The sequence below is a fragment of the Oncorhynchus masou genome, chromosome 21 (assembly GCF_036934945.1).
Source record: "Oncorhynchus masou masou isolate Uvic2021 chromosome 21, UVic_Omas_1.1, whole genome shotgun sequence".
NCBI classification, from domain to species: Eukaryota; Metazoa; Chordata; class Actinopteri; order Salmoniformes; family Salmonidae; genus Oncorhynchus; species Oncorhynchus masou.
The window spans coordinates 5589081-5650028 of NC_088232.1; the positions used below are offsets into that span (position 1 = coordinate 5589081).

Genomic DNA, 60948 nt, shown 5'->3' on the forward strand with positions numbered 1-60948 from the left:
TAACTTATCGTAGCTGACTTATTTTTACCCACAACATAATATTTATGTCCACCATGATGAGTTTGACAACGATTAAGTCATTCTGTAACTACAGTATAGGACTCAAATGTAGTGGGGATGGGTAAACACTCTGGGGCCGTACTTGCACAAATTTGAAAAAGGTTCAGATTTTTTTTTTTTGTCACTGATCTACAGTGGAATTATGTTTTTACAAATTAATTTTAAAAAGAAAAGCTGAAATATCTTGAATCAGTAAGTATTCAACCCCTTTGTTATGGCAAGTAACAGTTCAGGAGTACAAATTTGCTTAACAACTCACACAAGTTGCATGGACTCACTGTGTGCAATAATTGTGTTTATCATGATTTTTTTGCATGACTACCTCAACTCTGTACCCCACACATACAGTTATCTGTAAGGTCCCTCAGTTGAGCAGTGTGTTTCAAACACAGATTCAACAACAAAGACCAGAGAAATGTTCCAATTCATCACAAAGGGTACCTATCGGTAGATTAAATTAAAACAGCAGACATTGAATATCCCTTTCAACATGGTGAAGTTATTATATAATTACACTTTGGATGGTGCATCAATACACTCAGTCACTACAAAGATACAGGCACCCTTCCTAACTCAGTTGCCGGAGTGGAAGGAAACCGCTCAGGGATTTCACCATGAGGACAATGGTGACTTTAAACCAGTTACAGAGTGTAATGGCTGTGATATGAGCAAACTAAGCATGGTCAACAACATTGCAGTTACTCCACAATACTTACCTAATTGACCAAGTGAAAAGGAGGAATCCTGTCCAGAATAAGGCACTAAAGTAATACTGCAAAAATGGTGGCAAAGCAATTCACTTTTGTCCTGAATACAAAGTGTTATGTTTGGGGGCAAATCCAATAGAAAACATCACTCTCCATATTTTCAAGCATAGTGGTGGCTGCATCATGTTATGGGTTTGCTTATAATCGTTAAGGACTGGGGGAGTTTTTCAGCATAAAAAAACAGAATAAATAAACAGAATAGAGCTAAGCACAGGTAAAATCCTAGAGGAAAACCGTTCAGTCTACTTTCCACCAGACACTGGGAGATTAATTTACTTTTCAGCTGCGCAATAACTTAAAACACAATACCAAATCTACACTGGAGTTGCTTTTTTTCCCATTTAACTATATTTAACTACAAAAGTCAGTTAAGAACAAATTCTTATTTACAATGATGGCCTACCCCGGGCCAAACCTGGACGACGCTGGGCCATTTGTATGCCGCCCTCTGGGACTCACAATCATGGCCGGATGTGATAAAGCCTGCTTACCAAGAAGACAGTGAATGTTCTTGAGTGGCCGAGTTACAGGTTTTGAAGCAGATTTAAGTCGAAACTATGGCAAGACCTGAAAATGGTTGTCTAGCAATGATCAACAAACAATTTGACAGAGCTTAAAGAATAATGGGCCAGTGTTGCACAATCCAGATGTGGAAAGCTCTAAGAGACTTAACTAGGAAGACTGATCCACTTGTCATGAATGAACGCCAGGACCTACCAGAAGGAGCAAAGATTGGTATTGTAACATGTAAATCAATATGATTGCAGTGGGTTAAACCTCCAAATGCAATTCACTGTTCACTTCATGCCTGACTACCCATCCACATCGCTCCGGTAGGTTTAGTCTGACCTGTTCAAACTTCAACATAGTATCTGTTTGTATGTGAGATATCACCTGTTCTAACTGACATTGGTAATAGAAGAGTGACTATGTTTGTATGGGTTCACAGGTACAATGTAGAAAATAAAGAAAAAACACTGGAATGGGTTGGTGTGTCCAAACGTCTGACTGGTACTGTATTTCATTACGCCATAAATTATCTTCATAAATTCTCGTTCCGCTACTGGACGGAGAGCATAGATGAGGAGAGCGTAGATTCTCGTCAGAGATCGCATTTATTTTGTGAAGTTGCAAAATATGACAATTTCATTCAGGACAGGAGAATCATTGTTTCAGTTTATAATAAAACATGTTTTGGTTACTTACTTTTTCCAAAACTTGTTTCTATAACTTTCCAGCAAGTCAAGCTACTTAGCTAGCTAGCTAGAAGCTATTCTTTATTGTAGCTAGTGACCTTCAGCCCCAATAATTATCACAACAAAGACGGGAGGCAACAGTCAAAGTATGATTGGCTTAACAGCCAACGGATATTTAAAAAATAATATATATATACTACTAAAATAGTACTCATTTATAGGAATGGGTAAATGTTTACAATTTGCTAGCTATCCCATAAACCCATCTTCGAAAACCCCATATTCTGGCCAGACGAAAGAAGATTGCACAGTTTTGAAAAATTCAAACGGAGCCTTCACTTGCAGGGGAACGTAGCGATTCTGTGAATGACATCCAACGCAAGGTAATAGAGTGCTTGTGAATGAGGCATAATGCCTCGCTCACACGTGCTATTATTGTACTGTACATTGTACATAGTCTTCACAATCCACGAGGCGCATCACATCAAAAAGAATCACACATTAGCAACTTCTTCGGTGGTTTTACTATTTTCCCTTTTGTACTATTTTCACATCATTACAACACTGTATGTACATAATATGACATTTGCAATGTCTTTATTCTTTTGGAACTTCTGTGAATAATGTTTACTGTTAATTTGTATTGTTTATTTCACTTTTGTTTATAATCTACTTCACTTTCTTTGGCAATGTTAATGTAACAGGGTTATATTGGTGATTCCCCTTGCCACTTTATTGTTAAACCAATGGGTTTTTGGTTTGAGTTTGTCTTGCCTTCACCTACTCAACATGGCATCTTATTGGCTGGTTTGCGTAGCTTGCTTAGAGGGGGGATGTTCCAGTTAGAATCGTCCCAGTGAACAAGCACCAAACCAGCGGTAAGTTGTTGGTTGCCAAGCACTGTACATCAAAAGTGATTCTTATACTCTCAAGTGATGATTTAAATGTACAATTTATATCAAATTGTTTGTAAATGTTATTCAAACATCACATAACATCACACATATAAGATATAAGATTTTATCAATAAAGCTACATGACTGGTGCTACATATTGGAGTTCCGTGTCGATGACTGATTGTACACAACGCAAGCAGAGTACTGTTACATTAACATATGTTTCCCATGCCAATAAAGCCCTTAAATGGGCATTTAAATTGAATTGAGTTGCAGCAGTGCGGATTGCCTCCCAATGAAATTAATAGGCTTCTGCCTGAAAGCATACAGTTAGACGCAACCGGTGTGTTCACTTGGGTGATGCTATTCAAGAGCAGCCACAAAGGTCAGAATAGTTTCACCCTTCAGTTGCCACTTCTACTAGCCAACGCAGTCCTCTCTCCTCTTTTCCCCTCAAGCCAACTAACTGATTTGAATCATCAAAATGATCAGATTATGATTTTAAAAATATGAATAAAAATAAAACAGGAAGTCAATTGAAACAATTCCATTACAAAAAAAACACAACTTATGATTATAAATATAAAACAATTGTACATAAGGGATCAACCTCTGGCTGCTATTACGGCACCATGGCGACACAAATCTCCCATGGCTGAAGCAAACATTGCCACTCACTTACTCAGCCACACAAGTCACACACTCAAATTTGGCTGTATTTATACTGATGTACGTCACTGTGTATATCAATGCAGCAACAACCAAAACATGCTAAAGTCACGTCCCTCTTAACTGTCTCTCAACAGAGCTCACAACACAAGTTTACCTCGGTTATTCTGATAAAACTGGCACCAGTCAAAAGTTTGGACACACCTACTCATTCCAGGGTTTTCTTTATTTTGACTATTTTCTACATTGTATAATAACAGTGAAGACATCAAAACTATGAAATAACACATGGAATCATGTAATAACCAAAAAAAGTGTTAAACAAATCAAAATACATTTTATATTTGAGATTCTTCATAGTGGCCACCCTTTGCCTTGATGACAGCTTTGCTGGGAAATGGCTCATTTATTGTGTTTGGTTTCATAATTTTAAGAACGAAAATTGAATATAAACTAATTTCTCGTTTATGGTTTCAAAATTGTGCGTCGAGTAACAGAAAACAAAATGTATCCCATTTTCTATTTTGTTCATACCCAGAAGTACACGTTAGTTATTCAGAGTGCATGTGGGGTTTGTTTACAGTCTGGGTTGATCTGCACTGTCGGCAGCACACAGAAAGGATTAGACCTTTGTGTAACAGGAAGTTAAAAATAGTAATGTTAGCTAAGATGCTGAATTTACCATGAAATTAGCATGCCAATAGAACGAAATCAACAACTGAAATTGGCTTGCACTAGGTGGCTAGCTAGCTAATGTTAATGCTTGCAAGCTAGTAAGCTGGCTAACGTCTGGCTATAGTCATGTTAGCTAGAAGTAGCTAGTGGAAGTAAGTTAGTCCCTCAAATTGCTAAAATGAAGCTGCCCAGTCAGAGGTGCTTGATGCAGAAAGGTGACATTTCTCCATTACATTCTGTAGCTAACTTAGTTAGATCTTCTGGCTGACTAATGCTGGTGCTTATTGGCTGAGTAATAATGAACTGAAGTTACTGTAAATCGTTACATATGTCACTTTGCATAGCTATTGCTTACACATTCAATACAACAATATCCAGTTAAACTATAGTCAATGCTAATACTTTGTGTTTGTATGGGCGGTGTGTGGATTCAGAATGTGCCTGCAGGAGAAAGGCACATTATGGCATCTCAGCAGATCATCATGAACTTACCATAGTTTGCCTCTGGATGGTGGCCACATCAGGCTATTGACTTGCTACCTATTTGTTAGACTGTGTCCCTTTCACAGAATTTGAATGTCACGTGCTCTCTCTATTTCTCTCCAGGATACATTAAGGGAAGTTGCTTTGCTGTTGGCACCAATCCCACGCTGCCAAACAACATCAACTACTTCATCCCCCTCATTTTAAACTTTTCTAACTCTTGTTCAAGTGCTCTTTGATTAAATCGGATTGATTAGATGTTTAATTTGCAAGTGTGTTGTTTTATTGAAAGTTGCGGGTTGGCTCTTGATTGGAGTTAAACGTTTCAAAGGATAACTTGAGCATTTTCCAGTTAGTTTTGGCTCAGAGTAAAACACCTCAATCCCTGTCCTAATTTCAACAAATTCAACAAACCGTTACATGGTGTAATAGCTGATACATTGGTCTATCAAAATCAAAATTTCAAATGTTGTTAATATTAAGTCGAATATTTGCTTGTTTAGTCGCAAATTGAAATTAAGCAAACTTTTAGAATTTTAGCTACCAAGAAATGGTGAAGCGATTTCTGCATAGTGCATCTTTAAGACAACGTTTATCAAGACCTGGGCCTGTAGCCACAAAGAGTCTCAGAGTAGAAGTGCTCATCGAGAGGATCAGGCCCCCATCATAGAATTATTCATTATGATCTAAAAGGCTAAACTGATCATAGATCATCACTCCTACTCTGAGATGCTTTGTGGATATGGGCCCTTACCTAATAAACTACATGACCACTACATGCTCGTTGAACATCTCTTTCCAAAATCATGGGCATTAATATGGAGTTTGTCCCCCCTTTGCTGAAATAACAGCCTCCACTCTTCTGGGAAGGCTTTCCACTAGATGTTGGAACATTGCTGTAGGGACTTGCTTCCATTCAGTCACAAGAGCATGACTGAATGGAAGCATTTCGCTACACCCACAATAACATCTGCTAAACGTGTGTATGTGACAAATAACATTTTGACTGATGTTGGACGATTAGGCCTGGCTCGCAGTCGGCATTCCAATTGATCCCAAAGGTGTTCAATAGGGTTAAGGTCAGGGCTCTGTGCAGGCCAGTCATGTTCTTCCACACCGAACTCAACAAACCATTTCTGTATGGACCTCGCTTTGTGCACAGGAGCATTGTCATGCTGAAACAGGAAAGGGCCTTCCCTAAACTTTTGCCACAAAGTTGGATGCACAGAATCGTCAAGAATGTCATTGTATGCTGTAGCATTAATATTTCCCTTCACTGGAACTAAGGGGCCTAGCCCGAACCATGAAAAACGGCACCAGACCATTATTCATTCTCCACCAAACTTTACAGTTGGCATTATGCATTGGGCAGGTAATGTTCTTTGGGCATCCACCAAACCCAGATTTGTCCATCGGACTGCCAGATGGAGAAGTGTGATTCATCACTCCAGAGAACGCGTTTCCACTGCTCCAGTTTCCACTTAACAATAACAGCACTTACAGTTGACCAGGGCAACTCTAGCAGGGCAGACAATTTTCGAACTGACTTGTTGGAGAGCTTGCATCCTGACTGTCCACGTTAAAAGTCATTGAGCACTTCAGTAAGGCCATTCTACTGCCAATGTTTCTCTATGGAGATTGCATGGCTGTGTGCTCGATTTTATACACCTGTCAGCAACGGGTGTGGCTGATATAGCCAAAGGGGTGTCGACGTACTTTTGTATATATAGTGGAACATGCAGACAATAGTTAACATTGGGCTCACCTCAGTGATATTTTGTGGCCCTATGCTGCTCAGCTGGTTCTTCTGTGGGTTCAGGAGTACGTGAAGTCTGGTTGACCTCCATGACCATGGTCCCCTCAGGGTTCCCCAGACCCTCCTCACACCCCTACTCCTTTATCAGCAGCACCTATTCCTGGAAGAGAGAGGTGATACAGATTACACAGACGTACACTCCCTCAAGTACGTACACACAGATAATAAACACAGTTTCAACATGGAGTGTATACCCATCCCCACTACGCTTGAGTCCTATACTGTAGTTACAGAATGACTTCATTGTTGTTAAACCCATCATGGTGGACACATGTTGTGGATAAATATGAGTCAGCTATGATAAGTCAGAAGTCATCAGACAAACCTGACTAAACCATTTTTACGTGTACAGTAGGTGTTTGTTAGTGCGGGTATATTTAGTTAGTGTGGGTATATTTAGTAAGTGTATATTGGTTATAAAGCTCTGTTGTGTGTATGTAGAATAGGGTGAGATCAGATGTGATGTATATTAAAGGGAGTCTCAAATAAGGAGAACAAAGTCAAAGTGTTTATTTATTAAACATACACGTTTTAAACCACACATACATCTGCATGAACTTGATAAACTGCATTAATATAAAGTATTGAATGGATGTAATGAAATAGGAATCTGTGAACATCATATAGCCTACACAGTACAAATACAATATGTAACAGACTCATTAGGCTTACAGTATATATGCATTATATATCATTATGTCTGGATGCAATATTCTACCCAGTAAAATTTAGCACTGAAATCTGTTACTCTCATTATTCCAAATGCATCTGTGGATCTTTTCTGTTGACAACATTAATCTTTGTCTTTAATGCAGGGTTTGATGTCAAAGTCAGAAGCTATCAAGTGGAATGGTTACTTTCTATGTTATAGAGTGGAATGGTTTTTCTGCTGCTGTATCCTCAGGTAGTTACTCTCTGAATGGCCTCTCTCCCGTGTGGACCTTCAGGTGCATCTTCAGATGGTGCTGGTGGGAGAACCGCTTCTCACACTGTTGGCAGCTGTAGGGTTTCTCCCCTGTGTGGACCCTCTGGTGCCTCTTTAGGTTGCCAGCATGGGCAAACCGCATGTGACACTGGGTACAGCTGTAGGGTTTTTCCCCTGTGTGGACCCTCTGGTGGATCTCCACCTTCTGAGGGCAGCTGAAGCCTTTGTTACAGAACATGCAGAGGAACCGCTTCTCTTTACCGCCTGTTTTTGCTCCCCCTCCCCGAGCCTTGGATCTTTGGTCGTTTGAGTTCAATACCTGATCGAATAGGCCTTGTGAATCGGAAGGTGCCATCGACATGGACACTGAGTGTAAAGAGGAATTGGTTGTGACATTTAGATTTGTCTCTAAGTTTTCCCTGTAGTCTAAGAAGTCACTGCTGTTGCCCTGCGAGTGTCCTTCTCCTAAATGAGTCTCAACTTCATTCCATGTCAGAGGAGCGTCGCCCTCCACTTTCACAGTCACGTCATCTAAGGCCAGACCATCCCCTTTCTCATCTAGGCACTCTTCAGAATATACACTACTACTGTACCGGTTCCAGTCTCCTCTCATTGGATTAGTCTGTGTATCTAAGCCCACAGGCATGTCACCAGGTATCATCCCTGTCTCGGCAGTGTAAGAACAAGATGGATCATTGCCAGTCTGTAATGAGTTACCTGAGTCCTGATGGGACAGAACCGTCCTCAGGTTACCGTAAAGTAAATACTCTGAGCTGGGAGAAGAACGACAGCCCAGTCCCCCCAGCCCCAGTATCTCTGGGTCAGATCTGGTGTGTAAAATCCTTTCTGTTACAGTTAAAGTGTCTGTCTCTGACTTGAGGATGGTGTCCTGCGTTCCACTGTCCTCTGTGATGCTGCGTCGGATCCTGGGCGGCACTAGGGTGGTGGAGGGATCCTCTGTGGTTACAGGAGGCACTCTAGCCGCTCCAGTCTGGATGTTTCTGCTGTGTCGTGGGTCCTCCTCTCCTTCAGACCTCTCCAGCTTGACCCCAGGACCTGCAGCCTCTGCATCTGCAGGCTGACAAGGAGGAGGTTATTACCGGTACATGAGTAGGATTAGATAATAATGTCACAGGGAAGTCTCACAAGGTCCCCTATTCCAGATACATGAGGATGTACATGTAAGCAAGTGAATAGCCGAGGGGAGCCTTTCTGAAATAAACGGGATACATTTGATGTACTGTAATTTTTTATGTAATACTATTACACTAACTTCTATCACGATAACGTGCTGGGTTGAGGTTCTACTCCCCTCGTCAACAGTGATTGGTTGGTCATCTCTACATGTTTTGTGTCCCGCTTGCTTCACAAAGCTCATGTAGCCTCCAGTGAGATGTCCTTCACCTGAGAGAGTGATTGGGGGAAAAGAGATGGTTAGGTTAGCCACTGTCAATGATCAACACTATAATGTACACTATTGACTGTTTTGACACTGTCTATAAATGACAAGGATGTAAGGTAACACTTTGCATAACTTCTTGATATACAATTTATAGATTGATTGACTATGTTCCATGCAGTATATTGTTTTCAATAAGTAAATAATAGGAAATTCCCTAAATAAATTATCTGGTTAGAACATTATATTTTGTCTTTGTGCAAAATAGCCAAGCGATTATTGCATACTAGCCAACAAACTGACCAAGACCCAATTCTGGTTAAACATATTTGGTTAATAAGACATCTACAATCACAGCGTGGAAAAAGCGACAGGCCCTGCTCTTCGTTCTGAAAAATGTACCTCTTGCCATTCCTCTGTTTCGGTCGAGGATCTTGACACTACTGGGACGACTGGCGAGGACGCGCTCTCGCGTTGTTCTATCTGCACGCTCCCGTGCAACCTTTGGTTCCAATAGGTGTAGTTTCCTCCGCAATGCCCTGTTTTCTTTCTGGCTTCGAGTCATTTCCAAACGAAACACTGCATAGTCGTCGTCTACGAGTTTACAGATATCTGCCACGGCTGCATTCGCTAGCACCTCCATGATGGAGGCTATTTGAGTGTGAAAAACCACACAGTTAGCCATGTTGGCTAATGTTCACAGCTAGCTAACTGGCGTTAACTATATAACATTTATCAAACAATCCCTGCGAATTAAATACTATAGGGTGTACGTATGTGCTTCTGTGCAGCTAATTAGTCATATTTTGAGTTCCAGTGTGTTAATAAACGTCCAAATAACAAATAAAAATGCTAACGTGTAAATTGTACTTTGTCGCTGTTCACTTCCGGTTACACTGAAGAGAAAGGGATCTTATTGGTTGGCGTCATAGCTCAAATGGTGTGAAATGAAAGGCAATGCGCGCTGTTCTTTTAATTACGGTAGTGACCCGAAATATTCAAGACCCACGCCTCACGACATTGGCCGTTCGATAGCCAATGGGCTCTCCGCATCGCTTTCACCGCCTCTTTCGAGGAGACAGTCTGCTTTTCGCATTCCCGTGTCCATCCAGCTATTACGATTAACTGACAGATAACAAGCTAAATGCCACGCTATATGTGAACTAAGCAAGCTTGCTAACGAATTAGATATGGTTACGAGTAGAATTGCTTCTTTTCAGCTACAGAAAATAGAGCTAAAGTAGCATCATTGAAGTTGGTATGCTGCGTTGCACTTCATGGAATCAATAAAAAAGCAGGCGAGTTTGACAGACTACAGCTGGAAGAAAGTGAAGACAACTAACGTTACTCAATTACGATCAGTGGTGGGAAAAAGTATCCAATTGTCATACTTGAGTAAAAGTATAGATCCCTTAATCAAGTAAAAGTCACCCAGTAAAATACTACTTGAGTATAAGTCTAACACTATTTGGTTCTAAATATACTTAACTATAAAAAGTAAAAGTATAAATAATTTCAAATTCCTTACATTCAGCAAAGCAGACTGCACCATTTTCTTGTTTTTAAATTTTACGAATAGCCAGGGGTACACTCCAACACTTAGACATAATTTGCAAATGATGCATTTGTATTTAGTGAGTCTGCCAGATCAGAGGCAGTAGGGATGACCACGTGTTCTCTTGATATGTGCGACAATTTTGCTGTCCTGCTAAGCATTCACCATGTAACTAGTACTTTTGGGTGTCAGGAAAAATGTATTACTTTCTTTAGGAATGTAGTGAAGTAAAAAAACGACTTAAGTAGTACTTTAAATTAAAGTATTTTTACTTAAGTACTTTACACCACTGGTTACTATAATGTATATATCTGGCTATTATCTGTTCATCTGATCCCTTCTAGAATGTCAACAAAATTACAAGATGTCTGTACACTTATAAGGTAATAATAGATAATTGACCTTATGGTAAATGCAAACTCTGAATTATTGTAATGTCTAGCATGGCATGCATTTAAAATTATTAAAGTTATTAATGCCACTTTCAAATTTATGTTTCCATCATTCTAAGATATGGCAATCAGCAGTAGAAACAATAACAATGCAGTTTCCCCGCCCCTGGTACGGTGAAAGCTGAGAGATGGGCCTGGAGAAATGTAAACACTCAAATTCAGAGCTATGGACAGAGCTATGGATGCAAGGATCGACCATCCACAGTTTTAACCATGTTTTGAGGTGATATTTTCTTTGTTTACAAACACTGTAAACAAACATTGGCATTAAACAAGCTTGTATTTTGGGTTCTGAATGGGTGCGACAATTGAACTAAGCTCATGAGTCATTTATAATTTATACTATTCAAGAATCAGTGGATACATATAATTAATTTATAAGTCAAAAAATGTATGTAGGATCTGCTGATTGCCCCTTTAAAAAGTCTGCACATTGGACAAACTATCTATCAATGCCAATTGGAGACTAGCCCATTGGAAGAAGAGGTCAACCACCTCAAGTGTCAACTGCCGGTCTCTTCCACCTCAGAAAATGCAGTGCCTTGCCCACACCCAAGGCAGTGACAAGGGAGAGGGAGGCAAAATCCCCAGTCAAGATCCAGGTGGCAAACTGCTGGCAGACCATGCCAGAGAACAAAGAAACAAAGAAAGTAGTTTTATATTTGTCTCTCACCTTCTTCCCTAAAAAAGTCATATTATGCAATAAAACGTAGCCTAAGCTATGATATTGGATAGCCTATTCTTATCAAGTATCTATTTTCATAGTGTGAATGATGTAAAGTTATTTTTGTCAAATAAAATGATTAATTGGCATCAGGAAGGTGCCTGCAATGACTGTATTTGTGCTCTGCAACCACATTCTCTGTGTCTGCATTCATAGGTCATGGATAGGACACACCAGACCTAGAGCCATCTTGGGTGGTGCTCACCCCAGGCTGGCAAACCTGGATAAGGTGTTCTTTGTCCTTGATGTGATGTTCCCCCAAGGTGACATTCTGGTGAAATCCACCCTACTTGTAATTTATAATGTCTGCATATCATCAGTCTACCATAATTCTATCTACAGTATAACTGCATAATATCCTACAAAATAAAATTTGGTGGGTAGCCAGGCTGGGACTCCTTGGGGCAGTCAGTCCCAACACCTTTGTCCAGGAGTGTCAAACTCAATTCCAGGAGAGCTGCGTGTCTACTGGGTTATTACCTTTGAATTTATGATCAATTAAGACCTAGAAAACCAGGTGAGAGTTCCAAACTATTTTTATTTATTTATTTTTTATTTCACCTTTATTTAACCAGGTAGGCAAGTTGAGAACAAGTTCTCATTTACAATTGCGACCTGGCCAAGATAAAGCAAAGCAGTTCGACACATACAACAACACATGGAGTAAAACAAACATACAGTCAATAATACAGCAGAAACAAGTCTATATACGATGTGAGCAAATGAAGTGAGATAAGGGAGGTAAAGGCAAAAAAACGGCCATGGTGGCAAAGTAAATACAATATAGCAAGTAAAACGGTGGAAGAATGTGTAAAGTAGAAATAAAAATAATGGGATGCAAAGGAGCAAAATAAAATAAATACAGTAGGGAAAGAGGTAGTTGTTTGGGCTAAATTATAGGTGGGCTATGTACAGGTGCAGTAATCTGTGAGCTGCTCTGACAGCTGGTGCTTAAAGCTAGTGAAGGAGATAAGTGTTTCCAGTTTCAGAGATTTTTGTAGTTTGTTCCAGTCATTGGCAGCAGAGAACTGGAAGGAGAGGCGGCCAAAGAAATAATTGGTTTTGGGGGTGACTAGAGAGATATACCTGCTGGAGCGCGTGCTACAGGTGGGTGATGCTATGGTGACCAGCAAGCTGAGATAAGGGGGGACTTTACCTAGCAGGGCCTTGCAGATGACATGGAGCCAGAGGGTTTGGCGACGAGTATGAAGCGAGGGCCAGCCAACGAGAGCGTACAGGTTGCAATGGTGGGTAGTATATGGGGCTTTGGTGACAAAACGGATGGCACTGTGATAGACTGCATCCAATTTGTTGAGTAGGGTATTGAAGGCTAATTTTGTAAATTACATCGCCGAAGTCGAGGATTGGTAGGATGGTCAGTTGTACAAGGGTATGTTTGGTAGCATGAGTGAAGGATGCTAATAAACCGACACTCGCCCCTCCAGGAATTGAGTTTGACACCCCTGCCTTAGTCCTTACATCATGAAGTCTGAGCATAACAATATATTTGAAATGCCTGAATTCAGAATCAATTGGGCTTCCCCAAAAAAGATGGTGGCTGGGATAGGTTAATTTGGATTGCAGATTTTCTGGAGAAAAAAAAGTTATGGCCCATCTAAACTTTATCTTTACTAATGACATGCCACTGGCTTTGAGTAAGGTTAGTGTGTCTATGTATGCGGATGACTCAACACTATACACGTCAACTACTACAGCGACTGAAATGACTGCAACACTTAACAAAGAGCTGTAGTTAGTTTCGGAATGGGTGGCAAGGAATAAGTTAGTCCTAAATACTTACAAAACTAAAAGCGTTGTATTTGGGACAAATCATTCACTAAACCCTAAACCTCAACTACATCTCGTAATGAATAATGTGGAAATTGAGCAAGTTGTGGTGACTAAACTGCTTGGAGTAACCCTGGATTGTAAACTGTCATGGTCAAAACATATTGATACAACAGTAGCTAAGATGGGGAGAAGTCTTTCCATAATAACACACAGCTCTGCCTTCTTAACAACACTATCTACAAGGCGGATCCTGCAGGCCCTGGTTTTGTCGCACCTGGACTACTGTTCAGTTGTGTGGTCAGGTGCCACAAAGAAGGACTTGGGAAAATTGCAGTTGGCTCAGAACAGGGCAGCACAGCTGGCCCTTAAAAGTACACGGAGAGCTAACATTAATGACATGCATGTCAATCTCTCCTGGCTCAAAGAGTAAGAGAGATTGACTTCCTCATTACTTGTTTTTGTAAGAGGTGTTGACAAGCTGAAGGTAAAAATACTCGCACACAGCTCAGACACCCATGCATACCCCACAAGACATGCCACCAGAGGTCTCTTCACAATCCCCAATTCCAGAATAGACTACAGGAGGCGCACAGTACTACATAGAGCCATCACTACATGGAACTCTATTCCACATCAGGTAACTGATGCAAGCGGTAGAATCAGATTTAAAAAGCAGGTAAAAATACACCTTATGGAACAGCGGGGACTGTGAAGTAAAACAAACATAGGCACAGACGCATACACACACACATGATAACATAACCACTATACACACACATTCACATGGATTTTGCATTGTCGATATGTGGTAGTGGAGTATGGGCCTGAGGGCACACACTTAGTGTGTGGTGAATTCTGTAATGAATGTATTGTAATGATTGTATAACTGCCTTAATTTTGCCGGACCCCAGGATCCGATTTTAAGTCCCAATGAGGGGATTTGATTAAGCTGGCACAGGTGCCCAGGAAGGCGGAGATTTCACCAGGTGAAAAGTGATTGCATTCATTGTGAAACCGGGCTGCCTCCTGGGCGTGAACAGGGTGACATGGCGAAGTCATCTCAAAACAAAGTGACGTATGCTAAGCACGTGGAATAATGATTACAACACATGCAAAGTGTTCGAAACGCATACGTACTTCATCTGCCTTATTAAACCAGTCAGAAAAGTATTTCTTTATGGAAAATGTATGTTGTATGTTCCTGAACAATGCATCATGCTGCCTTGTTGGCAATGTGACCTGGTGGCGAAGATTACGGTTCTATTTGAGCAGGGCTTTCCTCTCGCACCGCTTTCACCCGTTCAAATCATGAGCCATATCCTGGTGCACGCTGGTTCATCTTAATCAAACTCCCTCATTCATATGCAGAAAGAGTGTCAAACAAGGCATATCCAGATTGGCAGTAAATTAAATACACTTCAACATAGGTTCAGATGCTATTCAATGAGCTAACAAGGATACTTAGTCTTAAAGTAATTATGACATAAAGAGATCACCTTACTTTAAAACAAAAATTGTATACTTTTTTTCTGTAAACCTTATCACATATTGTGGGGATATGTACAAAATAACATTAGATTGGATTGTTAAGCACAAACTGACGTCCTCTTAAGTATGTCCCACTGCACCCTACAGTACGTTGGATGTATCTTCATGTTCGTCTTTCTTTCTTGCTGCCAGGACCAACTAGCTGCCGGGCTCAGAACCACTCCTGCCTGACCCAGTCCACTCCTGCTTCTTGCCCCTCACTGTGCTGGGTAACACAGGGTCACAAACCATAACAGGCTGGTAAAGTAAGTGAAAAAAGTTGTCAGTGAGTTTCAAGATAGTAGGTAGCCAGCTATGCAGCCACAAAGACAAGAATAGACACACAAAAAGGGCATCCCCTTTCTTATCTAGGCGCCCTTCAGAGAATACCAGAGTATACTTCATCTGCACATCTATCACTCTAGTATTAATGCTAAATTGTAATTATTTCACCTCAGTGGCTTATTTATTGCCTTACCTCCCTACTCTTCTACATTTGCACACACTGTACATAGATTTTTCTATTTTTCTTTTCTATTGATTGTACGTTTGTTTATGTGTAATTCTGTGTTGTTGATTTGCTTTATCTTGGTCAGGTTGCCATTGTAAATGAGGACTTGTTCTCAACTGGCCTACCTGGTTAAATAAAGGTGATATCTACATATATATCCTTTTTTTATACCGTACACTACTATGGTGTCTCATTGGATTAGTCTGTGTATCTAATCCCACAGGCCCGTCACCAGGTATCATCTCTGTCTCTGTAGCGTATGAACAGGACCTGAACATTGCCACTCTGTAAAGCATCACCTGTGACCCGATTGGACAAGACAGTCCTCGGGCTCAGGTTACCATAAAGTAAATACTTTAAATGGGGAAATGAGGACAGCTCAGTCGCCCCAGCCCTATTAAAGTCTCGGTGTCTGTCTCTGACTTGAGGACGGCGCTCAGTGTTCCACTGACCTCCGTGATGCTGAGTCGGGTCCTTGACCTCTCCAGCTTGACAACAGTGATTAACAGTGATTGTGTCGCACTGGCTTCACAAAGCTCCTGTGGCCTCCAGTGAGATCTCCTTCACCTGAGAGTGTGATAAGAAGGAAAAGAGGTGGTTAGTTTAGCTACTGTCAATGCTCAACGGTATACCTTTGTGTCAACAGCTATTCCATACCATTGATGCTGTCTAGAATTGGGAAGGATGTAAGGTAACATTTCTCATAACTTCTATACTATTTATTGATCAATGTATTATGTTCCACGCATCACATTGTTTTTATTGACTAAATAATAAAAAGTGCATTATTCAAGCATCTGGTTAGAATATGATATTGTGCCTTTGTGCTAGCTAAGTAATCAGGGGAATTATTGCATACTATCCAAAAACTGACCAAGACCCAATTCTCGATAACAAGTCTGAAAACGTGCAGAGGTGAACAAGGCGACAGGCACTGAGCTATATATGCACGGCGACAGGCCACGCAACCTCTACCTTCTATTTGTACCTCTTGACATGCCTCTGTATCTGTTGAGGATCTTAAACATTACGCTCTCACGTTGTCCTCTCTGCTCGATCCCGTGCCACCTTTAGTTTCCAGTAGCTGTAGTTTCCTTCACAATGCCCTGTTTTCTTTCTGGCTTTGAGTTATTTCCAAACAAAACACTGCAGTCGTCTATGAGTTTAAAGATGTCTGCCACTGCTGCATTCGCTAGCACCTCCATGATGGAGGCTATTTGAGTGTGAAAAACCATACAGATAGCCACATTAGCTCAAATTAGCAGCTAGCTAGGGTTATCCAGATAACATCTATCAACCAAGTCCTGTCTCCAATGCAAATTAAAGACTACTGCAGTAGTAAGTAGGTGATGGTGTGCAGTTAAATTTGGCATATTTTGAGTTCCAGGACTTTAATGTCTAAATAACAACAATAAACACAAACGTGGAAATTGTTCTACAATAAAAAGACCTTATCTTATTGGTTGGCATCATAGCTGAACGGGTGAGCTTAAATGAAAAAGGTATGCATGCTGCTCTTTGAATTATGGTACTGTTTATTACATTACACATCAAATCTCCAAATGTCAGTATCTATCAAGTGGAGGGCAGACGTGTTTAGAAAGAACAGTGTGAATACAGCAAGAATGCAGTAGAAAATATTAGAATGACTTTATTCCATCTATATCACCTCAGTAAGCTAAATATTAAACTGTCCTTGTTCTAGCCCAGGTTCACTGTCTCTCTAAAAACAGGTATTTACAAGCCTGTTTCAAATGACAAGTTAACAAAGGGTTAATGAAGGGTATGCGGTTAATTAGCCTCTTACCCCAAAACACTTCACAACTATATGTCAACTTAAGAATAGTTCCTGGATATCCCCTGTGTACATCTCGAGCCACACTGCTACAATTTCTCCCGGTTGTGGACACTCCTATGTCTGATAAGGTTAGTCAGGAAGGAGAAGCTCTTGTAACATAGTTTGCACTTGAAGGGCTTGTCCTTGGTGTGAACGGCCTGGTGCTCCCTCAAATAGTCTGCCCTAGCGAAGCGCTTCCCACATGTGGGGCAGGCGTACGGCTTGTCGGCGTCCGTCCTAATGCTCGGCCTCCCACGTTGTGACCCAATGACACCAGACGAGGCAGAAGAAGGAGCCACCACCCTCAGGTGGTTAGTCTTTAAGCTCCCTCCTTGACCTCTAGCCATTGTTGTTTGGGTGTTGTTGTTGTGTGCTGTATTATAGGCTAGGTACCTCTTGTGATGGATGCCCATCCTGACCCTGTCTGTATTGGTGGGGTAACCATGAGGTAATTGAGGAAGGCTAGACCCAGGTCCAGGCCCTCTGTGAACCCATTCGCCAGGCATTAGACAAGATCCTGAAGGAGAAGACAGACCTCCTGTTAGACTCTCACCGGGGGGGTCTCCCACCAATCTCTGCGAAGGCTGAAGCCCAGGGTGACCTGCTCTGTTCATCATGGATACTGTGGTGTTTGTATCATAGGAACAGGAGGGTCTATCTCTATCAGCCCCAGGCCCTGCTTCATCCCTGCACTGAGACTGTGAAGAGAAGGGTCTGGGCTGCAAACTGGATCCATGACTGGAGCCTCTGTCTATCTGATGACCACCAGGACTGAGGTTGTTTAGTCCAGCTGTCCACTGGTTGTGTTCTGTGTGGTGGATGTGGTGGAGTCTCTGTCCCTCATTGTTCGGTTCTGTTTCTGACTCGGAATGGAAAAGTGACGGCTCCTGATCCAGGGTCCTGATCCGGAGCCAAGGTTTGTGACCGGCCGCCTCAGAGGTCCAGTCTCTCCCTCCAGCAACACCAGATATCAGCAGGTCCTCGTGGACTGCAGACTGTAAAAACAAATTGTACAGAAGAGAATAAAGGTTTATATAAGAAACTCTTTGCTGTACACACAAAACATTACATTATAAAATGTTAACCACAGTCAAGCCCATCTCTAACACTGTGATTCATGTACCTAACAATCTGGAGCCATTGGTGTTTAATATTTTTTTAAATCCAAATGTGTTGATTCAAGAATGAAGTATGTTTTGGTTCGACTGGGATAAGGGAAATTCAGCCCTTGCAATGATACAAAAAGTCAATACAGAGTAAATGTATTTCGTTTCAACAAAATGGTCATACACTCACATAACGTGAAGAACAGTACTTTTATTGCACAAAACGATACGTGTGTCAGGCAGAATAACTTCCAACTATGGTAACACTATATCTTTTGTAAATCTGATACCCTCGCTTTGATAAAATGAATTTTAGAATACTTTGGAAAAGGTTGAACATTACATTACACACAGCTTGACTACTTTATGTCAAGTAAACATTAAGTTACTATAATTTCCTCATTATAAAACACCAGCATCAAAGGTTGTCACTTTTCATCAGTAAAGCAATTTTACAGACACCATCACACCACACCAAGGTTTTCTCAGTTCACCTCGTCCAGTTCTCTACTACATACAAATATTTACATGTGTCATTAATATTATGACGATTGTTTTATCAAATCGATTAACTATGTTTAATTATTATGACGATTAAATTAATCCTGTAACAATTAACTCACAAGCAATCATGGGGCACCACGGAAAAAGTTTATTTAACGAGTTACCGTTTTCCGAATTAACTCTTAAAGATATACACTACCGTTGAAAAGTTTGGGGTCACTTAGAAATGTCCTTGTTTTTGAAAGAAAAGCACAATTTTTGTCCATTAAAATAAATCAAATTGATCAGAAATTATAGTGTAGACATGGTTAATGTTGTTAATGACTATTGTAGCTGGAAACGGCAGATTTTGTATGGAATATCTACATAAGTTTATAATTTTAAAAGGCTCATTGATCATTAGAAAACACTTTTTCAATTATGTTAGCACAACTGAAAACTGTTGTCCTGATTAAAGAAGCAATAAAACTGGCCTACTTTAGGCTAGTTGAGTATCTGGAGCATCAGCGTTTGTGGGTTTGATTACAGGCTCAAAATTGCCAGAAACAAAGAACTTTCTTCTGAAACTCGTCAGTCTATTCTTGTTCTGAGAAATGAAGGTTATTCCATGCGATAAATTGCCAAAAAACTGAAGATCTTGTACAAAGCTGTGTACTAGTCCCTTCACAGAACAACACAAACTGACCCTAACCAGAATAGAAAGTGTGGGAGGCCCCGGTGCACAACTGAACAAGAGGACAAGTACAGTAGTGAAAAGGGAGGGGCATGTAAGAAAGAGCGGTAGAAAAGACAAAAGACTTCACTATCGTACGTACAGCTGATAACTATGCTAATACTTTGCAGATGAAAGGCCGCTGACACTATTCCAACTAAACTACTGAAAGAGCTGCTTCCTGTGCCTTGCCCTCCTATGTTGAACATAATAAATGCCTCCCTATCCACCGAATGTGAACCAAACTCACTAAAAGTGGCAGTAATAAAGCCTCTCTTCAAAAAGCAAAACCTTGACCCAGAAAATATTTTTTTAAATAAGTCGGCCTATATTGAATATTCCATTCCTCTCAATTTTTTGAAAAAGCTGTTGCACAGCAACTCACTGCCTTCCTGAAGATAAACAATGTATACAAAATGTCTGGTTTTAGACCCATCATAGCACTGAGACTGCACCCGTGACGGTGGTAAATTACCTTTTAATGGCGTCAGACCAAGTTCTGGCTGGGTTTAAAGCTTATCTGTTGGAAAGATATCAGTTGGTCTCTGTGGATGGTTTGTCCTCTGACAAATCAACTGTAAATTTCAGTGCTCCTCAAGGTTACATATTAGGACCGCTATTGTTTTCACTATATATTTTACCTCTTGGTGATGTCATTCGGAAACATACTGTTAACTTTCACTGCTATGTGGACGATACACAGCTGTACATTTCAATGAAACATGGTGAAGGCCCAAAATTGCCCACCCTGGAAGCCTGTGTTTAATACATAAGGAAGTGGATGGCGGGACATTTTTTACTTTTAAACTCGGACAAAACTGAGATGCTCGTTCTAGGTCCCAAGAAACAAAGAGATCTTCTGTTGGATCTGACAATTGACCTTGATGGTTGTACAGTTGTCTTAAATAAAACTGTGAAGGATCTCGGTGTTACTCTGGACCCTGATCTCTCTTTTGACGAACATATCAAGACTGTTTAAGGACAGCTTTTTTTCCATCTATGTAACATTGCAAAAATCAGAAACTTTCTGTCCAAAAATGATGCAGATAAATTTATCCATGTTTTTGTCACTTCTAGGTTAGACTACTGCAATTCTCTACTTTCCGGCTACCTGGATAAAGCACAACATAAACCTCAGTTAGTGCTAAACACAGCTGCTAGAATCTTGACTAGAACCAAAAAATGTGATCATATTACTCCAGTGCTAGCCTCTCTACACTGGCTTCCTGTTAAGGCAATGGCTGATTTCAAGGTTTTACTGCTAACCTACAAGAATTACATGGGCTTGCTCCTACCTATCTTTCCAATTTGGTCCTGCCGTACATACCTACACGTACGCTATGCTCACAAGATGCAGGCCTCCTTATTGTCCCTAGAATTTCTAAGCAAACAGCTGGAGGCAGGGCTTTCTCTTATAGAGCTTCATTTTTATGGAATGGTCTGCCTATCCATGTGAGAGACGCAGACTCCGTCTCAACCTTCACGTCTTTATTGAAGACTCATCTCTTCAGTGGGTCATATGATTGAGTGTAGTCTGGCCCAGGGGTGTGAAGGTGAACGGAAAGGCACTGGAGCGACGAACCACCCTTGCTGTCTCTGCCTGGCCGGTTCCCCTCTCTCCACTGGGATTTTCTGCCTCTAACCCTATTACAGGGCCTGAGTCACTGGTTTACTGGTGCTCTTCCATGCAGTCCCTAGGAGAGGTGCGTCACGTGGGGGAGATCTTTGTGGGTTATACTCAGCCTTATCTCAGGGTAGTAAGTTGGTGGTTTGAAGATATACCTCTAGTAGTGTGGGGTTATATCCTGCCCTTTTTGGCACTGTCCGGGGGTGTCGTCGGACGGGCCACAGTGTCTCCCGACCCTTCCTGTCTCAGCCTCCAGTATTTATGCTGCAGTAGTTTATGTGTCGGGGGGCTAGGATTAGTCTGTTATATCTGGAGTATTTCTCCTGTCTTATTCGGTGTCCTGTGTGAATTTAAGAATGCTCCCTCTAACTCTCTCTCTTTCTCTCTCCTCTCTCGGAGGACCTAAGCCCTAGAACCATGCCTCAGGACTACCTGGCCTGATGACTCCTTGCTGTCCCCATTCCACCTGCTGCTGCTCCAGTTTCAACTGTTCTGCCTGCGGCTATGGAACCCTGACCTGTTCACCGGACGTACTACCTTGTCCCAGACCTGCTGTTTTCGTCTCTCTCTCTCTCTACCGCACCTGCTGTCTCTAACTCTGAATGATCGGCTATGAAAAGCCAATTGACATTTACTCCTGAGGTGCTGACCTGATGCACCCTCTACAACCACTGTGATTATTATTATTTGACACTGCTGGTCATCTATGAACGTTTGAACATCTTGGGCATGTACTGTTATAATCTCCACCCAGCACAGCCAGAAGAGGACTGGGCACCCCTCAGAACAGTGTTCTTCTCTAGGTTTCTTCCTAGGTTCCTGCCTTTTCTGGAGTTTTTTCTAGCCACCGTGCTTCTACATCTGCATTGCTTGCTGTTTGGAGTTTTAGGCTGGGTTTCTGTATAGCACTTTGCGACATTGGCTGATGTAAAAAGGGCTTTATAAATACATTTATTTAATTGATTGATTCGAAAATAATTGCAATATACATATTTACGATTGTATGGCTTTGTTGTCTCCCTGTTGAAATCGCCGGTCCATTTTCTGGAGAGTCAGTCGACCAAGTCTCTGGTTGTGTAAGTCTCTGATTGTCCACCAGAGGTCACCATGTCCTTTGTAGTCGTAGCTTGTTTGCTTTGTTCTTGAAGTGTTTGTTATAATAGATACATCAGAAGTACCAATGGTCATTCGATAGGGAGATGTTCTCCTTTCATCTTCGGTCAAGTTTCTTAGAATATTTTACATATACAGCTGCAGACTGAATGTGTAGTCTTTAGTTTTGTAGATTTCTTAACCATTTGTAACGTATTAGGCTGGAACTGCACATAACTGGTCTATAGAGTGGTAGCCATTTCAACGTGGGGACTCCCGTCCTTGTTTTCTTGACTAATGTACATTTTGTCACGAGTCCTATTTTAAGCACTTGGGGAAAAAGGGGCATTCCCTTCTTTTGTTGTAATGTCTGTGCTCACGTGGGCGTGGCCACTGACTTGGTTAAGACTTCATATGAAAAACAATTCTCTCATTTAGAAGGCGAACATCACATTACATCTTCTCACAAATTGTGTTCTACTGTCCTTAGTTACATCACCAATTAGAAATGAATTCGACAAGATTGTTCTTTAAGTACCCACAGACCATTCCAACAGTTTTGGATTATAGAAATATTGTTTCATTATTCAACCTTTTGATGTTACCGTTTTGGCGGGAGAAATCTCCTTGAAACAAAGATGTTTCTTTCCCCTCAATCCTGCCAAACCCAATGGCAGAGTTTCTACACAGTATTTATGACCGGTCATAAAACTGGTGGGGGAGAGGGGGAGATCTGGCTCTGATCCTCACTATACATGGCCCGTGTGCATTTTATGTTGGTGTATCCCGAGGTAACTCCTCTCTGAGAACCTCTTCCCGCAGTGCATACAGGAGAACGGCCTCTCTCCCGTGTGGACCTTCAGGTGCATCTTCAGTTGGTGCTGGTGGGAGAACCTCTTCTCACACTGGGGGCAGCTGTAAGATTTCTCCCATGTGGACCCTCTGGTGCATCTTCAGGTTGGACGAGTCAGAGAAACTGTCCAGAAACAGATGGCAGCAGAATAATTTGTCTTCCGTGTGCATCCTCGGATGGGTCTCCACCTGTTTGGGGAAACTGAAATCTTTCACACAGAACGAACACGAGAAGTGCTTCTTTTTTATGCCTCCACCGTTACTGATTCAGTTTCTCCTGTCATTTGTCAATAAGCTTGTGTAGCTATTTAGGGTTGAGGAACGGGCATTGTCTGAGGTCTGGTTTACATAGGGAGATTGTGAGGAAGATGAAGGCCAGGGAGTGTCGGTGTTATCGCAGGGTCCATATTCCAGTTGATACATCTTATAGACGGCAGGCTGAAGGAATTTTTTTCCGCAATCATTACTTGTGATCCCACCCCAAATATAATGACACAACCTTAAAAGTGGTATATTTCGGTAAATTTTTACATCAACAAATAATGTCAAAATCATTACATTTTCATCTCTTATCAAAATTTAAATAAAAAACGCATTTACTCATTAAAATTGTATTTTTCTAATTACCTTTCTCAAAAATGTTTGTATATTGTCCCATACAATAAACTGTACTGTTCATTTTTTCAAAAAACAAATACAGAAAATGCATTTAAAAACAAATATTGGCAACCCCACTTCAGTTGTGTCCCCAACTTTGAATACCACTGTGTTAGGGGGTTAACCTGAGGCGCAATCAGTCTCTCTGAATCACAACTAGGACTGAGTCTGTGTCCATTCTCTCTAGCCACATACAGACACCTCCCCGTCCCCTCAGACCAAATCTACACCTCGCCCTGGTCTCAGCCAGTCTGTTGCAATGAAGACTAATATTAGGGATGGGCACGTTATTAGAATATTTTAATATCAACAGACATTAATATTCGATTACATGGGAAAGTATTCATTTCTGAGAGAGAAAAAAAAGACGTATATTTTAACAATGTAAAGGCTTTGTCTAAAATGAAATACAATTATCTTTGTGACGTTTCTACATAGCCTACAAGGATAGACCATTATATACATTATTATATATTTTTTTACAAGTGTGCCCCATAAAAAAGACGCACCGGTAGCCTAAAGAAAAATTACAGAATTACGTTGGCTAAATGAGAAGTAGGCTACACTGATCATCCAACAGGTAGGCTGTTTCATATGACTAGAGTTGTACGAGGAGCGTAGCAAAATAGCTTAAATTGGCCTTGCTACTTAGCTAACTTAGCTGACTGCTGTATTTAGCTAGTTTTTTACAAACGATTTGATGGAGTCAAGATTGGCACTACCAGATAGTATGATAGATAACCTATGGCAGCAACAAGTTTGTCAAACCAGAGTGAGTCAGGTTTGGCTATTTTCTCTCTCTCTCCCTCCGTGCCAGACAAATGCAAACCCCTAACTAAGATTGGATGTTGTTTTGTGTTTGACTGTCTGTTTCTGGTTAACAGTTGTTCCCCAGCCCAGAGTTGAGGATGCTGTCCCATCCACTGACCTCCACTATGTTGCCTCTGGTCCTGGCCTGCACTGTGATGTTGTCCCCCGGGTCCCTGGCTGCACCGGCCTGATTCTGGGAATCCAAGATGGCTGCCCAGTCTTCTCTGTTAGCCTCCAGCCAACTACCTGCAGGAAGAGGTTACAAAATAGACTTTACTAACATGGCAGAGAACTCTACATATGAAGATTTTTTTAAATCATACATTATAATGTGTGTTTTTGTATGTAAAGATAAGTTGTATTGAATTAATTTGATAAATTAAGAAAAAAATAAAAGCCAGGTGTATCACTCTTCCCATTGAAGATCTATTACTGTATGTAGGCTAAATGTACAGTGCATTTGGAAAGTATTCAGACCCCTTCACTTTTTCCACATTTTGTTACGTTACAGCCTTATTCTAAAATGTATTAAATAAAAAATGTCCCTCATCAATCTACATACAATAGCCCATAATGACAAAGCAAAAACATTTTTTTATAAATTCTTGCAAATGTATAAAAAAAACAAAAACAGAAATACCTTATTTACATACAGTGGGGTAAAAAAAGTATTTAGTCAGCTACCAATTGTGCAAGTTCTCCCACTTAAAAAGTTCATCATAGGTACACTTCATCTATGACAGACAAAATGGGAAAAAAATCCAGAAAATCACATTGTTAGATTTTTTATGAATTTATTTGCAAATTATGGTGGAAAATAAGTATTTGGTCAATAACAAAAGTGTATCTCAATACTTTGTTATATACCCTTTGTTGGCAATGACAGAGGTCAAATGTTTTCTGTAAGTCTTCACAAGGTTTTCACACACTGTTGCTGGTATTTTGGCCCATTCCTCCATGCAGATCTCCTCTAGAGCAGTGATGTTTTGGGACTGTTGCTGGGCAACACAGACTTTCAACTCCCTCCAAAGATTTTCGATGGGGTTGAGATCTGGAGACTGGCTAGGCCACTCCGGGACCTTGAAATGCTTCTTACGAAGCCACTCCTTCGTTGCCCGGGCGGTGTGTTTGGGATCATTGTCATGCTGAAAGACCCAGCCACGTTTCAACTTCAATGCCCTTGCTGATGGTAGGCTTTGTTACTTTGGTCCCAGCTCTCTGCAGGTCATTCACTAGGTCCCCCCGTGTGGTTCTGGGATTTTTGCTCACCGTTCTTGTGATCATTTTGACCCGACAGGGTGAGATCTTGCGTGGAGTCCCAGATCGAGGGAGATTATCAGTGGTCTTGTATGTCTTCCATTTCCTAATAATTGCTCCCACAGTTGATTTCGTCAAACCAAGCTGCTTACCTATTGCAGATTCAGTCTTCCCAGCCTGGTGCAGGTCTACAATTTTGTTTCCGGTGTCCTTTTTAATTTATTTCACCTTTATTTAACCAGGTAGGCAAGTTGAGAACAAGTTCTCATTTACAATTGCGACCTGGCCAAGATAAAGCAAAGCAGTTCGACACATACAACGACACAGAGTTACACATGGAGTAAAACAAACATACAGTCAATAATACAGTATCAACAAGTCTATATACGATGTGAGCAAATGAGGTGAGATAAGGGAGGTAAAAGCAAAAAAAGGCCATGGTGGCAAAGTAAATACAACATAGCAAGTAAAACACTGGAATGGTAGATTTGCAATGGAAGAATGTGCAAAGTAGAAATAAAAATAATGGGGTGCAAAGGAGCAAAATAAATAAATAAAATTAAATACAGTAGGGAAAGAGGTAGTTGTTTGGGCTAAAATATAGGTGGGCTATGTACAGGTGCAGTAATCTGTGAGCTGCTCTGACAGTTGGTGCTTAAAGCTAGTGAGGGAGATAAGTGTTTCCAGTTTCAGAGATTTTTGTAGTTCGTTCCAGTCATTGGCAGCAGAGAACTGGAAGGAGAGGCGGCCAAAGAAAGAATTGGTTTTGGGGGTGACTAGAGAGATATACCTGCTGGAGCGTGTGCTACAGGTGGGAGATGCTATGGTGACCAGCGACCTGAGATTTTTTTTAATTTTTTTTTATTTTACCTTTATTTTACTAGGCAAGTCAGTTAAGAACAAATTCTTATTTTCAATGACGGCCTAGGAACAGTGGGTTAACTGCCTGTTCAGGGGCAGAACGACAGATTTTGTACCTTATCAGCTCGGGGATTTGAACTTGCAACCTTTCGGTTACTAGTCCAATGCTCTAACCACTAGGGGGGACTTTACCTAGCAGGGTCTTGTAGATGACATGGAGCCAGTGGATTTGGCGACGAGTATGAAGCGAGGGCCAGCCAACGAGAGCGTACAGGTCGCAATGGTGGGTAGTATATGGGGCTTTGGTGACAAAACGGATTGCACTGTGATAGACTGCATCCAATTTGTTGAGTAGGGTATTGGAGGCTATTTTGTAAATGACATCGCCAAAGTCGAGGATTGGTAGGATGGTCAGTTTTACAAGGGTATGTTTGGCAGCATGAGTGAAGGATGCTTTGTTGTGAAATAGGAAGCCAATTCTAGATTTAACTTTGGATTGGAGATGTTTGATGTTGGTCTGGAAGGAGAGTTTACAGTCTAACCAGACACCTAGGTATTTGTAGTTGTCCATGTATTCTAAGTCAGAGCCGTCCAGAGTAGTGATGTTGGACTGGCGGGTAGGTGCGGGTAGCGATCAGTTGAAGAGCATGCATTTAGTTTTACTTGTATTTAAGAGCAATTGGAGGCCACAGAAGGAGAGTTGTATAGCATTGAAGCTTGCCTGGAGGGTTGTTAACACAGTGTCCAAAGAAGGGCCAGAAGTATACAGAATGGTGTTGTCTGCGTAGAGGTGGATCAGAGACTCACCAGCAGCAAGAGCGACCTCATTGATGTATACAGAGAAGAGAGTCGGTCCAAGAATTGAACCCTGTGGCACCCCCATAGAGACTGCCAGAGGTCCGGACAGCAGACCCTCCGATTTGACACACTGAACTCTATCAGAGAAGTAGTTGGTGAACCAGGCGAGGCAATCATCTGAGAAACCAAGGCTGTCGAGTCTGCCGATGAGGATGTGGTGATTGACAGAGTCGAAAGCCTTGGCCAGATCAATGAATACGGCTGCACAGTAATGTTTCTTATCGATGGCGGTTAAGATATCGTTTAGGACCTTGAGCGTGGCTGAGGTGCACCCATGACCAGCTCTGAAACCAGATTGCATAGCAGACAAGGTATGGTGAGATTCGAAATGGTCGGTAATCTGTTTGTTGACTTGGCTTTCGAAGACCGTAGGAAGGCATGGTAAGATAGATATACAGTGCCTTGCGAAAGTATTCGGCCCCCTTGAACTTTGCGACCTTTTGCCACATTTCAGGTTTCAAACATGAAGATATAAAACTGTATTTTTTTGTGAAGAATCAACAACAAGTGGGACACAATCATGAAGTGGAACAACATTTATTGGATATTTCAAACTTTTTTAACAAATCAAAAACTGAAAAATTGGGCGTGCAAAATTATTCAGCCCCTTTACTTTCAGTGCAGCAAACTCTCTCCAGAAGTTCAGTGAGGATCTCTGAATGATCCAATGTTGATCTAAATGACTAATGATGATAAATCCAATCCACCTGTGTGTAATCAAGTCTCCGTATAAATGCACCTGCACTGTGATAGTCTCAGAGGTCCGTTAAAAGCTCAGAGAGCATCATGAAGAACAAGGAACACACCAGGCAGGTCCGAGATACTGTTGTGAAGAAGTTTAAAGCCGGATTTGGATACAAAAAGATTTCCCAAGCTTTAAACATCCCAAGGAGCACTGTGCAAGTGATAATATTGAAATGGAAGGAGTATCAGACCACTGCAAATCTACCAAGACCTGGCCGTCCCTCTAAACTTTCAGCTCATACAAGGAGAAGACTGATCAGAGATGCAGCCAAGAGGCCCATGATCACTCTGGATGAACTGCAGAGATCTACAGCTGAGGTGGGAGACTCTGTCCATAGGACAACAATCAGTCGTATATTGCACAAATCTGGCCTTTATGGAAGAGTGGCAAGAAGAAAGCCATTTCTTATGTGGCTCAGTCGGTAGAGCATGGCGCTTGCAACGCCAAGCGTCGTGGGTTCGATTCCCGCTGGGACCACCCATATGTAAAAGTAGTGGCCCCAGCCGACTTGTAAGTCGCTTTGGACAAAAGCGTCTGCTAAATGGGATATATATTAAAGATATCCATAAAAAGTGTTGTTTAAAGTTTGCCACAAGCCACCTGGGAGACACACCAAACATGTGGAAGAAGGTGCTCTGGTCAGATGAAACCAAAATTGAACATTTTGGCAACAATGCAAAACGTTATGTTTGGCGTAAAAGCAACACAGCTCATCACCCTGAACACACCATCCCCACTGTCAAACATGGTGGTGGCAGCATCATGGTTTGGGCCTGCTTTTCTTCAGCAGGGACAGGGAAGATGGTTAAAATTGATGGTAAGATGGATGGAGCCAAATACAGGACCATTCTGGAAGAAAACCTGATGGAGTCTGCAAAAGACCTGAGACTGGGATGGAGATTTGTCTTCCAACAAGACAATGATCCAAAACATAACGCAAAATCTACATTGGAATGGTTCAAAAATAAACATATCCAGGTGTTAGAATGGCCAAGTCAAAGTCCAGACCTGAATCCAATCGAGAATCTGTGAAAAGAACTGAAAACTGCTGTTCACAAATGCTCTCCATCCAACCTCACTGAGCTCGAGCTGTTTTGCAAGGAGGAATGGGAAAAAAATTCAGTCTCTCGATGTGCAAAACTGATAGAGACATACCCCAAGCGACTTACAGCTGTAATCGTAGCAAAAGGTGGCGCTACAAAGTATTAACTTAAGGGGGCTGAATAATTTTGCACGCCAATTTTTCAGTTTTTGATTTGTTAAAAAAGTTTGAAATATCCAATAAATGTCGTTCCACTTCATGATTGTGTCCCTCTTGTTGTTAATTCTTCACAAAAAAATACAGTCTTATATCTTTATGTTTGAAGCCTGAAATGTGGCAAAAGGTCGCAAAGTTCAAGGGGGGCGAATACTTTCGCAAGGCACTGTAGATCTGTAGCAGTTTGGGTCAAGAGTGTCCCCCCCCCTTTGAAGAGGGGGATGACCGCAGCTGCTTTCCAATCTTTGGGAATCTCAGACGACACGAAAGAGGTTGAACAGGCTAGTAATAGGGGTGGCAACAATTTCGGCAGATAATTTTAGAAAGAAAGGGTCCAGATTGTCTAGCCCGGCTGATTTGTAGGGGTCCAGATTTTGCAGCTCTTTCAGAACATCAGCTGAACGGATTTGGGAGAAGGAGAAATGGGGAAGGCTTGGGCGAGTTGCTGTGGGGGGTGCAGTGCTGTTGACCGGGGTAGGAGTAGCCAGGTGGAAAGCATGGCCAGCCGTAGAAAAATGCTTATTGAAATTCTCAATTATGGTGGATTTATCAGTGGTGACAGTGTTTCCTATCTTCAGTGCAGTGGGCAGCTGGGAGGAGGTGTTCTTATTCTCCTTTGACAGCCCTTTGGTCTTGGCCATAGTGGAGTTTGGAGTGTGACTGTTTGAGGTTGTGGACAGGGGTCTTTTATACTGATAACAAGTTCAAACAGGTGCCATTAATACAGGTAATGAGTGGAGGACAGAGGAGCCTCTTAAAGAAGAAGTTACAGGACTGTGAGAGCCAGACATCTTGCTTGTTTGTAGGTGACCAAATACTTATTTTCCACCATAATTTGCAAATAAATTCATTAAAAATCCTACAATGTGAATTTCTGGATTTTTTTTTCTCATTTTGTCTGTCATAGTTGAAGTGTACCTATGATGAAAATTACAGGCCTCTCTCATCTTTTTAAGTGGAAGAACTTGCACAATTGGTGGCTGACTATATTCTTTTTTGCCCCACTGTAAGTATTCAAACCCTTTGCTATGAGACTTGAAATTGAGCTCAGGTGCATCCTGTTTCCATTGATCATCCTGAGATGTTCCTACAACTTGATTGGAGTCCACCTGTGGTAAATTCAGTTGATTGAACATGATTTGGAAAGGCACACACCTGTCTATATAAGGTCCCACAGTTGACAGTGCATGTCAGCGCAAAAACCAAGCCAAGAGGTCGAAGGAATTGTCCATAGAGCTCCGAGACAGGATTGTGTCGAGGCACAGATCTGGGGAAGGGTACAAAAAAATGTCTGCAGATTTGAAGGTCTCCAAGGACACAGTGGCCTCCATCATTCTTAAATGAAAAAAGTTTGGAACCACCAAGACTCTTCCTAGAGCTGGCCACCCGGTCATACTGAACAATCGGGGAAGAAGGACCTTGGTCAGGGAACCTGATGGTCACTCTGAGAGAGCTCTAGAGTTCTTCTGTGGAGATGGGAGAACTTTCCAGAAGGACAACCATCTCTGCAGCACTCCTCTAATCAGGCCTTTATGGTAGAGTGGCCAGATGGAAGCCATTTCTCAGTAAAAGGCACATGACAGCCCGTTTGCAGATTGCCAAAAGGCACATAAAGGACTCTAACCATGAGGAACAAGATTCTCTGGTTTGATGAAACCAAGATTGAACGATTTGGCCTGAATGCAAGTGTCATGTTTGGAGGAAAATAGGTACCGCTCATCACCTGGCCAATACCATCCCTACGGTGAAGTATGGTGGTGGCAGCATCATGCTGTGGGATGTTTTTCAGTGGCATGGACTGGGAGACTAGTCAGGATCGAGGGAAAAATGAATGGAGAAAAGTACAGAGATCCTTGATGAACCCAATCTAACGTCTCGAGAGAGACCTGAAAATAGCTGTGCAGTGAGGCTCCCTATCCAACTTAGAAGAGCTTGAGAGGATCTGCAGAGAAGAATGGAAGAAACTACCCAAATACAGGTGTGCCAAGCTTTTAGTGTCATACCCAAGAAGACAAATCGCTGCCAAAGGTGCTTCAACAAAGTACAGAGTAAAGGGTCTGAATACTTACGTAAATGTGAGATATTTTATTTTACATTTGCAAAAATGTCTAAACGTGTTTTTGCATTGTCATTATGGGGTATTGTGTATTGATTGATGAAAAAAATAATATAATAATTAAGGCTGTAATGTAACAACATGTGGAAAACGTGAAGGAGTCTGAGTACTTTCTGAATGCACTGTATGTCAACCTTACCTTGCTCCCCCATCTTAAGTCCACTCAGCAGGTCAATGCTCTCTGGTCCGTCTTCTATAGTCTCCTCTTTGACTAGTAGCAGATCAGTCTTCCCATCCTCCATGTCTACTGACTGTAAGAGATATAGAGTGAGAGGATGTTGGATCAATACATCTGATATGAGCACCCTGCTATGGAGCATCTTCTGATTGAGCAATGAGGGATTTCAATGAGTACTATACAAAGATATTAATTGATTTGATAATATGCAGACATGTTAGTTGATTTGATTACTTGACACTCTTTAATGGTTTGATCATTTAAAGGCATGGTCCCACACTTGAAGGTCAACCCCTTAGCTTAGAACCAACTTCTCTGTTTTTAAAAGGCCTATGTGGCATCGATATGACAGTCATTCTAGTGTCAAAATTGACTACAAAGTGTAAATATGATAATTTTGGTCATAAAGTCAGTCTCGTCCAAAACTGAGTTTTGTTAGTGAGTTCGTCACGACTTACTGGAGGGTTGGTTTGGATTACTTACTTGCCCACTTTTGCCAATGATGCCCAATTGCCCAGAGACAACACGCCCCCCAGCTGTGCTCCAGCTGCCATGTGGACATTTGTTGTCAAGTCTGCATATGGGTCCAAAGCACGGCAAATAGGAGTGAAAATGGCCTTACATAAAGATGATGCAAACTTCCAATGCATTTCAACAATATGACCAGGAATGGATGTCAACCATCAAACCACTAGTGTTGGTGAGTAATTCGCTATGTAGATAACTGGTACTAGGTAGTAGCTACTTTTGGTTATACAAAATTATTTGATAATGCTAGCAAGCCAGGCTGGCTATGATACCAAAGATAAAAGGGTAATGATGCCGTAGGTAGCTAACATGGATTAGACAGTCAAATTATCACTTAACTAGCAGCCAACCTAGCAATGTTTATTTCCATTAACTTGTCCTGTGATATTTTGTTGACATTTAGAAAGTGTACATTGAAAATAGATGCGACAATTGCCTGCTAGGGTGCGTTTCCATTGTGTCAATTAAAACGTATGGAAGTAAATGACATCATACCTATAAAATAAAGTGTTGACAATAAATGTAGTGGGTGAAGTGTTTCCATTGCCCATTTAGGCAAATTGTGCATTAATAAATTGGCAACTGCCTGTATTCCCTCCCACCTATCTCTTTCATGTCTCAGGTAGCTCACGAAAGCCAGCATGGATAGAATGCAAGAATTTACTCATATTTGCCATATTCTAATAATTATCATGTGGCAAAGTATCGCTGCGGTAAGTGCCATGGTGAAACTTGCATTGCAAATAATTGGACGGTTGAAATTGCATTCAGCTGACCAGAAAAGCAATTCAGCAATTCTTGAAAGTCAGGACAAAGATCCTGCAAAGAAATTATTTTTATAGTTGAAAAATAAATTTAGCAGGCAGTAGGCATTTAGAATTCAATGTGGAGTGGTGCTTCATATTAAGGTCTACATGTTGACATCACATGCCCCTGCGTACCTTCAAAATTATTTGGCAATAATTTATTTAAAAAAACACAGTTTCCATTATCATTTGTCACAATAAAGAAAAATCCACCCGGTGAACGATCTTTAGAAAATGTCTCCTATGTCTGTCGTCTCCATCACGCATGTCGCAGTACATGCATCCTCATCTGCCAACTGTCTTGCAATTTATTTCAGCGTGATATCGACAAATAAGTGGTGAGTTTCTCTTTCCATTTTGGCGACCCCCAAATCAAAATGCATCACTCGAAAATGTAGCTGATTGTCTTCTGCAGGTATTTTTTCTCTAACTAGTGATGTAACCAGTGGCAATTTTAACATGCAAATCTTGTTGGGGCATAGCTGATTTGGCAGACTTGCTTAAACAAATGTGCTTTCTACTGACAATTGAGATGTACAAACTATGGCATAAGGGGAGGAAGAGCAGATAAAAGGCAATCCGTGATTTCAATTAAGACATTAATGAGCGAGTGAGCTAGGACAGACGTCGTCAATATTTGTTCATCACTTTTGAAATGTACAGAGACAGAATTCAGAACATGGGCCTTTCTTACAGTATTCTCTGTGTACACCAAGTCAGAACTGTATGATAAATAAATGGGGCATATAAGCAGACAATGAAAGCTCTTACAATTTTCGATGATTACATTTCTCTAAAACAAGTTATAGGCGACATGTGCTGCACCAAGACAGAACAGTAGGCGAAATTAAGAGGGGAAAATAGAACAAATTATTTGCTAAAAATGTGGGGCTCAACCTGATTTTCCCCCTAATCGATATCAGTGATTTATTGCCACTTGTCAAAACAACAGGGATTTTGGTGTGTGTGCAGTTCATAAGATGCTCTTTAAAAAATAAAAAATAAATGGTAGTTGGGGGTAACTGCCCACCCCCTTGTAATTCACATAAAGACCGCAAGATATCACCAAATTATTTCCCCAACATTTTCCCCGGCTATCACTGTTCCTGCTGAACAACATTTGGAGATATTTCAACAAAATGATTTTGTGGTAAGTTGATCTCATCTTTTGAAATTTAAAAAATGTTGTAGATATATTCAAATGAAGTTAGAGCCATATATTTTTTTAAATATATATACACTGCTAAAATAATAAAGGGAACACTATAATAACACATCATAGATCTGAATGAATTAAATATTCTTGTTAAATACTTTTTTCTTTACATAGTTGAATGTGCTGATGTAACAGATGTGAAATGCTAGCTTAGTTAGCGGTGGTTCGCGCTAAATAGTGTTTCAATCAGTGACGTCACTTGCTCTGAGACCTTGAAGTAGTAGTTCCCCTTGCTCTGCAAGGGCTGCGGCTTTTGTGGAGCGATGGGTAACGATGCTTCGTGGGTGACTGTTGTTGATGTGTGCAGAGGGTCCCTGGTTCGTGCCCGGGTATGGGCGAGGGGACGGTCTAAAGTTATACTGTTACACTAACAACAAAATCACCCAAAAGTGATCAATGGAAATCAAATTTATCAACCCATGGAGGTCTGGATTTGGAGTCACACTCAAAATTAAAGTGGAAACCACACTACAGGCTGATCCAACTTTGATGTAATGTCCTTAAAACAAGTCAAAATGAGGCTCAGTAGTGTGTGAGGCCTCCACGTGCCTGTATGACCTCCCTACAATGCCGGGGCATGCTCCTGATGAGGTGGCGGATGGTCTCCTGAAGGATCTCCTCCCAGACCTGGACTAAAGCATTCTCCAACTCCTGGACAGTCTGTGGTGCAACGTGGTGGATGGAGCGAGACATGATGTCCCAGATGTGCTCAATTGGATTCAGGTCTGGGGAACGGGTGTGCAAGTCCATAGCATCAATGCCTGAGGTCTAGCATTGTCTTGCATTAGGAGGAACCCAGGGCCAACCACACCAGCATATGGTCGCACAAGGGGTCTGAGGATCTCATCTCGGTACCTAATGGCAGTCAGGCTACCTCTGGCGAGCACATGGAGGACTGTGCGGCCCCCCCCAAAGAAATGCCACCCCACACCATGACTGACCCACCGCCAAACCGGTCATGCTGGAGGATGTTGCAGGCAGCAGAACGCTCTCCACGGCGTCTACAGACTGTCACGTCTGTGCTCAGTGTGAACCTGCTTTTATCTGTGAAGAGCACAGGGCGCCAGTGGCGAATTTGCCAATCTTGGTGTTCTCTGGCAAATGCCAAACGTCCTGCACGGTGTTGGGCTGTAAGCACAACCCCCACCTGACGTCGGGCCCTCATACCACCCTCATGGAGTCTGTTTCTCACCGTTTGAGCAGACACATGCACATTTATGGCCTGCTGGAGGTCATTTTGCAGGGCTCTGGCAGTGATCCTCCTGCTCCTCCTTGCACAAAGGCGGAGGTAGCGGTCCTGCTGCTGGGTTGTTGCCCTCCTACGGCCTCCTCCACGTCTCCTGATGTACTGGCCTGTCTCCTGGTAGCACCTCCATGCTCTGGACACTACGCTGACAGACACAGCAAACCTTCTTGCCACATCTCGCATTGATGTGCCATCCTGGATGAGCTGCACTACCTGAGCCACATGTGTGGGTTGTAGACTCCGTCTCATGCTACCACTAGAGTGAAAGCACCGCCAGCATTCAAAAGTGACCAAAATATCAGCCAGGAAGCATAGGAACTGAGAAGTGGTCTGTGGTCCCCACCTGCAGAACCACTCCTTTATTGGGGGTGTCTTGCTAAATGCCTATAATTTCCACCTGTTGTCTATTCCATTTTCACAACAGCATGTGAAATGTATTGCCAATCAGTGTTGCTTCCTAAGTGGACAGTTTGATTTCACAGAAGTGTGATTGACTTGGAGTTATATTGTGTTGTTTAACTGTTCCCTTTATTTTTTTGAGCAGTGTATATATATTTAAACCCCCAATTTCGTGGTATCCAATTGGTAGTTACAGTCTTGTCTCATCGCTGCACCTCCCATACAAACTCGGGAGAGGCGAAGGTCAAGAGCCGTGCATCCTCCAAAACACAATCCAACCAAGCCGCACTGCTTCTTGACACAATGCCCACTTCACCCGGAAGACAGCCTCACCAATGTGTCAGAGGAAACACCGTACACCTGGCGACTGTGTCAGCAAGGACATCCCTGCTGGCCAAAAACCTCCCCTAACCCAGACGACACTGGCCAATTGTGCGCCGCCCCATGGGTCCCCCGATAGAGCCTGGACTTGAACTCAGAATCTCTAGTGGCATAGCTAGCACTAAGACCACTGTGCCACTCTGGATATTAAAAATATATATATACAAGTAGGAAAGCCTTAAAATAAATAAACCACTTAATTTTTGAGTAAAGTAGTAATATGTTGGATGAGTATTTTGGGGGCAACACGCCCCCTGTCCCTAGCCTAAGGGGTAACTGGGCCCTGGGGGCTAGTTACCCCCTATATGGTTATGGATGTGTTTCTACCTGTCATTTAGACAATGACTAGCCCAGTGAGCGCTAGTTTATGCTAACTTGCTAGCTTGCAACTTCACCAGCAGTAAATGCTAGCCAGCTAGCTAGTTAGCATACGCTGCTAGGAGTCCTAGCTAGCAACCTTACGACCAAATTGTCTGAGGTAAAATAGATAAAGAAGATAACATAACTTAATTTTAGTTGTAAATGTTTCCACTAGTGACTGATATAGCTTTACAGTTAATGCAACATTATAGACTTTGAGCTATTTTACACAGCCTTTTATGTCATATAGCTAAGTTAGATAGCTATCTACATTTTTAAGAGAGAGCTTGTCAATTGGCATCTCTCCCCCTGTTTTCAGTCACAGCTGGGGACTGGATTAGGTGTGAGCAGTGCAGGAGGTGGGCTCATGAGTTGTACTTTAATTTCACTAGGGATAGCTTTATTTGTGACCTACAGGTACACATTAAAATCATGCAATAGCAAAGCATAAGTGTTGCCACATCAATGTTACACTGAGTGAATTAGTTGTTATTAAAAGTTATACTCCAATGTTATTTAATGTTATTATTTATATTCCATTCCAATATTATATCCCAATGAATTAAAAATAACTATTGAAAACCTTTAGCTCCTGAATGTAATTTTAACATCTTGTATTATTCAAATCATATTTAGTCCAATTTGTACCTAATGGATTGTATGGAAAAGGAACAACAAAGCAAGAATAAAGGAAATGTATATGTGCAGGTGAGTTAAAGAGAGGGACTTTACATCAAATCCCCTCATAGTGCGGATTTTAATGGTGACGTGCAACACCCCCCCCCCCTCCCCATATTTTATTTAAACAATTCAAATAAGGCAACTAGACTTAGCTTACTACTAAAGAATTTCTAAATAAAACGGATTAAATGGATTTTAACACACCTGTGTGAGAAACTATGCCATAATCTTCTACAGGGGTAACTGGCTCTCCTGGGGGGAAGGGGGGGGGGGGGGCAGTTACCCCGGTAGCAGATTATGGCATAGAGTTTCTCACACAAGTGTGTTAAAATCCATTTAATCCGTAACTAGCCAACTAATTTCAGCTCGGACAAAGTTATGATAACTAACCCTGATTTGCAAGTTAGGTAGCTAGCTATCTAGCATTCAGGGGCTTCGTCTGCTAATCCAAAACAACATGCCTCTTATCAAAAAAGTTTGTGTATTTTCTAGGTAAATAATAAATGAAAGATGGTATTTGTCTACTATGGCTCTGGCAGCAAATAGCAAAATGTATAATCAAGCATAAAGCAACATCCACAGCTGGTTGCATAATAATGATGTCAGCGTCACCTGTCTGAATCTATTCTGTAGTTACAGTCCCTCTATTAGCATTTAAATTACTTCCAAACTAGAGAAAGTCATTTTGTTTTGTTTTGTATGGTGTATATGTTTATTGAGTGATATTTAATTCACAGGCTACATACAACACCTGGTAGATTTGATGTTCAGCAGCATTGTGAGAAAACTTCCTGGAGGAAGCATTGAATTGGTCAGTAGCCTACAGAGTGGTATGAGATGAGTGCCATCCTCCTGCATCTCATCCTCATCCTGTAGTTATTGAAGTCTGTCTGTTGGACCCATGGGTTGAGGCAAACTCGGTCATATCCAAGATGGAATGTCATGCACTCCACCCCTACTGCCACATGACTACACCTGTCCATAACCTGTAATACATTACATAGATGGAAGTGACTTCATCACCCATTGAAGACTTGAAGACAGAACCTCACCCAAAGAGCTGGGCATGTCAGTGTGTGGTTTGACAGCCACATCCTTAGATTTGGCCAAATAGACAAATACAATGACATTCTAGTAATGGTTAGATAGCTGAAGTTGCACTCTACACACAACTTAGTTAGTTATTCTGCAATTACTGCATCCAAAATACCAGATGTTTTTCAGTGTAAATGCAGTTCCAGTCAAAAATATGACTGCAGGTACTACACTTTTACTGCAGTTTCAAAACTGCAATCTTTTTTTGTAAGGGATTTGCTAGGTACGTGTAGGCATACTGTCTTTATAAGTCCACCAATATGATATTTACAGCATACAATGTTTTGTCTTTGTAACATGAACACACGTTGATTTTTGGGGGGATAATTATACAACGGGTGGTTCTAATCCTGAATGCTGATTGGTTAAAACCGCATTCCAGCCGGTGTCTATTCCACAAGTTACCACCGGCTAAATATATGACATTAAAATGCCTATTTACTCTGTTCCATCTGACTGCGCAATCCACTGTCTCATCAGCCCAGCCAGGCAATTTATAAACTTGATCTCCATTATAAAAAGGCATCTTGACATTATCTCACATTTCTTTTAGACTAACATTTAGTTTTCAACAGCGGAGATTTGTATAAATCTTGCTGTCTGTCTCTCTGACATTTGCAACATTGTTTCAATATTCAAATGCAATCTCCAGCTGTCCCATAGTAATGAACGTGTTGGGAGTCGGGACAAGACAGACAGACAGGCAGGCAGATTTTCTCAGCCAGTCTTAATCATGAATCAGCATCATCATGTCCACATGTAGCCTACAACTGTTGTCGGAATATTAGTAGCTCTGGGATTTGTCCCCCGGAAAGATCTAACAGCGCTTATAAGGATAGACAAGATGACACAAAACTAGCCAGTTATAGAATATTGTGTTGTAGGACAGCTAAACTTGCAGTTGATACCATTTCCACGGTAACATGTATTTACATGAAGCGATGAAACGTTGAAACTAAGTTGCAAGACACTTTCGTAGCAAGGTGTTGTAGAACGAGTGTCTTATGAAACACATTCGGGACACTAGCTAGGTTCCATCCAATTGGTGACAGATTGGCGACAAATTCCCAAGTACTGAATAAAAAACGTTAAATGGGTTTCCATTGCATTTTCAGATACACTGATGGTTCTGTCACAAAATATGTTGCTTTATATAGAAAATGTGCCCACTCATGTCTTGGCACATGCCATCTAGCCAACAGCCCGCAGATGAAGTACGGGTATAGCCTACATGAGATTATTATGGACAAAAGAGCAAGAGTATTTTTACTTGTCAAATTGCAGCCAAGCATCGATCATCATGTCTCCAAAATAAGACCCTCAATATTTATCGAAAAGGACCATCTAGCTCATCACCATGCACTTTCACCATCCTGTGAGGTTAATCTGTAGCCTAATAAACTGAATTATTTCCTGAGTCGTAGTGGGAGGATCACACAATATATCAGTGTGTGACTCCAAGTTTACTTCGATATGATGGTTATTATATCAATATTTGTGCATAAAGGCATTTTCCTCAAATGTTGTTTTGTCCACATTTGGAACGTTTACCTTTAAATGTGCTGTTTCCATCAGGCCTGTCCTGACATTTCTGATCCGACATGTACTTTACTCGTATAAAAAGGTTGGATGGAAACTTACTGGCTCTTGCTACCTTGCCATAACTAATTTGACAGAGAAATATCAGCTAGATAAGATGCCAGCTGCAGCTATCACCAAGCTATGCTAGCTAGCTGCTGACAGCTTGGATAAACACAAGGTCTGTGCAGGCTTTAGCCTACACATAAAACCGAATTGACCCTTCGCTAAGCCACACACCTCCCTTGGATGCCCAATTCCCCATTCAACCACTGGTGAAATCCCCTCATGGTGATCTCAAACTGTGTTTCTAATACAATGCAATTAAACACAGACTACCCCTGGTTAATCAGGAAACTCTTGGGTATGTTCTGGTGTACTGTCATTAAAACCACTTCCCGGGAACCTGGTAAAATTATGTTTGTAGTGCAGCTAGGTAGCCACTGACTGGTTCTGAATTCACTGTCAGCATTCAGTCAAAGCTATAACCACTTTTGGAGATTTGTATTCATAACATTGCTAACTTAGCTAGCTAACATTGCATTTTGAGAAAACAAGTGGTGGTCAATGAGACAGAGCTAGCTAACCAGCTAAGCTAGCAAACAATGTAACAAAGGTATAATTTTGGATTCAAAAAATACTCCAACAGGCTCTGCATTTCAGGAATCACATTAACAAGTACTCCTGGTGTACTGTTAAATGATTTAGCCATGAAAACATTTTTTTTGCCACAGCCCTTCTTCGATGAGGTTTAATGGCGGTTGGCATTAAATAAATTATGCAACGTGTAAATATTTGTATGAACATAAGATTCAACAGCTGAGACATAAACTGAACAAGTTCCACAGACATGTGACTAACAGAAATGGAATAATGTGTCCCTGAAAAAAGGGAGGGTCAAAATCAAAAGTAACAGTCAGTATCTGGTGTGGCCACCAGCTGCATTAAGTACTGCAGTGCATCTGCTCCTCGTGGACTGCACCAGATTTCCCAGTTCTTGCTGTGAGATGTTACCCCACTCTTCCACCAAGGCACCTGCAAGTTCCCAGACATTTCTGGGGGGAATGGCCAGAGCTCTCACCCTCCGATCCAACAGGTCCAAGACGTGCTCAATGGGATTGAGATCCGGGCTCTTCGCTGGCCATGGCAGAACACTGACATTCCTGTCTTGTAGGAAATCACGCACAGAACGAGTAGTATGGCTGGTGGCATTATCATGCTGGAGGGTCATGTCATGATGAGCCTGCCGGAAGGGTACCACATGAGTACCACATGTAAAGCACAGCATTGAGATTGCCTGCAATGACAACAAGCTCAGTCCGATGATGCTGTGACACACCGCCACTGACCATGACAGACCCTCTACCCCCAAATCGATTCCACTCCAGAGTACAGGCCTCGGTGTAATGCTCATTCCTTCAACGATAAATTCGAATCCGACCATCACCCCTGGTGAGAGAAAAACGCGACTCGTCAGTGAAGAGCACTTTTTGCCAGTCCTTTCTGGTCCAGCAACGGTGGGTTTGTGCCCATAGACAATGTTGTTGCCGGTGATGTCTGGTGAGGACCTGGCTTACAACAGGCCTACAAGCCCTCAGTCTAGCCTCTCTCAGCCTATTGCGGACAGTCTGAGCAATGATGGAGGGATTGTGCGTTCCTGGTGTAACTTGGTGCAGTTGTTGTTGCCATCCTGTACCTGTCCCACAGGTGTGATTTTCGGATGTACCGATCCTGTGCAGGTTTTGTTACACGTGGTCTGCCACTGCTAGGATGATCAGCTGTCCGTCCTGTCTCCCTGTTGCGCTGTTTTAGGCGTCTCACAGTACGGACATTGCAATTTATTGCCCTGGCCACATCTGCAGTCCTCATGCCTCCTTGCAGCATGTCTAAGGCACGTTCACACAGATGAGCAGGGACCCTGGGCATCTTTCTTTTGTAAGCTGTTAGTGTCTTAACGACCATTCCACAGGTGCATGTTCATTAATTGTTTATGGTTCATTGAACAAGCATGGGAAACAGTGTTTAAACCCTTTACAATGAACATCTGTGAAGTTATTTGAATTTTTACGAATGATCTTTGAAAGACAGGGTCCTGAAAAAGGGCCGTTTCTTTTTTTAAATAATATATAAATCAACAAATGCCATACCATCTAACCCTACACTCACTACCCTACTCCACTATTTAAAACAATTTAGTGCTACCTCAGGCCAACAGCCTGAAAGGATGGGACACCACCACCCTGTAACTCTTCTGATGTCAAGTCTTGCACACCCAAATATCTCTCTGAATCTGCCACCACCTCTATTTTCTGTGACTTTCCATCCTTATAGTACAGTTGATAACCATTGTTGTAAATGCCAAAAATCCAATCTTACTGAAACATATATCACTTGTTGCACTACCCCTCTGTACTGGTACAGATCTACTACTCACACCACTCTTCTAAGGATCCCTCCCCCTTGACCCATCTTCCTCTACTTTCTTCACTGCCTCAGCATACGACAACTTCTGCACTATTCTAACCCTGGAAACCTCAACCTGCCTCTCTCGCACCGGACATTTCTGATGCCCAGCCCCATGGGCACCCCTACAATTAACACATACCACTACCTTCCCCAATGCTACACATTCCTTTGTCTCATGCCCTTCTGCACACTTCTAACATCTAGGAACCTCCCTCCTAGACTCTGCTGCCACTGCACTTAAGCTTGACACCTGTAACAACATAACGTATTTGGCACAAAAGCTTGTATGGGATAACTTATATATTCTAACATCCCTTTGTCGGGCAAAGACACAACATCAAAACTCAAAAGGACAGACAGCGACTCTTCTGTTTCACCACTCACCCTCCCTGTTTGTGTCGCACCAAATGATGAGCATTATAAACACCAGGGAATCTTCCCCTTCAGTTGGTCAACTTTCACATTTACCCCTACCCCAGTAATCAATCCTCTCAATGGCACCCTTCCTCGAGAGCAAAACAATTCACCTCTCTTGTCCCCATTTGTTTAACAGTTGAAATCCATTGGAGCACTGCGATTGGTTACCCAAAATCTTAGGGCGAGGCTAAGCAAAGGGTCAATTAGCTGACCGTCAGGGGAGAAAGGCCTCAACTTCAAAACTTTGTTCTCTTCATAGCAAAACTAGCTTAGCTTACCTTGCTGTACTCACTACTGCCCTTGTTTGTTGTGATTTAATGGCAAAGAAACACCCACATCAAATCCAGTGACAGTCGGTGCCATTTGAGAGGATTATTTTTATGATCATGGCCTTACTTCTATTACATGTTGGGGAATAATCAGAATTAGGTGGTAACATAGGTAAGATGTTTTATATTCATAATATGTTTGTAAGTTACTTCTCATCAGAATGTTGTTTTTGTATAATACTGTGGCGGGGTTGCAGTATCTGTTCTATGTCAAGACTAAGTTGCTTGGGCCAGAGAGAGGGGAGAGGTCAAGCGTGTATCTCTTGGCTCCACAATGTCTGTGTGCCAGTCAGTGTGTCTCTGTGATCTTGTCAAGATAGGATGGATTTGATATATGCCTGTTGATATGGAGGATTGGTTTATGGTTCTGAGTTTGAGAAAGGAGACAAAGCTGAACAATGAATTATGCCAATGCTGTCTTATCCTGTGTGTCTTTGCTATAAAGGTTCTCAGTTGCAATGTAGAAGGGACTCTCAGAGAATTCATTGATAGACACTGAATTGATCTGAGAGTCACAGGGTTGTGATAGAGCTCATATAATTAAAGATGGACTTTGATAACTAACTCTGACTTGTGTGTGGCTTGCTCTCACGAGTTGGTAAATAGAGGAAATTTCCACGACATACAGCATATTGAATGACTGTCATTCGTATTTTATTCGTCCAGCTCAATGTAACAATCGACAGGTTTAGGATACTACATGATACTCAAATTTTCCATATACCCACCATGAGGTTGCCACAAAAGGTCAAGATAAAAATCTGAGAAATCCAGACAGTTGACGCATTCAATTACCGCCTTGCACACTCATGCCTGCATCTAGCTGATCTAGGGTGTAGTCATTAGTCCTACAGTTATGCCCGTTTCGTTCCGTTTGCTTCAGTTGAAAAAATGTTTTTCAACAGAATCGGCGGAATGAATACACCCCTGATCACTGCAAACACAGTTCCCTTTCATAGCAGCTACACACAAAAAACATGATAATTTGCTCAGTCTATAATTCCTAGTCGCATCTATGCGCTCTCGTCCTTGCAACTTTTCCCTTCGCTTGTGGACTTCAGTGCACAACACAACAGCTGTATGTGACCAGACAAAAACATTTTTTCACCAAATCAAAACTTCATTCCATAACTGCTAGACCGCTACACACAGCCTACATAGTTGTCACCTAACGTCATAGTCAACATAGCTAACTACTGTAACATAAGTGTTATTAAACCAGCTACGTTACAGTGTACAGCAAGCAGTTTAGCAGTTACAATGGCGGGCCCGGTGGCAATAAATTTATAAATCCAAAAGCTTACCTTGAGTCAGAAGAGTTCCAGTGATAGCCTAGCTAACATAGTATCCCTTGCTGTTTGAGCCGGGTGTTTGAGTATGCTAAACTAGCTAGCTAGCTGCATTCGCTAGCTAGCTAGATAAGTGAAAGTGAAATAAGAAATTAATTTGTTCAAAATTGTTCAGAGGGGCCTCCGGAGTGGCGCAATGGTCTAAGGCACTGCATCGCAGTTCGAGCCCATGCTCCAGTTCGACTCCAGCCTCTGTCGCAGCCGGCCTCAACCTCGAGCTCATTGGGTGGCGCACAATTGGCCCAGCATCGTCTGGGTTAGTGGAGGGTTTGGCCGGCAGGGATGTCCTTGTCCCATCGCGCTCTAGCGACTACTGTGGCAGGCGGGGCGCATGCACACGGACATGGTCCCCAGGTGTACGGTGTTTCCTCTGACACATTGGTGTGGCTGGCTTCCGGGTTAAGCGGGCATTATGTCAAGAAGCAGTGCGGCTTGGTTGGGTCGTGTTTCGGAGGACGCCTCTCCCGAGTCCGTAAGGGAGTTGCAGCGATGAGACAAAACTGTAACACCAATTGGATCCCATGAAATTGGGGAGAAAAAGGGTTAAATGTACAAAATTATTTAAATAAATAATAACTGTTCAGAGGAGGACAGAAACTAGCTGTCCTCCGGCTACACGATGGTGCTACCCAAGAGAGTGCTGTTGAGGCTACTGTAGCCCTTCATTGCAAAACAGTGTGTTTTACTCAATTATTTGGTGATATGTGAATATCTTTAGTATAGTTATCTAAAAAAGGAGAACTTTTTATTGTTTCACTATTTGTATTTTTATGAAGTTCACTGAGGAAGGTCCTCTCCCTTCCCCCTCTGAGGAGCCTCCACTGATCAAAACACACTCTGAAGACAACTCTCGTTGGCTTCAGTCATGGCCGCTATCATTGCGCATTGATGAAAAACAAGGCCAAATCAGGAAGTGCAGTCGCCCTTTTTGACTAAATCAATCAAGACCTGGGCTCAGATCCACAAAGAGCCTCAGAATAGGAGTACTGATCTAGGATCTTTTCATATAATCTTATTCATTATGATCTAAAAGGCAAAACTGATCCTAGATCAACACTCCTAATCTGAGAGGCTTTTTGATATGGGACCTGACCTCATTTTTACATTTTTATTATTTTTATTTCATCTTTATTTAGTTGAGAACAAGTTCTAATTTACAACTGAGACCTGGTCAAGATAAAGCAAAGCAGTGCTACAAAAACAACAACACAGAGTTGCACATGGAATAAACAAAAGTACAGTCAAACACAATAGAAAAAAAAACAAATAGAAAAATGTTTATACAGTGTGTGCAAATGTAGTAAGATTATGGTAAGGTAAGGCAATAAATAGGCCATAGTGGCAAAATAATTACAATTTAGCAATAACACTGGAGTGATAGATGTGCAGATGGTGATGTGCAAGTCGAGATACTGGGGTGCAAAAAGAGCAAAAATAAATAACAATTTGGGGAATGAGGTAGTTGGGGCCCACCAGATGGGCTGTGTACAGGTGCAGTGATCGGTAAGCTGCTCTGACAGCTGATGCTTAAAGTTAGTGAGGGAGAAATAAGTCCCAGCTTCAGTGATTTTTGCCATTCGTTCCAGCCATTGGCAGCAGAGAAGTGGAAGGAAAGGCGGCCAAAGGAGGAATTGGCTTTGGGGATGGCCAGTGAAATATACCTGCTGGAGCGTGTGCTACGGGTGGGTGTTGCTATGGTGACCAGTGAGCTGAGATAAGGCAGGGCTTTACCTAGCAAAGACTTATAGATGATCTGGAGCCAGTGGGTTTGGCGACGAATATTAAGCGAGGGCCAGCCAACGAGAGGACACAGGTCGCAGTGGTGGGTAGTATATGGGGCTTTGGTGACAAAACAGATGGCACTGTGATAGACTACATCCAATTTGCTGAGTAGAGTGTTGGAGACTATTTTGCAAATGACAACGCCGAAGTCAAGGATCGGTAGGATAGTCAGTTTTACGAGGGTATGTTTAGCAGCATGAGTGAAGGAGGCTTTGTTGCGAAATAGGAAGCCGATTCTAGAAATAATTTTGGAGATGCTTAATGTGAGTTTGGAAGGAGAGTTTACAGTCTAACCAGACACCTAGGTATTTGTAGTTGTCCACATATTCTATGTCAGTGCCGTCCAGAGTAGTGATACTAGTCAGGCGGGCAGGTGAGGGGAGCAATCGGTTGAAGAGTATGAATTTAATTTTACTACCATTTAAGAGCTGTTGGAGGCCACGGAAGGTGTGTTGTATGGCATTGAAGCTCGTCTGGAGGTTTGTTAACACAGTGTCCAAAGAAGGGGCAGAAGTATACACAATGGTGTCGTCTGCGTAGATCAGAGAATCACCAGCAGTAAGAGAGACATCATTTATATATACAGAGAAAAGAGTCGGCCCGAGAATTGAACTCTGTGGCACCCCCATAATACCATTCAGACAGTAGTTCAGTGGGCTCACCTCAGTAAAACTGTGTGTGGTCCTGTGCTGCTCAGCTAGTTCCTCTGTGGGTTCAAGAGGAGGTGAAGTCTGGTTGTCCTCCATGACCATGTCCCCCTCAGTGTTCCCCAGACCCTCCTCACACCCCTCCTCCTTGACCAGCAGCACCTTTGGAGCCACCTCCTGCTGGAAGAGACAGATGATACAGATTATTGAGTCCTACACTGTAGTTACAGGATTACTGAATTGTTGTTAAACCCATTATGGTGGACATAAATATGATGTTGTGGGTAAAAATACGTACAAAAGTCATCATCAGTAAAACCTGCAATTGTTTTCGCCAAAAGGGGGGTGGGGGTCCTGGACAAATATCAAATCCTTCCACTAACACAGAACTATTAAAGGCCCAGTGCACTACTTTTGTTAACAAATATTTTGTGTACAGTAGGTGTTTGTTAGTGTGGGGGTATATTTATTTATAGTTAAGTGTATATTGGTTATAAAGCGCTGCTGGGTATATGCAGAATAGGGTGAGATCAGATGTGAGGTATATTAAAGAGAGTGACAATATAAGTCTTAAACTGAAAAGTCAAATTTTGTGTTTATTAAAAGTGAACAAGTTTTAAATACACCATATGAAAACCACACATACAGGTCTCAACAAAAAATCTAAATAAACTTGATAAACTGCATACATTTTCTCATTAAACATGTCTCTAGAGAAAACATTCTGTAGTGGAATGAAAGTATGATGTTCACAAATGCCTATTCCATTATAGCCTACACCAGTGGTTCTCAACTGGTTTTGCCTGGGGACCAAAATTTTACAATGACAATTGAGTCGCGACCCAATATTATGGACTGTTGATGATTACATTCTGTAATGTTGTATTGCCACTTGCTTTCTTGGGCTGGCTTCCCTCTCAACAGGCTACTATTGTGGTATTAAAGAAAGTAGACAACCATATTAACTGAGAAAACATGTATTGTAAATTCAAGAGAATAAGCCATTTTAATTAGGAGACCAGTTCAGGAGTGGGGTGTAATACATTATCCAACTCAGAACATGACATTAAAACCAGTCCAATAATGTTAATGAACAGCAACACATGACAGTTTTTAAAATAGAAAAAACAGCAATCATTAGGAATTCTTAATCATCAATTACCATGTGAATAGTTTCACAACCTTAAAGTTTGATTAAAGGTAGAGGTCGGCCGATAAATCGGAATGGCCGATTTAATTAGGGCCGATTTCAAGTTTTCATAACAATCGGAAATCTGTATTTCTGGGCGCCGATTATTATTCTTTTTTTATACCTTTATTTAACTAGGCAAGTCAGTTAAGAACACATTCTTATTTTCAATGATGGCCTAGGAAGTGTGGGTTAACTGCCTTGTTCAGGGGAAGAATGACAGATTTTCACCTTGTCAGCTCGGGGGATCCAATCTTGCAACCTTACAGTTAACTAGTCCAGCGCAATAACAACCTGCCTCTCTCTCATTGCACTCCACAAGGAGACTGCCTGTACGCGAATGCAGTAAGCCAAGATAAGTTGCTAGCTAGCATTAAATCAATCAATCATAATCACTAATCATAATCACTAGTTAACTACACATGGTTGATGATATTACTAGATATTATCTAGCGTGTCCTGCGTTGCATATAATCTGACTGAGCATACAAGTATCTGACTGAGCAGTGGTAGGCAGAAGCAGGCAAGTAAACATTCATTCAAACAGCACTTTCGTGCGTTTTGCCAGCAGCTCTTCGTTGTGCGTCAAGCATTGCGCTGTTTATGACTTCAAGCCTATCAACTCCCAGGATGAGGCTGGTGTAACCGAAGTGAAATGGCTAGCTAGTTAGTGCGCGCGAATAGCGTTTCAAACGTCACTTGCTCTGAGCCTTGAGAATCCCTGGCCTACACAGTACAAACACAATATGTAACAGACTTTTAGGCTTATATATATCACACAATGTCTGGATGCAATATTTTACCCAGGAATATTCTACACTGAAATCTGTTACTCTCGTTATTCAAAATGCATCTGTAGATCTTTCTGCTGACAACATTGAAAATGTATCGTTGTCTAACGCAGGGTTGAATGTAAAAGTCAGAAGCTATCGAGTGGAATGGTTACTTTCTATGTTATAATGGAGTGTTTTTTCTGCTGGTGTATCCTTAGTTAGTTACTCTCTGAATGGCCTCTCTCCCGTGTGGACCTTCAGGTGCATCTTCAGATGGTGCTGGTGGGAGAATCTCTTCTCACACTGGGGGCAGCTGTAGGGCTTCTCTCCTGTGTGGACCCTCTGGTGCCTCTTCAGGTCACCAGTCTGGGCGAAGCGCATGTGACACTGAGTACAGCTGAATGGTTTCACCCCTGTATGGACCCTTTGGTGCCTCTTTAGGCTGCTAGCATGGGCGAAGTGCATGTGACACTGGGTACAGCTGAAGGATTTCTCTCCTGTGTGGACCCTCTGGTGGATCTCCACCTTCTGGGAGCTGCTGAAGCCTTTGTTACAGAACATGCAGAGGAACCATTTTTCTTTACTATCACCTGATGTTGCTCCCCCTCCTCGAGCCTTGGCCCTTTGGTCCTTTGAGTTCAATAACTGATCGAAAAGGACACGGCTGTGTGAATTGGAAGGCTCCATCGACGTGGACAATGGGTCCCGATCCCTGAGCCTGTGTAAATGGGACTGGGTGGCGACATTTACATTTTTCTCTAAACTGTCCATGTAAACTAAGAAATCTCTGCCCTGTGAGTGTCCTTCTCCTAAGTGAGTCTCGTCTATATTCCATGTCAGAGGAGTGTCGTCCTCCACTTTCACAGTCACCTCATCTATGACCAGACCCTCCCCTTTCTTATCTAGGAACCCTTCAGAGTATACACTACTACTATACCGGTTCCAGTCCCCTCTAGACAGATCAGTCTGTGTCTCTAAACCCAAGGGGATGTTGCCAGGGTCCATCTCTGTAGCGTAAGAACAAAACGGATCATTTCCAGTCTCTAACACGTCACCAGAGTCCCGATGGCAATGAACCACCCTAGGGCTCGGATTACCGTAAAGTAAATACTCTGAGCTGGAAGCAGGAGGACAGCGCAGATGCTCCAGCTCTAGTCTCTCTGGGGCTGATCTGTGGTCAGATCCTGTGTGTAAGAGCCTGCGGGTTACAGTTAAAGTCTTTGTGTCTGTCTCTGACTTGAGGACGGCGTTCGGCGTTCCACTGACCTCCGTGATGCAGCGTTGGGTCCTGGGCTGCGGCGCTGTGGCGATGTCCTCCGTGGCTACAGGGGGCACCACACCCGCCACTGCTCCAGTCTGGATGTCTCTGCTGTGTCGTGGGTCCTCCTCTCCTTCAATCCTCTTCTGCTTGACCAGAGACGATCCTCCAGGACCTGCAATCTCTGCATCTGTAGACTGACACAAGACGAGAGGAGGTTATTATCGGTACATGAGATGAATTGGATAACAAGGTCTCACAAGCTCCCCGAAGGCAGATAAATAAGGATGTACATGGAAGCAAGTAAATAGCTGAGCGGAGCCTTTCTGAAATAAATGGATCACATTTAATGTACTGTAATTTGTTTACGTTACACTATGACACTAACCTCTATCACAATAACATGCTGGGTTGAGGTTCCAGTCTCCTCATCTACAGCTATAGGTTGGTCATCTCTCCATGTATTTTGTCCCGCTGGCTTCACAAAGCTCCTGTGGCCTCCAGTGAGATGTCCTTCACCTAAGAGAGTGATTGGGGGAAAGAGGGTGCTTAAGTTAAGTACCACTGTCAATGCTCAATGATATATTGTACACTATTGACACCGTCTACAAATGGCAACGATGTTATCAGGGCTGAACAACCACATCTGGGGCACCTACAGTGGGCTCTGAAATTATTGACACCCTTGATAAAGATGAGCAAAATAAATCATTCAAATACTGAGCAACATTGTATGCAAAAAAAATTGGGGAAATGATATTATATTATACTAATACAATTGCTCAGAGAACAATATTTTGTTTTACACCCATTTTTAAATACTTTCAATACCTTAATGGCACCGATACTTTTTCTAAAATGCTTTATGAACTGGAGAACACATTGGGAGGAATCTTACACCATTCCTACATACAGAATCCTTCCAGATCCTTGATATCCTTTGTCTGCGCTTATGGACTGCCAACTTCAATTCAAACCACAGGTTTTCAATGGGTTTCAAATCCAGAGACTGAGATGGTCATTGCAAATGTTTTATTTTGTGGCCAACTAACCATTTATTTGTGGATTTTGATGAGTGCTGGATGATCCACTTGCCGCCAAGTTTCAGTCTCCTGGCAGAGGCAACCGGATTTTGGACTAAAATCCTGGTACTGGGTCATGATGTCGTTGATATTAACAAGGGCCCCAGGACCAGTGGAAGCAAAATAGCCCCATAACATCAAAGATCCAACACCATATTTTACAGTGGGTATGGGGTTGTTTTCTGCTCATTTCAACACCAAATCCACCACTTAACCAGCATGGCTACCACAGCATTCTGCAGCTATACGCCATCCCATCTGGTCTGCGCTTAGTGGGATTATCATTTGTTTTTCAACAGGACAATGACCCAACACACCTCCAAGCTGTGTAAGGGCTATTTGACCAAGAAGGAGAGTGATGGAGTGCTGCATCAGATTGACCTGGCTTCCACAATCACCCAACTTCTACCCAATTGAGATGGTTTGGGATGAGTTGGACCGCAGAGTGAAGGAAAAGCAACCAACAAGTGCTCAGAATATGTGGGAACTCCTTCAAGACTGTTGGAAAAGCATTCCAGGTGAAGCCGGTTGAGAGAATGCCAAGATTGTGCAGAGCTGTCATCAAGGCAAAGGGTGGCTACTTTGAAGAATCTAAAATATATTTGGATTTGTTTAACACTTTTTTCGATACTACATGTTTCCATGTGTTATTTCATAGTTTTGATGTCTTCACTATTATTCTACAATGTAGAAAATAGTCAAAAATAAAGAAAAACCCTGGAATGAGTAGTGTGTCAAAACTTTTGACTGATACTGTATATCAAACAATTGGATCCAAAAATCTGAGCAGGTGGGGCTGACATGCTTATAGCGTTGCTAGGACTTTCTAAATACAGTGCCTTGCGAAAGTATTCGCCCCCCTTGAACTTTGCGACCTTTTGCCACATTTCAGGCTTCAAACATAAAGATATAAAACTGTATTTTTTTTGTGAAGAATCAACAACAAGTGGGACACAATCATGAAGTGGAACAACATTTATTGGATATTTCAAACTTTTTTAACAAATCAAAAACTGAAAAATTGGGCGTGCAAAATTATTCAGCCCCCTTAAGTTAATACTTTGCAGCGCCACCTTTTGCTGCGATTACAGCTGTACGTCGCTTGGGGTATGTCTCTATCAGTTTTGCACATCGAGAGACTGAAATTATTTCCCATTCCTCCTTGCAAAACAGCTCGAGCTCAGTGAGGTTGGATGGAGAGCATTTGTGAACAGCAGTTTTCAGTTCTTTCCACAGATTCTCGATTGGATTCAGGTCTGGACTTTGACTTGGCCATTCTAACAACTGGATATGTTTATTTTTGAACCATTCCATTGTAGATTTTGCTTTATGTTTTGGATCATTGTCTTGTTGGAAGACAAATCTCCATCCCAGTCTCAGGTCTTTTGCAGACTCCATCAGGTTTTCTTCCAGAATGGTCCTGTATTTGGCTCCATCCATCTTCTCATCAATTTTAACCATCTTCCCGGTCCCTGGTGAAGAAAAGCAGGCCCAAACCATGATGCTGCCACCACCATTTTTGACAGTGGGTATGGTGTGTTCAGGGTGATGAGCTGTGTTGCTTTTACGCCAAACATAACATTGTGCATTGTTGCCAAAAAGTTCAATTTTGGTTTCATCTGACCAGAGCACCTTCTTCCACGTTTGGTGTGTCTCCCAGGTCGCTTGTGGCATACTTTAAACTACACTTTTCATGGATATCTTTAAGAAATGGCTTTCTTCTTGCCACTCTTCCATAAAGGCCAGATTTGTGCAATATACGACTGATTGTTGTCCTATGGACAGAGTCTCCCACCTCAGCTGTAGATCTCTGCAGTTCATCCAGAGTGATCATGGGCCTCTTGGCTGCATTTCTGATCAGTCTTCTCCTTGTATGAGCTGAAAGTTTAGAGGGACGGCCAGGTCTTGGTAGATTTGCAGTGGTATGATACTTCTTCCATTTCAATATTATCGCTTGCACAGTGCTCCTTGGGATGTTTAAAGCTTGGGAAATCTTTTTGTATCCAAATCCGGCTTTAAACCTCTTCACAACAGTATCTCGGACCTGCCTGGTGTGTTCCTTGTTCTTCATGATGCTCTCTGCGCTTTTAACGGACCTCTGAGACTATCACAGTGCAGGTGCATTTATATGGAGACTTGATTACACACAAGTGGATTGTATTTATCATCATTAGTCATTTAGGTCAACATTGGATCATTCAGAGATCCTCACTGAACTTCTGGAGAGAGTTTGCTGCACTGAAAGTGAAGGGGCTGAATAAATTTGCACGCCCAATTTTTCAGTTTTTGATTTGTTAAAAAAGTTTGAAATATCCAATAAATGTCGTTCCACTTCATGATTGTGTCCCACTTGTTGATTCTTCACAAAAAAATACAGTTTTATATCTTTATGTTTGAAGCCTGAAATGTGGCAAAAGGTCGCAAAGTTCAAGGGGGCCGAATACTTTCACAAGGCACTGTATGTGCATAAATGTATACTATTGCACTGTTAATATTTCTATTAATTTGATCTATTATTGTTATTTATAATTTTTTTATGACTTTCCATATTATTTGGTTAGTTCTCTTAAAAAGCACCCTCATAGATATGCAATAGACCTACGGTGCTTTGAATGTGTTAATGAAGGGTGGCAGTACAGAATTCTTTTCATGGGACTGCCCATATTTCCCTCTGGCCTACGCCAATTGGTGGCCAAGGATTTGCCTTAGGACGCAAAGGTGTGTCATGAGTCAGGGAGATGGTCTGATGGTCTTGGGCCTAGATATGGGGGAGGTTTTAGTGGGTGAAATATGAGGACAATTGGAGGTTTACAAAGTTGCAGCTACAGTATGCTTAACAGTGCAAATATTATGGTATAGCTATATGGACACTTAATCAACCTGGTGCTTTTGAATGGTAAGTTTACAAACAAGTATAGCCAGTTACAATTGCAATGGCTAAGCAGATCATAAAAAACAAAGGTACATTTCTACCTGGCTAAAAGAGAAAGAATATTATATATATTGTTTACAGGAAACTCACTACAAATATAGATGAGACTGGGAGGGAGAAATATTTTTGTCATGGGCAAAGAAACTCAAAAGGGGTGATTATACTAATTAATAAAAAAATGTAATCTGATTGTTCACACTGGGCAAACTGATCCTTGGGGAAGATGGATTATTTAAAATATGCTACTGGACCAAAAACAGATATGGCTAATTAATGTATATGGGCCAAATAATGATGATCCACAGTTCATCGAAAATATATATAATAAACTATTGAGCTCACAAGCAACGAATTCATCTATTATTATGGTGGGAGATTATAATATGGTTTTAAGTACATCAATGTAAAGGAAATCAAACTACAAACTATCACCCTCAAGCGCTTAAGGAGATCACAAATATCATGGCTAAATTAGAACTAGTGGATATATGGAGGCTGAAAAACCCTGACCTTGTGAGATATACACAGAGGAGGTTTAATCAAGCTAGCCGTCTGGATTACTCCCTGGTCTCATTCATCCTGGCATCAAAAGTTTTAAAAAGTATTAAAAGGGGACAGAATGCGATCGGACCACCATCTAATTGGCCTCCATATAACTCTTACAGAATTTCCACGTGGACAGGGATATGGGAAATGTAATCAAAGCCTATTGGAAGACAATTTATTCTTAATTAACTAAGAGAAAATAATTCATAATTGACTTTTTTCTGCACAACAGAAGATCCCCTTATTGTATGGGTCACTTTTAAATGTACTTTTAGAGGCCATTCAATACAATACAAATCAAAAGCAGTTTAGCTCAAAAGAGATTAGACTAATAAGGAAATAGTGGAAATAACAGCGCAGGTAGATGGTAATGGAAACTGTATTATAGAGGTACAAAATAGGTTAGAGGAAAAACAAAAATAATTTGGGGTACTTATTCAAGAACAATCAAGAGTAATGTATTATAAAAAAATAAAGCGAATTGGATGGAAAATTGTGAAAAACGCACAAACGTTTTATTGAATCTTCAACATAGAAATGCTACAAAAAAGAATTTACAGAAACTCATTTCAAATGATGGAGTCATCCATGATTCACCAAATTATATTTTGAAAGAAGAAGCAAAATATTTGAAACATGTTTTTTCAGTCTCCTCCATTTCCACTGAATGATGTTAACTATAAGGATTTCTTTCCTAATAATAATGTAAAATTAACAAATTTACAGAAAGACCTGTGTGAAGGCCAATGTACAAAGGAGGAACTGTTTAAGGCAATTAAATATTTTCAATCTGGAAAAACACCAGGGCTTGATGGTATACAAGTAGAGGTACATCAGACCTTTTTGATGTACTCAAAGATCCATTATTTGCGTGTTTTAATTCATCCTATAAAAATTGTAGACTTTCAGGTACTCAACAAGGTCTGATTTTATTACTACTAAAACAGGACCCAGGTGATAAGTATAAAGATCCAGTCCATTTATAAAAACAGAGGCCTCTTACACGAAAATCCTGCCGAAATGCATTGCACATAGAATAAAAAATATTTTACCAGATATTGTTCATCCTGATCAGACATATTGTTTACATGGACGATATATTGGAGATAATATATGACAATTACTTGAAACAATTGAAGATGATGAAACATCAAAGATATCAGGCCTGGTCTTCATAGCAAATTTTGAAAAGGCGTTTGATAAAGCACGACTAGAATTTATATATAAATGCCTGGATTACTTTATTTCGGTGAATCTCTTATACAATGGGTTAAAGTTATGTACAGCAACCCCAAGATGTAAAATAGTAAATAATGGCTACTTCTCAAAAAGTATTGAGCTTTTAAGAGGAGCAAAACAAGGCTGACTTGTCTCCATATCTATATACTACAGTATCCCAGCAGTGCTTCCCTTCCCTCTTTTTTTCTACACATTTACTCATGTTCTTATGTTGATTCAATTTAAGTCCAGGTTACATTTTGTAACATGCAACATCAAGAGTAATGCAGTCATCTCCTGATAAATGAGTGAGTGAATGCATGTGTTTATGTACATAATGCATATACATGCGAATGCAGACTCAGTGATATGACGTGACCACACGCAGTAGTGTGAACCACCCTCCAAGATCCCACTTTTCATTACATTATCTACAGCTACTGTTATTGTCATGTTGGTTAATCTAATCTGCAAAGAACTTGTGCTTGCCATTTCATCCTGGGCACAGTGAGATACACAAATGCGCTACATACACTACCACTGCAAAAACTCCAAGAGTGAAGAGAGCAGCTGTGTTTCTGGATTTTGCAATCTCCTTCTTCAAGTCCCCCGTTGGTCACTGGCTGCCTGTCGAGGGCCAGTGACGGGCAGAACCACCCATAGCACCCACCTCCTTTCTATCCCACATGCCAGAATAGAGAGAGAGCAACAACAACAAAAATCACCCATACTCTATTTCTGCAAACTCTGAGGATCTCCCTCTTCTCATATGATGTACTTTACTTCTCATTCATACCTTTGTTTTCTCAACTAAATGGTGTTTAATTGTTTGTTTCGATGTTAGCCTATACCCATATATTTCAGTCTATAACTGCCACGTGGGTCTATTAGATCAAATAAAGAAGTTCACGACACATCTGTTCCACAAAAATAGAAACCGTTTACATTTTTCAATCTTAATTACTGACAGGTTGGTTTTCATAAGTTGTTCATTTAATTAATCAATTAGGTTAATTCATTGTTGTAAATCCCTTTTTGGTATTTGTGAGTTCAACATTATTCAACTGTTTGTTATGTCCTGTATTATATTCAACCACAAGTGCATTACTGTAGTACTGAGCTATGACATGTGGTGGAGGAAGGGAGACAGGAAAAGAATAACAATAATAACATGACTAATGAAAGCATACTTTTAAGACAAGACAAGACGAGGGAAGCTCAAAATAAAAACATGCCAGCCAGATGAGCCAGTGTATGAACTGAATTGCACATGCATTAATTGACAATAGCTGCTCACTTGGTGATCTGAAAGCTAAGTTAATGTGCAGTTTCCACGTTTTTTGTTGTTGTTGCTATTTTGAATCGTAGAAACTCGTTTTAGCAGCATAATTGTCACGGGAAATCAGCTTTGCTTACATACCGGTTTTGGCTGTAATGATCTCCAAAATGGGACGCATTAGTTCATCATACCATTGATACAGCAACGGACGCTAACAACTAATTGAATCCTATTGTGGCGCAGAGATGGACACATTTTGGTAAGTGGACAGTATTTGTCATGACAGGCCATCAATCTTAAAAGTTTTTTTGGGGGGAGGCCCAGGGCAGTTGCCAGTTCGGTAATCGGCCTTGGATGTAAGGTAATACTACTCATTACTTATTGATATACTATGTATTTATTATGTTCCTTGCATCACATTCTTTTAATTGAGTGTGACAATAGGAAAAACAGTAAATCAAGAATCTGGTTAGAATTTTATATTGTGTCTTTGTGCAAAAATCATTTGCTCTTAAATTACCGTCCTGGTAAAATAAAAATTGAACGATAGCTAGCTACCTAACTAACTACTAACCAAAAACTGACCAAGACCTATATCTGGGTAACACATCTCAACACATGCGCATATTGTAACAGGGCGACAGGTTCCGCAGCCTTGGCCATCTGCTAAATGTACCTCTTGTCATTCCTCTGTATCTGTCGAGGACCTTAACACTATTCGGACTGGCGAGAACGCGCTCTCGCGTTGTCCTCTCTGCGCGCTCCCGTGCCACCTTCAGTTCCAGTTGCTGTAGTTTCCTCCGCAATGTCCTATTTTCTTTCTGGCTTTGAGTTATTTCCAAACGAAACACTGCATAGTCGTCGTCTACGAGTTTACATATGTCTGCCACGGCTGAATTCGCTAACACCTCCATGATGGATGCTATTTGAGTGTGAAAAACCATAACGTTACTGTTACAGTTAGCCATTGTTAGCAAACGTTAAACAGATAACATCTATCAATTAAATTCTGTCTCCAACGCGAATTAAACACTACCTGGAGTGAGTATATGATGATGAGCAGTTAAATGAGACATATTTTGAGTTCCAGGGTAATAATAAATGTCTAAATAACAATAATAAAAACGCTAACGTGGAAACTGTTCTTAGGCACTGGTCACTAACGTTTACACGGAAGAGAAATTATCTTATTGGTTGGCGTCATAGCCCAAAGGGTGTGGTTAAATTGAAAAAGAATGCGCTCTATTCTTTTAAATACGGTACTGTATTACTTCAAATCTCCGATGATCGTTATCTTTCAAGCTGAGAGCAGACTTGTTTAGAAAGAATAGAGTAGAAAATACTGACTTAATTCCATTTTACATCACCTCAGTATTTGAATTTATTACGGATCCCCATTGGCAGCAGCAACTCTTCCTCTGGTCCGGCAAATTTAGGGCAATTATACAATTTAAAAAACATTACAATACATTCATAACAGATTTCTCAACACACTAAGTGTGTGCCCTCAGGCCCACAATGTGTGTGTGTGTATGCATATGTCTGTGCCTATGTTGGTGTTGCTTCTGAGTTCCCACTGTTGCATAAGGTGTTAAAAAAAATGTTTTTAATGATTCTACTGCTTGCATCATTTACCTGATGTGGAATAGAGTTCCATGTAGTCATGGCTCTATATAGTACTGTGTGCCTCCCATAGTCTGTTCTGGACTTGGGGTCTGTGAAGAGACCTCTGTTGGCTTATCCTGTGGTGTATGCATGGGTGTCTGAGCTGTGTGCTTGTCGTTTTAACAGACAGCTCAGTACATTCAACATGTCAATACCTCTCAGAAATACAAGTAGTGATGAAGTCAATCTCTCCTCCACCTTGAGCCAGGAGAGATTGACGTGCATATTATTGTTTGCTCTCTGTGTACATCCAATGGCCAGCCGTGCTGCCCTGTTCTGAGCCTATTGCATTTTTCCTAAGTCCCTCTTTGTGACACCTGACCACACGACTGAGCAGTGGTCCAGGTGCGACAAAACCAGAGCCTGTAAGATAAATATTAAACTGTCCTTGTTTTAGCCTAGATTTACTGTCTCTCTAAAAACAGGTATTTACACAAGTACAGAACCAGTCAAGTTTGGACACACCTACTCATTCCAGGGTTTTTCTGATTTTTATTTTATTTTCTAGAATAATAGTGAAGACTTCAAAACTATGAAATAACAAATATGGAATCATGTAGTAACAAAAAAGTGTTAAACAAATAAAATATATTTTATTTGAGATTCTTCAAAGTAGCCACCCTTTGCCTTGACAGCTTTGCACACTTGGCATTCTCTTAACCAGCTTCACCTGGAATGCTTTTCCAAGAAGTTCCCACATATGCTGAGCACTTGTTGAATTTTAAATGATTTAACTATACAAATGATATCTGTACAGTCGAACTACATGTATTTAAAGAAACATTATTTTTTTAAACTTTGCTCACGGGTGCGCCGTGCTCTGCTTGTTTCGGCAGAAGGGTGGAGAGGGGCGAGAGAGGAGCAGGTGTGTGTGAGACAGTCAAGTCAATGTGCGGCACAGAGGGAGACAGAGAAGGTATCCAAACCAACTTGCACTAGTTAGACAAACTTGCTGCTGCCTTACTTATCTTACCATCTGGTAGTGCCTGTCTTAACTGCATTAAATCGTTTTAAATAAGCTATTTAGCTACAGTAGCCAGCTATCTAGCTAGCAAAAGTAGCAAGGCTAATTGAGGCTATTTAGCTTTGCTCTCAATTACTTGTCTACAATAACCCCATTAATATGAAACAGTCTACCTGTTGGTTGATTGTTGTAGCCTACTCCTTCTCATTTAGACAATTAAATTCCTCAATTGCCTTTTGCGTTTATTAGAAATCTCCCACGTCACTTGCTACACATGGAGCCTCAATGTAGTGCCGCGTTGATTGATGACAATAAGAAAAAGCTCCACCTGTGAAATGTGTGTAGGTTACCGGTGCCTCTTTTTTATGGGGCACACTCATAACTGTAATAAAATTGTATTAACATAATGAATGTAATGGTCTATCCTTGTAGGCTATGTAGAAATGTCACATAGATAATTGTATTTAATTCGAGACAAAAGCCTTTGTTGTTCAGATAGGCCTATATATGTTTCTCTCAAATGAATACTCTCCCAAGTAATTAAATACTAATGTCCATGGATATTTGAATAACAGTACCCATTCCTAACTCAGTCCCTGCAATGATACAAAAATAACCATGTCATTTAACACAGTCAATTTTGTATTTAACCTCAACAAAATGGTCATACTCGCATAAGGGGAAGTACAGTACTTTTATTGCACAAAAGATGCATGTGACAATTAGAATAACTTTTCTCACTATGGTATCACTTTACCTTTTCTGTAAATCTGGTACCCTCACTTTGATAAAATACATTTTAGAATACTTTGGAAAAGGTTCAACATTAGATTACACACAGCTTCA

At 41.4% G+C, this 60948-nt stretch overlaps 2 protein-coding genes across 5 annotated transcripts; both read right to left on the bottom strand.

Annotated features, from left to right (window-relative positions):
• Positions 1-7057: 7057 nt before the first annotated feature.
• Positions 7058-9771, bottom strand: LOC135507697 (zinc finger protein 8-like). The gene is made up of 3 exons (XM_064927304.1): positions 9289-9771; positions 8761-8891; positions 7058-8565 (listed from the first exon to the last, which is right to left on the bottom strand). Exons 1-3 carry the CDS (start codon positions 9569-9571, stop codon positions 7471-7473), a joined length of 1509 nt encoding a protein of 502 aa, XP_064783376.1. The 5' UTR covers positions 9572-9771; the 3' UTR covers positions 7058-7470.
• A 2410-nt stretch (positions 9772-12181) lies between these two features.
• LOC135507634 (uncharacterized) lies at positions 12182-58648 on the bottom strand. Of its 4 annotated transcripts, XR_010450686.1 has the most exons (9): positions 58150-58627; positions 50805-50935; positions 50425-50613; positions 47212-47376; positions 31878-31989; positions 24762-24889; positions 17254-18278; positions 15899-16013; positions 12182-15193 (listed from the first exon to the last, which is right to left on the bottom strand). XR_010450686.1 is itself a non-coding variant. In XM_064927207.1 (7 exons), exons 1-7 carry the CDS (start codon positions 58547-58549, stop codon positions 17331-17333), a joined length of 1713 nt encoding a protein of 570 aa, XP_064783279.1. In that variant the 5' UTR covers positions 58550-58648; the 3' UTR covers positions 16942-17330. The 4 variants fall into 4 exon arrangements, 3 of the variants coding, with proteins under 3 accessions (XP_064783279.1, XP_064783278.1, XP_064783277.1); XM_064927207.1 differs by lacking the exons at positions 12182-15193; positions 15899-16013 and having other exon boundaries at positions 16942-18278; positions 58510-58648; XM_064927206.1 differs by lacking the exons at positions 12182-15193; positions 15899-16013 and having other exon boundaries at positions 16942-18278; positions 47212-47373.
• Between the last annotated feature and the right edge of the window lie 2300 nt (positions 58649-60948).

Coding starts and splice junctions, on each gene's coding strand:
- LOC135507697 (XM_064927304.1), bottom strand. CDS start 9,571: ATGGCTAACTGTGTGGTTTTTCACACTCAAATAGCCTCCATCATGGAG. Junction 8,892..9,288: donor AAACAGAGGAATGGCAAGAG/GTACATTTTTCA, acceptor TCACTCTCTCAG/GTGAAGGACATCTCACTGGA. Junction 8,566..8,760: donor AGCACGTTATCGTGATAGAA/GTTAGTGTAATA, acceptor CCTCCTTGTCAG/CCTGCAGATGCAGAGGCTGC.
- LOC135507634 (XM_064927205.1), bottom strand. CDS start 58,441: ATGGCTAACTGTAACAGTAACGTTATGGTTTTTCACACTCAAATAGCA. Junction 50,936..58,149: donor ATACAGAGGAATGACAAGAG/GTACATTTAGCA, acceptor TCACTCTCTTAG/GTGAAGGACATCTCACTGGA. Junction 47,377..50,424: donor CCCAACGCTGCATCACGGAG/GTCAGTGGAACG, acceptor TGTCTCTTCCAG/CAGGAGGTGGCTCCAAAGGT.